We start from the raw sequence: 72089 nt of genomic DNA, 5'->3' as shown, positions 1-72089 counted from the left end.
TTTTTGATTTGATTTATCTAAATTTGATAATGGTTGGTTTAAGTCTCCCACTAGTATGGTTTTATTGTCTATTTCTTCCTTCAATTCACCTAGTTTCTCCATTAGAAATTTGGGTGCTATATTATATGGTGCATACATGTTTATTAATGATATTTCCTCATTGTCTAAAGTCCCTTTTAACAAAATATAATCACCTTCCCTACCCCTTTTGATCAGGTCTATTTTTGCTTTGGCTTTATCAGATATCATGATTACCACTCCTGCCTTCTTTCTATCAGTTGAGGCCTAGAAGGTCTTACTCCATCCTTTAATTCTGACCTTGTGGGTGTCAACCCGCCTCATGTGTGTTTCTTGAAGACAACATATGGTAGGGTTTTGGATTCTAATCCATTCTGCTATTCGTCTACGTTTTATGGGTGAGTTCATCCCATTCACGTTCAAAGTTATGATTGTCATTTGTGGACTCCCTGGCATTTTGATTGCCTTCCCTAATTCTAACCTTTTTTTCTTCGGCTCTACCTTTTAGTCCAGTGATTTACTTTGAATCAGTCCCCCTTGTCCCCTCCCTTGATGTTTCCCTTTTTAGTCCCTCCCTTTTTCTTCCCTCCCCCTCCCCCCCTCTCTTTCCCTCCCTTTTTGTTCTCCCTCTCCCCCTCCCCCCCTTGGTTTTCCCTTCTCCTTACCCTTGTTGGGTAAGATAGAATTCAAGATCCCAATGGATCTGGATGTTTTTCCCTCTCAGAGTTGATTTCCCTGAGATTGAGGTTTAAGTAAACCCCCCCCCCCCTTCCTCTCCTTCTTATAGGAGTTTTCTTCCCCTCCCCTTCCCATGTGAATCTTTGTGTGAGAATGATTATTCTATTTGGTCTTTCTTTACCCCCTATTTATACATTACATTTTCCCCACATATTAGTATACATAGGTTGATATAAATGTAGTCCTTATAGAAGAGAGTTTGAGTAAAAGAAGAAGATAACATTTTCCCCTTTCCTTAATATTTACCTTTTCAGGTATTCCTTGCTCTTTGATTTTTGGTATCAAACTTTCCACAGAGCTCTGGTCTTTTCTTTGCAAAAAGTTGGAAGTCTTCTATTTTGTTGAATGTCCATACTTTCCCTTGGAAGTATATAGTCAGTTTTGCTGGGTAGCTGATTCTTGGTTGGAGACCCAGCTCTCTTGCCTTTCTGAAGATCATGTTCCATGCCTTACGATCATTCAGAGTAGAACTTGCAAGGTCTTGTGTGACCCTGATTGGCATTCCTTTATATCTAAATTGTTTTTTTCTGGCTTCCTGTAGGATTTTTTCTTTTGTTTGATAGCTTTGGAATTTGGCAATTACATTCCTGGGAGTTGTCTTTTGGGGGTTTAGTGTAGAAGGTGTTCTGTGAGCTCTGTCAGTGGCTGTATTGCCCCCTTGTTCTAGAATCTCTGGGCAATTTTCTTTGATTATATCTTGTATCACCATGTCCAGTTTGGTGTTTATTTCTGGCTTTTCTGGGAGTCCAATTATTCTTAAATTATCCCTTCTCCCTCTATTTTCCAGATCTATCACCTTGTCGGTGAGATATTTTATGTTCTCTTCTAATTTCTTGGTATTTTGGCTTTGCTTTATTAATTCTTGCTCTTTTACACGATCGTTGTCTTCCAGCTGCCTGATTCTGGCCTTTAAAGCCTGGTTTTCCTTTTCAGTTTCATCATACCGGTTTTGTAGATGCGTGAATTTCTTTTGCATTATTTCCAACTTTTCCTCCCAGAAGGCTTCCATCTTTTTTGGTCATTTCTGATTCAAATTCTTCATAGGTTTGTGGAGAGTTTCCATTTCCTTTGGAAGGTTTTGGAGCATTTTCTTTTATATTATCTTCTATCTGCTCTGTATTTTGTATTTTGGCTCCATAGAATGTGTCCAAAGTCGCCCCTTTCTTCTTATTCTTCTTGGTATTTTGGGGCTTCTGTGGTTCTGTGGAGTTTGCCATTTCTGAATGTGGAGGATTAGCTTTTCTTGTCTCTGTCTGGTGTTCAGAGGCTTTAGTCCTGGGCAGATGGTTCTATGAGCTTTCCCTGGGTTAAACTGAATATGCCTCACTGGAACTGGAATGGAAGGGTCGGACCACGTTGCTTTCCGGAAGTTGCCTTCAGAATCGCTGGCCGTGAGGCTGTTTTGTCAGCCTGCAGGGGGATGGGCTGCAGCTAACCCAAGCTCCGAGGGCAGGGACTTTCACTGAGACTTGGATAGCAGGATCCAGCCCCGTGAGGCTGTCTTGCTCCAGGCAGTGACTTTCACTGGGACTCGGATAGAAGGCCCTGAGGGTTGTTGTTCCGAGGACCCTGCTCTCTGAGCCAGGCCGGGCTGCGGCTTCCGGGAGACTTGGACTCTGCGCTCCTACCCCTGAGGTCCGAGGGATCTCGGGTTCTGGCTTTTAAGGGGAGCCGTACCTTTTGATCCGGGTCCAGGTCCAGGAGGAGGGTTCCCAGGGTCTGTGCTGTTGATCGTTTTGAATTTCAGCGCCTTAGGAGCTTATAGTTTGAGATCGGTCGGGAAGGGTTTTCCGGAGATCTGAACTTTAGCTTTCTCTAAGCCGCCATCTTAACCGGAAGTTGTCTCCTTCAGTTTCTTGATACCTGATAAAAGAACTAAATTAAGTGTACATATTACTAAGAGACTGAACAAGTAGATGTATTGAAATTATGGAATATTTGATTGAAGTGGAACTATAAAGTAAAGCAGGAGAAAGAACAGACTGACAACAAATCATCCTTGATTCAATCTTTCAAACCATTTCTCCAAGTTTTATACCACTGAAATGGAGGGGAGGGTTCTTTCTCAAACTCAATTGGAGGAGAGAGTTGAAGTCAATGGTATAGACATTACTGACAATACTTGATGAACTCATTCTTAAAATACATATATATATATATGTATATATATATATATATGTATATACATATGCACATATATTACCCATAGGTAGGTATCTTCTCTTTTTACATCACCTGAATTTCTTAGTTTCTCTCCATCTTTAAGAGAGCTATTCCTAATAAGAAAGGAATAATAAATAATATATTTTTAAAGTCTATCAAAAGCAACCAATATTTTACTGAAGTCTGACACATGCAGCATTCCACACTATAATATTTATTGGGAAAAGACTGGGAAAATGAAAAACCGGGGAATAATGGAAGGTTTGTAGCAGGGTATGGAGGAGTTGAGGGGAGAGAGGGAATATGGTTCGGTGAGGCAAAGGAGAGAGAGATGCCCCCTGCTAAGAGGAATCAGCAGGGGTCCGATAAGGACTTTTTGTCATTGAATGACTGAACTGATATTCAGCTTCCTCTATGCACAGAAAAGATAGTCCACTTATTGGACTGTGAGTTCAAATAATATAAAGTTTAATAACCAGTTGGGATTGGGGAGATATCAGGAAGGAGGGGCAAGGGAGGTCCCTAAATAAGGTTGGAGTCTTCCTCAGCTTTTGGAGCTGAGGCCAGGCCCCACCGGCTGGTGGAGGGTTTCTCCCACTCCCTTCATGGGTGCTAGTTTTGTCAATTTCAGAATCTTAGCAGTAGACAGAAAGTAAACAAAAACTGTTCTAACTTTCAGAAGCCTGTGTCTTGTGGCTGAACAGAGTAGACATACTCCACTCCAGACTGGGCAGAAAAAAGCTCCTCCCTCCTCCAACACCAGGAAGGAAGTAAAGCTCAGCTGGAAGTGCTAGACACAAGAATCAACTGCCACTCCCAGTTGCCCCTTCCCCCACCAACTGTCAGTCTAGTTTCCTTTCCACGATATCCACACTAGCCCTGTCCCTCCCCTCTGTACAGACAGGAAAGGGAGATATATTTTCAAGATGTCAAGCTTCATTATTATAACTTCAGAGTATTCAGTTTATATTTGTTATCATTGTTTTGTCCTTATACATTGTTGTCCTGTGTATATTGTTTTCTTGTTTCTACTTATTCATCCTGTATCAGTTCATATAATTTTTGCTATGCTCCTCTGTATTCATTGTACTATCAGTTATTATAGAAAAGTCCATTGCTCTCATTTTTATTTGCTTCTAACATTTTTATTCCTTGTGTCACAATCAATTCATCTCCAGTATAGGTGATCCCTCCTCCAACATTCACACCAATGAAAACAGAGACTTTTCTAAGAAATGCTGCCTTGACAGGGTTTCTCAAAGCACTATGGTTTCTAATAGTGAAGGGATCAACCAGGTGGATGCTGAATGAGAACTGGATGTATTTGTCAACAGAGTGGGGCAGGCCTAATAGATTGGAATAATGAAGAACAAAAAAATGGAATGAAGAGTACAATTTGTTCAGTAACTACCTAATAATGAGTATCTACTTTATTTCCAGTTACTTAGTACTGCAAAAAGTTTACTAGTAAATACCCTCCTTCCTCCCTCCCTCCCTTCTTTCCTCTCTTCCTTCCTCCCTTTGTCCCTCCCTCCCTTACTTTCTCCCTTCTTCCTTCCTTCCTTCCTTCCTTCCTTCCTTCCTTCCTTCCTTCCTTCCTTCCTTCCTTCCTTCCATCCTTCCTTCTTTCCTTCCTTCCTTCCTTCCTTCTTTTCTTCCTTCCTTCCTTCCTTCCTTCCTTCCTTCCTTCCTTCCTTCCTTCCTTCCTTCCTTCCTTCCTTCCTTCCTTCCTTCCTTCCTTCCTTCCTTCCTTCCTTCCTTCCTTCCTTCCTTCTTTCCTTCCTTTCTTTCTTCTTTCTTCCTCCTTCACTTAATAAAAAGGAGATAAGTAGGCAAATATATTATGCTGAGAAGGATCATAAACAACAAACCTCTATCAACACACAATATATAAGTACACACATTAAAGTCACAGAATTTAACTTTTAAAGGAAAAGATAATAATTTATGTGGAAAAGACTATAAAGCTATGATAAGGAGGAAATAAATACCTAACTTTCATACATACATTTCATAAAAAAGATAAGGTTTTATTTATCTCCTTGATTTCTTATTTTTTGTCTATATTTCTCTAGTTATGAGAGAAGATTAAACTTCCCTAATGTTATAGGGTTTTTTTCTATTTCCATCTATAACTTTAGCTTTTCCTTTAAAAATCTGAATTCTGCAATATTGGTGCATATAGGTTAATTATTGATAACACTTCATTATCTATGGTAACTTTTAATATAATATAGGTTTCCTGTTTAGCTCTTTTAATTAGATCTATTTTAGCTTTAACTTTGTCTGAGATAATTGCTGCTACCCTTGTTTTTTCCTTTGTCAGCTGAAGCATAAAATATTTTATTCAGTTCCTCTATTTTTATTCTATGTCTGCCTCTGATATTTAAATTTATTTCTTTTAAGTAACTTATTGTTAACTTTTGGTTTTTGGTTCATTCTGTTATCTACTTCCATTTTATGGGTGAATTCATCCCATTCACATTCAGAGTTATAATGATTAGTGCTCTGTTTCCATCTATTCTTATTTTCCTCATTATTTTTCTCCCTTTGCCTCTCTTTTTATTCTTTTCCTCCTCAGAAATCTCATTATCTAATAACTCAGAAATCAATAATCACTACCTCCTCAATCCTTATCCCTCTTTCAGTCCCTTCCTCATTTCCCTCCCTTGCCCTTTTAAGTCTATCTCCCTGGTCTCTTCCTCTTCCCCTCCTACTCCAGAACCTAGTTATCTTCTAAGGATCCCTCTCTTATCCCTCTCTTACCCATTTATTTCTTATTATAAATTACTTCTTTTAGTACCTCTCTGGCCCTATTTTTTCTCATTTTATATGCCTTTCTAAGATTCCCTTCCTTAAGCTTTATCCCTCACCATTTTATCTACTTATCGGTTAAGAAAAAAAACATTTATCCTACAATTTGTATCTTATTCCCTCTTTAACATAGATCTAATAAGAATAAGATACTAGCATTACTAGCCCTCCTTCCTTTCATCTTAACATTTCTTTGCATTCATATATCTTTTATATGAGTTAATTTTTCTAATTTGTCCCTCACCATCCAATTGCATTTAATTTTTGACTATTATATTCAAACCACCTTATTAATAGTATCATTCTTAAGGTTTAAAAATATCATTTTCCCATATGAGAAGAAAGCTAGATTGAAGTTATTGAGTCCTTTTAATTGATTTTTAAGTTTTATTCTTATGTTTCTTCTTATTAAAAATATCATTCATTAATTTTTTACATTCTTTTCTTTGTCAATGATGAGTTCCAAATTCTCTCTGTTTCTCCCTTCTTCTTTTCCCATGTCTACTATTAAGGCAACCAATATGATATCAGTTATATATGTGAAATCATGCATGTATATTCCCATATTAGTCATAATATTTTTAAAGCAAGAAAAATAAAGTGAGAAAATTATACTTCAATTTGCACTCAGTGTTCATCAGTTTTCTTTCTGGAGGTAGATAGCACTTTGTTATCATGAGTCCTTTGAAACTGTCTTAGGCCATTGTAATGATCAAAGTAGCAAGAGTCTTTCAATTATGATGATCATAACAACATTACTATAATTGTGCACAATGATCTTGTTATTGTTACTTCACTTTGCCTCCATTCAAACAGGTTGTGCCATGTTTTCCTAAAACCACTCCATTTGCAATTCCTTTAAAAATTTTAAATTTAAATTTTTCTTACCTATATATAGAAATAATTTTTGACAATTATTTTCTGACATTTTGCTATTTAAATTTTCTCCCTCCCCTATATAAGTGCTTTCATGGAATTTATATTTCCATATTCCTCATGCTATGACAGAAGACATATGTCATACATACAATAAAATCTTATTTAAAAAGTGAAAGATGATGGGCTTTAATATGCAATCTGACACCAACAGGTAATATTTTTGCTGTGTTTTTAATACTTTTTATCACAAATGTCCTGGGATTACTTTGGAACCTTGTTCTGCTCTTAATAGTTCAGTCTTTCATAGGTGATCATTGTACATTATTTCTGTTATTATTTAAACTGTTCTCTTGCATCAGTGCCTTTCTAGGTTTTTCTGAACTTATCTTACTGATCATTTTTCAGAGTGCAATGGTTTTCTATTTCTATCATAACAATATAGTTTTTAGTAATTCCCCAATTGATAGACACTCCCTTAGTTTCCAATTCTTTGTCACTACAAAAAGAGCTGCTAAAATATTTTTGTACTCAAAGGTCTTTTCGTCCTATTTTTTAATCTCTTTGGCATACAGACCCAGTAGTGGTATTGTTGACTCAAAGGTCCACTCCCCCTCACTCCCCACCCCAATTTCCTGGATTTCATCTTATATGTAACTTTTTAATATATATTGTTACCCTTTCCCCTATTTTTGCCTTTACTGTTCATTTTTACTAGGACATGCCCATGCAGAGCCAGAGTTCAGTTATCAATTTCACCAATAAGTCTCTGTGATAGATACTTATAAGCTGAAATTTGACTCCTTGTGTTAAAACCTCCATTTCTTTTTTTAAAACTGAAACTTTGGTCATATAGGTATAGATATTTATGAGCATGGATTTTTACTTTAAATCATTAGATCAGAACTTTTTTTTCAAAGCTTTTTTATTATAAAACAGGTTTTTTGCTGATGCTACATTAGGGGATCTGTAGAAGATTCACTTGGTTTTCAAATGCAATGCCAAAAAAAATCAGGTTAAGACAGCGAGTAAAGTCATTTTGAAGAGATTGCACATACAAAATCCAGAATTGTTCTCCAGTTGATTAGTCATAATAATAATATCACCTACTCGCCAAGATTATCGTCAAAGTAAAATGAAGATATTTGTAAAGTGCTTTAGAAACCTTAAGGTGCTGTGTAAATTCTAGTTTTCTTTACCTATTATTAATTTTTATGTCATTTTTCAAGTAAAGGGGAGATAAGAGCATATTTTAAAATGAAAGTGACCTAAAATAAGGAATTTTAATAAAAATTTGTAAAGAAAAAAATTTTAAAGGAAAAAAACTCCTAATCATTATGATGAGAGAAATGCAATTTAAAAAAAAATTTGAAGCTTCATCTCTCCCATAGCAAATTGGCTAAGATAATAAAAGAAGTTAATAACTCATGTTGGAAGGACAATATGATGTCAAGCACACTAATACACTCTTGGTAGAACTGTAAATTGGTTTATCCTTTCAGTAAAATAATTTGGAATTATAGATTCAAGATATGTTATTAAACACTTTATACACTTTGTCCCATAATCCCACCATGAAGCATATACCCCACAGAGCTGAATGCAAAAAGAGAAAGTTTCCATATGTATGGCCAAACATTCATGTCAGCACTTTATGTAGAAATAATACAAGAGATAAGTTATACACACATTGACTGAGAATGGCTCAACAAATCGTGGTATGTGAATGCAATGAAATGTGATTGTTCCATAAAAATGATAAATATTTGTGAACACTCACCAGAGATCAATTTAATAATTAACAAGCTAAAAAATTCCAAAAGGAATGCTATTGTCTATACTGCAACATGTAGCCTGGCAGGTAGTTCATTAGGTTAGTCCTTCAAAAAAAATTCATATCCCCTAGATAGACAGTGCAGAGAGGTACTGAACTGTGCCTGGAACTGAGAAGGAAGAAGAGAATGCACTCAATTTTATTTGGGAAACTGGCAGGACTTTCAAAAATTCCACACTGCTCACATACACGAAAATTAGTTTTTATCAACATTTCTTCCACTGATGCTGTACAACTCTAAAACATGACATACTAACATATCAAAAGAATCAAACTGATATTGGGGTTGAGGCTTCCCCTAGACACCCTAACACCCCAGATTGTGGGACAAGTCAAAGTACATAAAAGACTCATTTTCCCTTGTATTCCTACTACATTAAACTAAGGTGACTTTGAGCTCCTCTGGCTTCTCCATTCAGTCTTGATGAGCACAGAGTACCTCCCAGTTTGTTCCTGATAAGCATCTATTTTATATCTCAGATATCTGATTATCCTCTAAAATGGACAGTTCACCCCCTTTTGACTTTGAGGCATAGGACATAACCACATGATGCATTTTAGGTTCCAGAGACCCAGTAAGATTTTATTATCATCCTTTCTCTAGTCATGTAGACACTTGTCTACATGTTGTCAAAAGGGTATAAAACCCCCAAATCCCATCTCCTCAAGGAGACAGTGTTCCACCTGCACACTGTATCCCAGCCTCTCAACGTGACTTCCAAGTTAGTAAATTTCTCTTTTTATTTTTTAAGCTAAGTTTTGGAATCTTGCATTCTTGCAAAGGGTAACCTGTCCTGAACCTAAGGTGTTCACCTCAAAGCTCTCCCAACAACACATGCAAATAACTAAAAGAGAAAAAGAGGGAACTTAAGCCTAGACAAACTTCAGAAGCAAATTATCAATGATGACTTGAAAGCAAGAAGTGTCATAAAAATACCATCCAGAAAATACATATAACAGACAGACATATGTAACACTATATTGGTAATTATGGATGCTTCCAACAACTTATGTATATCCAGAGAAAGAACTGTGGGAGTAGGGAAAAAAAACAAAACAATTGCTTGATCACATGGGTCAATGGGGATATGACTGGGGATGTAAACTCAATGATCACCCTAGTACAAATAATAATATGGAAATAGGTCTTGATCAATGACACATGTAAAACTCAGAGGAATTGCTCATTGGCTATGGGAGTGGGGAAGGAGGGGAGAGAAAAAACATGAATCATGTAACCATGGGAAAATATTCTAAATTAATTAATTAAATATAATTTTTATGTAAAAAATTTAAAAATTGGAAATTAAAAAAAAAACCTAGGTAGATTTTTAATGGGGGCTTTGGGGAAAATCATGGATAGGAAGAGCACAGATCCATAAAAGATGGACAGTATGTGATCAATGGAGAGAGTTCCCACATTTTTCAGGATTGTCAAAATACAAGGCTGAATGAGACAACCATGAACTACCAAGTAACTTAAAAAATAAACCTCTCAGTTTAGTTTTTTCATAACATTCATAACTACATCTTAGTCTTAAAAGGTAAAGTATCTCCCTAGTACAGTTGTGCTGCCATGTCACTTAAAGAGTGCCATATTTATTGTACAGCCTCCTATAAATTCAATGCTACTTGCAGGCAGAGCTATTTGATTTTGTTGTGGGGGTGAAGAGGTGCACCCCTGGGGTTTGGGAAGGATACCTTTTTGCAAGAATGCAAGATTCCAAAACTTAGCTTAAAAATAAAAAGAGAAATTTTATTAATTTAGAAAGTAATGTTGAGAATGGCCAAGAGGATGGTACAGGTGGAACAGTAAGATGGAAAGGCTGCTCCTTGGGTGGACAGCATGAATGGAAAAGCTGTCCCCTAGATAACATCAGTTCTGGGGATTTTATACTCTTTACAACAGATGCTTGGTCATGTTGCAGATGTCTAGAATAGTAAACCCTCAGGCATTTGGTCAGGGGTTTGGTCATCTGACCAGGGTCTGCCTAGAGACATAAGGTATGACCCTCATAAAAGATTCCTTAGTTTGAGGGAACAAACAGATATCTGAGATACAGCCCGATAGAATCAAGGTGTAGTCTGGAGGTGCATCTTCTCTGTCCATCTTAAATCTAAAGTAGGATCAAAGGAGGACAATCATGTCAGGGTCCTATAGAGGTCATTGGATGTTTTAGGCTAGGAGTCACGAGGATGTAAGGGAGCAAAGGAATTTCCCTGGTGATAGTTTGCCTGAGCTTCTGGGGGTACAAAGCTCTGATTGATGTTTCAACAATTGCAATCATCGTATCCATTGTGTTCATAGAGTATGTCTGCAAGATTTGGCTATTACACTGTTGTGAGAGAGCACACTCTAAATGCTGAAAGAAAAAAAGCTGTCTTACCATTTTGGGGAAGGGGGCATCAAGAAACCTCCATTGCTCTAGGACTCTGGGTGAGGCTGACAGAAGTTCTATTTTTTCACCATTCCTCAAATCACTACATCATAACTTCAAAGCCAGAGAGGACTTGGAAGAGTCAATTATTAAATTTTCAGTGTTAGCATTTACACCTCAGTATTGCAATAGAACTGGAATAATAATTGCCAAAGCTAGCAATTACCAAAAATCAATCAATGGTCCATCAGTAACCAAAGATCCCTGATGCAGTTAAAATAGTTTTTATGTACAGATTAGGGATTACATAAGGTTCAGAAACCTCTAAACTAGGATTGTGATAGGTTTTTAATACTATCTGATCACTTGACTATGAATCTTCTCTTGTCATGGTGATGGGAAAACCTAAATTGGGTCAACATCCTCTTGTAAGAATCAACCCCACAGTGCCCTCCTGAACCAGGGACTATGAAACTAGAGATGAAACTAGAGAAACTAGAGATTATGAAATTATTTTTTTCCCCAGAACATTCTTCAGAAGGTCTCTTATCCAACATGCCCTGTTCCAGCAAAATCCAGCACTAAGAAAGCCTCTTGGGACCAGTTTGAACTGGCATTTTGTTTTGCTTTCTTATTGAAGGTTGGTATCAGATCAAATAATAATGCTCTAAACCTCAAAGTCTTGAAGTTTGGTTACAATGATAAAGCTTGATTATAATAGTTAATAATAATAATAACCATTATAATCAAATTTTATCAATTTCACATCAGAAAGTGGCAATCATAGACTTATTTGGGCTTGATTTATTGTTTTGTTGTCTAGACTTAAAAATTTGATGGAGAAATGTTAATATAAATAAAACTTTAGAGTTAAAACTAGGTGCCACAGAAGATAGAGCATTGGGCTTAAAGCACTTACTGGATGTATGAACCTAGGCAAGTCATTTAACCTCTGTGTGCTTCAGTTTCCTCAACTGTTGTGAGGATTAAATGAAATAATATCTGTAAAGTATTCGTACAATGCCTAGTACATAGTAGGAAATATATAATGCTAATCTCTCCCTTAAAAGTAGGGCTCATCTTCCGGTTAAGATGGCGGCTTAGAGAAAGCTGAAGTTCAGATCTCCGGAAAACCCTTCCCGACCGATCTCAAACTAGAAGCTCCTAAGGCGCCGAAATTCAAAACGATCAACAGCACAGAACCTGGGAACCCTCCTCCTGGACCTGGACCCGGTTCAAAAGGTACGGCTCCCCTCAAAAGCCAGAACCCGAGATCCCTCGGACCTCAGGGGTAGGAGCGCAGAGTCCAAGGCTCCCGGAAGCGGCAGCCGCGCCGCCGGGCTCAGAGAGCAGGGTCTGAGGAACAACAACCCTCAGGGTCTTCTACCCAAGTCCCAGTCCGGGTGAAAGTTACTGCCTGGGGCTTCCGCTGCAAAGAGCCGGTTGGTCAAAGAGCCGGTGGGTCCGGGTGAAAGTTACTGCCTGGGGCCTCCGCTGCAAAGAGCCGGTCGGTCCGGGTGAAAGTTACTGCCTGGGGCCTCCGCTGCAGAGAGCTGGTCAAAACAACAGCAACCCTCAGGGCGGGCAAGACAGCCTCACGGGCTGGATCCTGCTATCCAAGTCTCAGTGAAAGTCTGTGCTCTCGGAGCTTGGGGAAGCGGCAGCCCATCCCCCCGCAGGCCGACGAAACAGCCTCACGGCCAGGGATTCTGAAGGCAACTTCCGGAAACCGAGCCAGGGGGAGAGTGTGGCCTCGCGGTCCGACCCTTCCATTCCAGTTCCAGTGAGGCATATTCAGTTTAACCCAGGGAACGCTCATAGAACCAACATCTGCCCAGGACTAAAGCCCCTGATCACCAGACAAAGACAAGAAAAGCTAATCCTCCACGTTCAGAGATGACAAATTCCACAGAAGCACAGAAGCCCCAAAATACCAAGAAAAATAAGAAGAAAGGGGCAACTCTGGACACATTCTATGGAGCCAAAATACAAAATACAGAGCAGATAGAAGAAGACATACAAGAAAATTCTCCAAAATCTTCCAAAGGAAATAGAAACTCTCCACAAACCCATGAAGAATTTGAATCAGAAAGGACCAAAAAGATGGAAGCCCTCTGGGAGGAAAAGTGGGAAATGATGCAAAAGAAACTCACGCATCTACAAAACCAGTTTGACCAAACTGTAAAAGAAAACCAGGCTTTAAAGCAAGAACTAATAAAGCAAAGCCAAAACACCAAGAAATTAGAAGAGAACATAAAATATCTCACCGACAAGGTGATAGATCTGGAAAACAGGGGGAGAAGAGAAAATTTAAGAATAATTGGACTCCCAGAAAAGCCAGAAATAAACACCAAACTGGACATGGTGATACAAGATATAATCAAAGAAAATTGCCCAGAGATTCTAGAACAAGGGGGCAATACATCCACTGACAGAGCTCACAGAACACCTTCTACACTAAACCCCCAAAAGACAACTCCCAGGAATGTAATTGCCAAATTCCAAAGCTATCAAACAAAAGAAAAAATCCTACAGGAAGCCAGAAAAAGACAATTTAGATATAAAGGAATGCCAATCAGGGTCACACAAGACCTTGCAAGTTCTACGCTGAATGATCGTAAGGCATGGAACATGATCTTCAGAAAGGCAAGAGAGCTGGGTCTCCAACCAAGAATCAGCTACCCAGCAAAACTGACTATATACTTCCAAGGGAAAGTATGGGCATTCAACAAAATAGAAGACTTCCAACTTTTTGCAAAGAAAAGACCAGAGCTCTGTGGAAAGTTTGATACCGAAAATCAAAGAGCAAGGAATACCTGAAAAGGTAAATATTAAGGAAAGGGGAAAAATGTTATCTTCTTTTACTCAAACTCTCTTCTATAAGGACTACATTTATATCAACCTATGTATACTAATATGTGGGGAAAATGTAATGTATAAATAGGGGGTAAAGAAAGACCAAATAGAATAATGGTTCTCACACAAAGATTCACAGGGGAAGGGGAGGGGAAGAAAACTCCTATAAGAAGGAGAGGAAGAGGGGGGGGGGGTTACTTAAACCTCAATCTCAGGGAAATCAACTCTGAGAGGGAAAAACATCCAGATCCATTGGGATCTTGAATTCTATCTTACCCAACAAGGGTAAGGAGAAGGGAAAACCAAGGGGGGGAGGGGGAGAGGGAGAACAAAAAGGGAGGGAAAGAGAGGGGGGAGGGGGAGGGAACAAAAAGGGAGGGACTAAAAAGGGAAACATCAAGGGAGGGGACAAGGGGGACTGATTCAAAGTAAATCACTGGACTAAAAGGTAGAGCCGAAGAAGAAAAGGTTAGAATTAGGGAAGGCAATCAAAATGCCAGGGAGTCCACAAATGACAATCATAACTTTGAACGTGAATGGGATGAACTCACCCATAAAACGTAGACGAATAGCTGAATGGATTAGAATCCAAAACCCTACCATATGTTGTCTTCAAGAAACACACATGAGGCGGGTTGACACCCACAAGGTCAGAATTAAAGGATGGAGTAAGACCTTCTGGGCCTCAACTGATAGAAAGAAGGCAGGAGTGGTAATCATGATATCTGATAAAGCCAATGCAAAAATAGACCTGATCAAAAGGGATAGGGAAGGTAATTATATTTTGTTAAAAGGGACTCTAGACAATGAGGAAATATCATTAATCAACATGTATGCACCAAATAATATAGCACCCAAATTTCTAATGGAGAAACTAGGAGAATTGAAGGAAGAAATAGACAATAAAACCATACTAGTGGGAGACTTAAACCAACCATTATCAAATTTAGATAAATCAAATCAAAAAATAAATAAGAAAGAGGTAAAAGAAGTGAATGAAATCTTAGAAAAATTAGAATTAATAGACATATGGAGAAAAATAAATAGGGATAAAAAGGAATACACCTTCTTCTCAGCACCACATGGCACATTCACAAAAATTGACCATACATTAGGTCACAGAAACATAGCACACAAATGCAAAAAAGCAGAAATAATGAATGCAGCCTTCTCAGATCACAAGGCAATAAAAATAATGATTAGTAATGGTACATGGAAAACCAAATCTAAAACCAATTGGAAATTAAACAATATGATACTCCAAAACCGTTTAGCTAAAGAAGAAATCATAGAAACAATTAATAATTTCATCAAGGAAAATGACAATGGCGAAACATCCTTTCAAACCTTTTGGGATGCAGCCAAAGTGGTAATCAGAGGCAAATTCATATCCCTGAAAGCTCATATTAACAAACAAGGGAGAGCAGAGATCAATCAATTGGAAATGCAATTGAAAAAACTCGAAAGCGATCAAATTAAAAACCCCCAGCAGAAAACCAAATTAGAAATCCTAAAAATTAAGGGAGAAATTAATAAAATCGAAAGTGATAGAACTATTGATTTAATAAATAAGACAAGAAGCTGGTACTTTGAAAAAACAAACAAAATAGACAAAGTACTGGTCAATCTAATTAAAAAAAGGAAGGAAGAAAAGCAAATTCACAGCATTAAAGATGAAAAGGGGGACAGCACCTCCAATGAGGAGGAAATTAAGGCAATCATTAGAAATTACTTTGCCCAATTATATGGCAATAAATACACCAATTTAGGAGAAATGGATGAATATATACAAAAATACAAACTGCCTAGACTAACAGAAGAGGAAATAGAATTCTTAAATAATCCCATATCAGAAATTGAAATCCATCAAGCCATCAAAGAACTTCCTAAGAAAAAATCCCCAGGGCCTGATGGATTCACCTGTGAATTCTATCAAACATTCAGAGAACAGTTAACCCCAATACTATACAAACTATTTGACATAATAAGCAAAGAGGGAGTTCTACCAAACTCCTTTTACGACACAAACATGGTACTGATTCCAAAACCAGGCAGGTCAAAAACAGAGAAAGAAAACTATAGACCAATCTCCCTAATGAATATAGATGCAAAAATTTTAAATAGGATACTAGCAAAAAGACTCCAGCAAGTGATCAGAAGGATCATTCACCATGATCAAGTAGGATTCATACCAGGGATGCAGGGCTGGTTCAACATTAGGAAAACCATCCACATAATTGACCACATCAACAAGCAAACTAGCAAGAACCACATGATTATCTCAATAGATGCAGAAAAAGCCTTTGATAAAATACAACACCCATTCCTATTAAAAACACTAGAAAGCATAGGAATAGAAGGGTCATTCCTAAAAATAATAAACAGTATATATCTAAAACCAACAGCTAATATCATCTGCAATGGGGATAAACTAGATGCATTCCCAATAAGATCAGGAGTGAAACAAGGATGCCCATTATCACCTCTACTATTTGACATTGTACTAGAAACACTAGCAGTAGCAATTAGAGAAGATAAAGAAATTGAAGGCATCAGAATAGGCAAGGAGGAGACCAAGTTATCACTCTTTGCGGATGACATGATGGTCTACTTAAAGAATCCTAGAGATTCAACCAAAAAGCTAATTGAAATAATCAACAACTTTAGCAAAGTTGCAGGATACAAAATAAACCCACATAAATCATCAGCTTTTCTATATATCTCCAACACAGCTCAGCAGCAAGAACTAGAAAGAGAAATCCCATTCAAAATCACCTTAGACAAAATAAAATACCTAGGAATCTATCTCCCAAGACAAACACAGGAACTATATGAACACAACTACAAAACACTCGCCACACAACTAAAACTAGACTTGAACAATTGGAAAAACATTAACTGCTCATGGATAGGACGAGCCAATATAGTAAAAATGACCATCCTACCCAAACTTATTTATCTATTTAGTGCCATACCCATTGAACTACCAAAATACTTCTTCACTGATTTAGAAAAAACCATAACAAAGTTCATTTGGAAGAACAAAAGATCAAGGATATCCAGGGAAATAATGAAAAAAAACACATATGATGGGGGCCTTGCAGTCCCAGACCTCAAACTATATTACAAAGCAGCAGTCATCAAAACAATTTGGTACTGGCTAAGAAACAGAAAGGAAGATCAGTGGAATAGACTGGGGGAAAACGACCTCAGCAAGACAGTATACGATAAACCCAAAGATCCCAGCTTTTGGGACAAAAATCCACTATTCGATAAAAACTGCTGGGAAAATTGGAAGACAGTGTGGGAGAGACTAGGAATAGATCAACACCTCACACCCTACACCAAGATAAATTCAAAATGGGTGAGTGACTTAAACATAAAGAAGGAAACCATAAGTAAATTGGGTAAACACAGAATAGTATACATGTCAGACCTTTGGGAGGGGAAAGGCTTTAAAACCAAGCAAGATATAGAAAGAATCACAAAATGTAAAATAAATAATTTTGACTACATCAAACTAAAAAGCTTTTGTACAAACAAAACCAATATAACTAAAATCAGAAGGGAAACAACAAATTGGGAAAAAATCTTCATAGAAACCTCTGACAAAGGTTTAATTACTCATATTTATAATGAGCTAAATCAATTGTACAAAAAATCAAGCCATTCTCCAATTGATAAATGGGCAAGGGAAATGGATAGGCAGTTCTCAGATAAAGAAATCAAAACTATTAACAAGCACATGAAGAAGTGTTCCACATCTCTTATAATCAGAGAGATGCAAATCAAAACAACTCTGAGGTATCACCTCACACCTAGCAGATTGGCTAACATAACAGCAAAGGAAAGTAATGAATGCTGGAGGGGATGTGGCAAAGTAGGGACATTAATTCATTGCTGGTGGAGTTGTGAACTGATCCAACCATTCTGGAGGGCAATTTGGAACTATGCCCAAAGGGCGACAAAAGAATATCTACCCTTTGACCCAGCCATAGCACTGCTGGGTCTGTATCCCAAAGAGATAATGGACACAAAGACTTGTACAAAAATATTCATAGCTGCGCTCTTTGTGGTGGCCCAAAACTGGAAAACGAGGGGATGCCCATCAATTGGGGAATGGCTGAACAAATTGTGGTATATGTTGGTGATGGAATACTATTGTGCTCAAAGGAATAATAAAGTGGAGAAGTTCCATGGAGACTGGAACAACCTCCAGGAAGTGATGCAGAGCGAGAGGAGCAGAACCAGGAGAACATTGTACACAGAGACTAATACACTGTGGTATAATCGAACGTAATGGACTTCTCCATTAGGGGCGGTGTAATGTCCCTGAACAACTTTCAGGGATCCAGGAGAAAAAAAACACCATTCATAAGCAAAGGATAAACTATGAGAATGGAAACACCGAGAAAAAGCAACTGCCTGAATACAGAGGTTGAGGGGACATGACAGAGGATAGACTTTAAATGAACACTCTAATGCAAATACTATCAACAAAGCAATGGGTTCAAATCAAGAAAACATCTAATGCCCAGTGGACTTACGCGTCGGCTATGGGGGGTGGGGGGGAGGAAAAGAAAATGATCTATGTCTTTAACGAATAATGCTTGGAAATGATCAAATAAAATATATTTAAAAAAAAAAAAAAGTAGGGCTCATGTTTTCACAGTGGACATTTACGATCACATCTTTATTTTGAGTAAATAATTTTCAGTTTTCTTGATAGCCTCAGTCATATATGAGTTTCAGAAGGAGAGGGAAAATGAGATATGGAGACAGAGTGTGTGTGTGTGTGTGTGTGTGTGTGTGTGTGTGTGTGTGTGTGTGTGTGTGAGGGGGGGAGGAATGAGAGAGAGAGAAGGGGGAGAGAGAGAGAGAGACAGAGACAGAGAGAGAGAGAGAGAGAGAGAGAGAGAGAGAGAGAGAGAGAGAGAGAGAGAGAGAGAGAGAGAGAGAGAAGACAGTCAGAGTAAACCCACATCAGCAGGAAAGGCAAGAGTAAGAATTCTTTGGGGCAGCTGGGTGGCTCAGTGGATTGAGAGTCAGGCCTACAGATGGGAGGTCCTAGGTTCAAATCTGGCCTCAGACACTTCCCAGCTGTGTGACCCTGGGCAAGTCACTTGAACCCCATTGCCTAGCCCTTACCACTCTCCTGCCATGGAACCAATGCACAGTATTGACGCCAAGACGGAAGGTAAGAGTTTTATAAAAAAAAAAGTTTAAGAATTCATTCCAGTTATGAGAAGGAATGAGGTGGAGAAAAGGGAACAGCCATTAGACTCTTGCTATCACAACTCCATAGGTCTGAGAACAAAAGGAAGACTAGTCATTTGAATTTTATTTAACAGCTTACAAGGAAGAAAAAAGAATAAAAATAGAACCTCTAGGCTCTGACTTCCTTGGTGGCAGGTTATATAGAATGAAAATGGGAACACAGTCATCAGATTCCTGCTCTCTAATTTTAAAGTCCACAAACAAGAGAGAGTAATGGAAGGGAAGATTAAGGGTCCGGTTTCCAGGAGCCCTACCTTCTACTTGGGATCAGATTAGGTACCAAGCTCAGTCAGGTGATAGCTACTCAAGTCCACCTTCTCAGAAGTGATATCATCTCTATCTCTATCAGAAACTTGGAGTAATCGCATGTACCTGTGTTGTGGGAGAGCTTTGAGGTAAAAATCCAAGGTTCAGGACAGGTTACCCTTTACAAGAATGCAAGATTCCAAAACTTAGCTTAAAAAATAAAAAGAGGAATTTACTAACTTGGAAGTCACATTGAGAGGCTGGGAGACAGTGTGCAGGTGGAACACTGTCTACTTGAGGAGATGGGATTTGGGGGTTTTATACCCTTTTGACAACAGAGTCTACATGACTAGAGAAAGGATGATGATGGCATGTTATGGGGTCTCTAGAACCTGAGATGGGTCATGTGGTTATGTCCTATGCCTCAAAGTCAAAAGGGGATGAACTACCCAGTTTAAAGGATAATCAGAAATCTGGGATATAAAATAGATGCTTATCAGGAGCAAGCTGGGACGTACCTATCAGTACTCATCAAGAATGAATGGAGAGGCCAGAGAGGCTCAAAGTCACCTTAGTTTAATGCAGTAGGAATATGAGGAAAAATGAGTCTTTTATGTACTCTTTGACTTGTTCCACAATCTGGGGTGTTAGGGTGTCTAGGGGAAGCCTGTAGCCCTTTATCACCTGCACATTAGAAGTTTTTTAGGCAGAAGTAATTCCAGAAGGAAATATATGCTTCAATTCCCATTAAATGAAGCCTTCCCTCTCTTTATTTAGCATTCACAAGATTAAAATTAAAAAAAAAATAACTAGTTCTGGGTTTGAGATAGGAACTTCAATTTGTGACCTACCAGTTGATAGGAGTTGGATAGAGAAATCAATGAGTAAGTCCACAAACTTTAATTAAGTGTTTAGTATATATAGTGCCAGACAAAGTGCTAATAAAAAAAAAAGACAGAAACAGGATCCCTGCCCTAAAAAGGTGCTCACAATCTAATGGAAAATTCAACATATAAAGAACTATGTATATGCAGGCTACATATAGGGTGAAAGACTAAATTAATTGAGAGAAAATATCAGCTATTTATGATGACATTGCAAGGGGCTAGTGGAGCTAGGGCTTCCTATATCAGTCTCTCTGTTGTCCAGATGATGACAGATCATCATGCACACCATAATTCATTTTTTAAAAATTCTTCCATTTTGGGATCAATACTGTGTATTGGTTCTAAGACAAAAGAGTGGTAAGAGCTAGGCAACGGGGGGGGGGGTTGAGGGGTAAGGGGGGATGACTAGCTCACTGTCACACAGCTGAGAAGAGTCTGATGTCAAATTTGAACCCAGGACCTCCCATTCCAAGCCTGGCTCTCAATCCACTAAGCCACCCAGCTGTATCCTGCACCGTACCTCTTAGAGAAAGCTAGATGACTCAATAAGAGTACTAGACCCGGGATATGGGAGACTTGAGTTCAAATTTGGTCTCAGACATGAGCTCTGTGATTCTAAGCATGTCACATAAGCTTTGGTTGCCAAAATGTCTTCATCTATGTAATGAAGATAATTAAATAATCTAACTCCAAAAGTTAGATTGAGCATAAAATGAAATAATATTGGTAAAAAGCTTTGCCCACCTTAAAGTATTATATAAAATGCTAGCTATCATTAAAATGAGAGAAGAGATGATACAGTTATATGGCACCAAGAATCATAAAAATATCAAAGAAAGTGGGGAAATGGGTATATATTTTAATAGTTTCTCCTATTTATTAGTGGCAAAATTTGAACCCTGGTAGTTTTTGTCTCAGGTCTAACCTTCTGTCCATTTCTCCAAGATGTCTCTGTGTGAAGTGGATTTTGGGGGAGTTTTGTACCCCCAGAAATCACTCTAATGAGCAGACAGGAGACTTGATAAGATGCTGGCAGAGAAAAGCAGTTTTATTTGCAGAAAATAGTGGAGAGCAGGGAAGTGGAGAAAGGAGGAGAGGAAGGGAAGGAAAAGGGATTCTGCCCACATAAGCAGCTTTCTTGGGGCAAAAAATGTCCTCTCTTCTAGGTACAATCACAGACTTTTATAATAATCGTGAGTCAAGTTTCTCCTCTTTCCCTCTGCCCAATCCCACAAAAGGAGGGACTGTGACATTTACAGTCTTGAGTATGTGATTTTCAACATTACATACCCCTAAAGGCCCCCAAGATCCAGAACAACCTTTGACTATCATGGGATTCCCAGGCTGGGGACCATAATGATACTTTTTTAAAAATTTGTTTTATTTTGTTTCTTATTTTAAAATTTTCATTTAATTAATTGATTTAGAATATTTTTCCATGTTTCCATGACTCATATTCTTCCCCTCCCCTCCTCCCACATCCCTCCCATAGCCAATGAGCAATTCCACTGGGTTTTACATGTGTCACTGATCAAGACCTATTTCCATATTATTAATATTTGCAATAGAGTGATTGTTTAGAGTCTACATCCCCAATCATATCCCCATTGACCCATGTGATCAAGCAGTTGTTTTTCTTCTGTGTTTCTACTCCCACAGTTCTTTCTCTGGATGTTGATAGTGTTCTTTCTCTTAAGTCCCTAAGAATTGTCCTGAGTCTTTGCATTGTTGCTAGTAGAGAAGTCCATTACATTCGATTGTACTACAGGGCAGTCGCTGTGTATGATGTTCTCATGGTTCTGCTCCTCTCACTCTGCATCAATTCCTAGAGGTCATTCCAGTCTCCATGGAATTCCTCCACTTTATTATTCCTTTGAGCACAATAATATTCCATCACCAACATATACCACAATTTGTTCAGCCATTCCCCAATTGAAGGGCATCCCCTCATTTTCCAATTTTTGGCCACCACAAAGAGTGTAGCTATGAATATTCTTGTAAAAGTCTTTTTCCTTATCTTTTTTGGGTTCAAACCCAGCAGTGCTATGGCTGGATCAAAGGGAAAAGAGTCTTTTAGTGCCCTTTGGGCATAGTTCCAAATTGCCATCCAGAATGGTGGGATCAATTCACAACTCTACCAGCAATGCATTAATGTCCCAACTTTGCCACATCCCCTCCAACATTTACATAATAATACTTTTGAAACTCACTGTTCTTTCCCTCATTCAGCTTATCTTATAGTCGGCTTTCTCCCCAGGATACAGATAAATTCTTCTCAAGGTTTCTGAAAATAGGTGAGGAAAACTAGTTTTATGGGGTAGGGGGCAGTTTTAGTCTAAATAACAGTAATACTAAAGGGTCTTGAAAATTGGGGTTACAACAGTCCAAATACTACTCTGAAGATTACACACTGTCTCATCCCACATATCTCCACTCTTTAAACTTAATTTTTTTAATTGCATTTTATTGTTTGGCCAAACATTTCAATTCATGAAAAATTTTTAAAATTCCTACTCTGTCATCCAACATTGAATCAAGGTAAACTGATGAGCAAACTCTGGCCCAGAAAAGATCAAGTGAGAGTGTTCAGTATCACAAAGGTGGTTAATAGCAGAGCTGAAAATTAAGCCTAAATTCCCTGATTTAAAATCCAGTACCCTGGACACTACATAGGCATGCCATTAGCCAAGTCTTCCCTCATCATATAGATTTACAATACTTTTCCCTTTTTTTTAAAAAATAAATAAGGAACAGAAGGCTCAGAGAACTGAAGTGATTTACCCAAGGTCATAAAGCTGATCTTGACAAAGTGAGGCCTACAGCCAAGTGTCAAGACACCTATTTCTAGCTTTTCCGTTATCCTCCAAACTGCTTATACATATATTTAAAGAGTAGTAAAATAAATAAATAAAAATGCATTCGAGCTTTTTATCATGTGATATAAATCATCACCCCAGGCCCTTGACAATTATATCCCTGTAGCATATGTGACATGTACATTTGCATATATTGAAATACTTTCTAAACACTCATTTTAATGGGCTATACATTATTTGGAAAAGGGTTTGGTTGTGTCAATGATTAGCAGTAGAATAAAACTGTTCACCCAGCCCTGTTTTCCCCTTTGCTACATTTCCAAATTGATGTTTCCATCTCATTGTTTTTCTATTTGTTTTTTAACTTTAGCTAAGGAGTTTAAAAAATGAGAATTATTTAACAAAGAGTCAAACTTTACCACTTTCTTATGTAAAGCTAGCGTGACAATAAAACTGTCAACAAGGAGGCAAGATCAGTCTCACAAAAATCTTGAAACCTCTAAGTGGAATTTGCATGAAATAGTTCTGGTATTATTATTCACTATTCTTCCCCTGACAGCTATGTCAAGGCCTTAAAACCTAAAAGAACAATTATGCTATTGTATCTCTCTGAGGATTCAAGGGGTGTGTCTTTGGTGAACAAGTGCTATTAGAGCTATGAAAAGCAGTTAAAAGACAGCCCAAGGGACTCCTTACCTAGTCATTTTACAAAGAATGCCTGGGCCTTAAGTGTCTTAAAGTACACTTATTCAACTCTTACTTTGTGCTTTAAAAAAAAAAAAAAGCGGATAGTAATTAATGACTGGAACATTTTTTTTTTAACTTTTACATTAGCTATAAATACAAACTCTTGGTAAGCCCATTATTGATTAAGTTAAACTCTGATTCTTGGACAGAATGGGGCTGCCATTCTATTCTGTCAAGCTGATTGCTAAGAATTACACATAAGCCTTTTCCAGTTAAGCTAAGTTTGCAGAAATCATTGAACAATTACAGACCCAAACAGGAACTAATCAGTAAATCCATTCCTTGAACAAGGTAGCTTAACATAACATAGCTGAACGTTAAAAATGAAGGATTGATAACTCTTGTTGCATCCCTATCAGATGGGGCACACGAGTAGGCGATCCACAATGATGTGATCCTGTTTGCATCTGGGCTAGCAGAGCTTTGTGACAAAATGGGAACTTTTTGATGGGGATCATTTCCAAATGCAAAGAAGAGACAGAGGAGCACAAAATATATTCCCGTTATTAGATGGCCATAGTATGTAAAATGAATTAGACACGAAACCATCTAGAGTGTCGTTACTGTTGTCACTGTGGAGAATTTAGGGAGGGGAAGAGAGACTGAACCGATGATTTCATTGGCACGCAGAATTCAGAAGAGAAGATATGGGTTCTTTCCATTAGAATAAGCATCTTCTCTGCAACTCAGTTTTATAGAGATGTCAAGATAGGTACAGAGACCTCCTCAGCCAGGATGTGTCCATGGTAGGACTTTCCTTTACGACTCCCTTTCTATCCACTGAATTCTGCTGAAGAGTATAAACATTTTTTTTAAAAAGGAAAGAAAGATTAGACTCAGTCTAATTCTAATGGGTATGTGTCATCATAGGCACAGAGGATATTTTGAACCAGGTGGCACCTTAGCTGCTATTAAATCCAATTTGCTCATTCCACAAATAAGGAAACTGAGCCCAGAGAGGGGAAAATGACTCACTCATCCAAACATGATACACAATAATTTAATGATAAAATAAAAATCCAAACTTATCCCCTCCTTAATTATAATTCATTGTTCTTTTTGTTATGTAGAATTGTCTTGAAATGGAATAAAATTCAGATACTTCTCACATTTCGTTATAGAAGACCCATAGAAAAATGGAGGGGGTAGTTCTGAGTTCCTTCTTTGTTTGTTACTTACTAGCTAAATGAGGGCTTAAGTCACTCTCCTTCTCTAGGATTGTTTCCTTAGATGTAAAATAGGGATGAAGGATTTAGACCTAGAAGGGACCTGAGAGGTTAGAAATCTAGTCTACTATCCCTCCCTCTAATATTACAGAGAGAAAAACACTCCCCAAAACTTGAGATTGTAAAAGAGTTAAGTGACTTGACCAAGGTCATACAGGGAGTATGAGACAGATACAGAATTTGTACTTATTTGGGTACTCTAAAAACAAAGCCAGAATAATTTTGTTTGATCTACAGTTTTACCAGGTTGCTCAGAGGGATATTATGAAGTTCTAATAAGATAGTGAAAATAAGATATCTTCTGAAATGAAAAGTGCTTATAAATTTCTACTATTTAAGACATGTGCACACTTAGAGATGAATTCACGTGCACAATTTTTTATATCATGGATGTAATATATATTTATGATTATAAGTTTGGGATCTAGTATTGATATTGGTCTGATCTTATGTTAAGACAGAATGTGGTGAAAAAATGATTTGCTAAAATATTATAGATGTCTTTTTTTGTTTCTCTCTAGGATTGCTGTATATCAATAGGAAGCCAGAGAAGAACAAGTGTTATCTGCTGCCAACTGCTGCTCTGTTGGAAATGTATGCATTATCTTGACATATGTTGAGGCCTATGAATTATCAGGGAAAAGAATGATTTTGAAAATGGAATTTTGCATTAAATTTTACAAATGGAAAGGATAGTACTCTCCAGGAGAGGTTGTGGTCAAAGAACTCCAGGAAGATAATAGTGTTTCTCCTCAATACTGTGGCTACTCTCCACAACATCAAATTTGAATACAGCTTGTTTGGAGCAGCAAGTCATAATGTGAGTGTGGGAAATGATGGGACTCTTCGTATGGTCACTGTCAACGTTTATAAATTATGAAAGCCTCATTCGTTTGGTAGAGACTTGGTATGGGGGCAATGGGCAATAGCTTTCCTTTCCAAATTCTGTAGCCATAGCTTTAGTGTGTGCTTTTTTATAACAAGAAATAAAGGCTGGGTGTGGTAGCTTATGTCTCTAATACTAGCTCTCAGGGCGGCAGAAGCTGTTCGATTTCTTGAATAGAGAGTTCTGAGCTGCAGTGAGCTGTGTCCATGGGATGTCTGCACTTAGTTTGGCATGAATATAAAGAGCCCACAGAAACGGAAAAGTGGCCCAGCCCAGGTCAGAAACAAATCATGTCCTATCTCTTGTGCTGATTAGAAATGAGATCTAGCCCATGATTAGTGTGGGCAAGACAGAGAGATAAGGAAAACAAAAAAAAGGCAATGAAAAGAAAAAAGAGAAGAGAGAAGGGAAGAGGAAAAGAAGGGAAAGGAAATTAAGTCAAAGCATAGTTTTAGCATACAATTTCATTTGGAGTAATAAATATATAAAATTTCCATTATTATCCCTGAATATGAATAAATTTTTGCAGGGAAGAGATATGCAGCTAATTTCACATAAGGTCATAGTATTAAGGGATATGTGTATATATATATATATATATAATAGAAATGGAATCTAGCCTCAGATTTACTAGCTGTGTGACTGTGGGCAAGTCACTTAACTCTGTACCTCTGTTTTCTACAGTGGTTAAAATTATTTCAAGACTGGTTTTTCTTAATTTTCAAATAATTTATTAATTGACCTGCCCAGACATCTTAATTGTGATCAAATGACTCTCTCAACCATCTTAAGACAAACAGAAACTCCTGTTGGAGGTAATTGTATGCATTTTTGGGAAGTCATTCTGCCCTCCCTGGAACATCCTGTGACATCTTTAATTGGTGCTAGATAATTAAGAGATAGTTCATCAGACCCTCGGCCATTCTCCAAAATGAAAGATGAAGTTTTGCAGATTGGCCAGAAAAGTATTATTATAAGAACATTTCCCTTTAACCCGAGTCTATGAAAATGCCACATTTCTCAAGACAAAAATCTATAGACAAAATTGAGTGAGGTCTAAGACTTGACCAAGGAATTCTCCCTGATATAGCCTTTATAATTCAGAACACTTAGATAAAAATAACACAGTATATAAAAAATAAATTCTTCACCAGTAAAATGAGCTGGAGAAGGAAAAGAGAAAAGAATCCAGTACCTATGTCAAGAAAATCTCAAATGTAGTCATGAAGAGTCAAAAATCATTGCAGAACAGCAACATTAATTAGGCTATTGTCAGGAGTATTTGAAAGATCATGGATTAAGAGAGAGGAATCAGTAGAAGAGCAATTACCCTGATTTGATTCCTAAAACATTTCTACAATATGGTATAAAAGAGGACAGTTATAAAGTATCTAGCAAAAGAAGCTCTTCCTGGGTTAACTCCCATCTATGCGTCATAGATCTTATGCCTGCCAAGTAATTTACATTTTGTCTCACCCATTAGAATGTGAGCTCCTTGAGGACAAGGACTATTTTTTACTTTGGGGGATTTTTTGGGGGGAGGAGCAGAGATATTTGAGAGGTTTGTCATTTCCTTCTTCATTTCACTTTATAAATGAAGGAAACTGAGGTAAACAGGGTTAAGGGAATGGTCCAGGTCACACAGTGAGAGTCCAATATGAGATTTGAACTCAGGAAAATGAATAAAAATCTTTAAACGTTTACTAAGTGACTACCATGTTCCAATCTTATTATTTACTAAACATTGAAGATTTTTTTTTTCAAAAAAAGGCAAAAGACAACTTCTGTTCTCAAGGAGCCCAAAATTTAATGGAGTCAATAGTCAAATAACTGTGTACAAACAAGATATAGTCAGGCTACATTGGAGGAAGCGATAAAGGAGTCAAATGATTAGGAAGAAATCAGCAGAAAAGCTCATTATAGAGAGTGGGAAGTTATCTAAGACTTAAAGGAAACTAGGAGGTGGAGATGAGGATGGTGAATCTTATAGACTTGGGAGACAGTAAAAAGTCACAGAACAGGTAGATGGAGTATCTTGTTCAAAGAACATCTAGATAGGTCTGAGTTACTGGATTGTAGACTATGTGGATGGATATAAGTAAGATTTAAAAGTAAAGAGAGTCAGAAAAAAGGGAGCAAGTTATGAAGGGCTTTAACACTAAACAGCTGGATATAGACTGTAAACAATCACCCTGGTGCAAATATTAATAATATGGAAATAGGTCTTGATCAATGATCCATGAAAAACCCAGTGGAATTGCACATCAGCTATAGGACTGGGTTGGGAGGAGGAAAGGGAAAGAACACGAAACATGTAACTACGGGAAAATATTCTAAATTAACTAATTAAATAAAATTAAAAAAAACTAAATAGCTAATTTTACATTTTATCTTACATTACCTCATTATCTTTAACTGGAGTCTAATATATGTAGTCTAATTAAGATTACATTTAGATTTGTCAGTTAAAAGATTATTAATCAGCTCATCATTGCATGACCAGGGATGCACACACACACAAACATATATATGCACACACATATTTATGTATGTATATATATATATATATATATATATATATTTGCTTTCGAAACACGTTTCCTCGTTTCCTTCCCTTTTTCCCTCCCAGAGAACCATCTCATAAAAAAGAATTTTAAAAAGTAGGAAAAGCAACAGTTCAGCAAAACTAAATATCTCAACAACTAAGTCTGACATTATATATAAAGTCTCATATCCACAGTTCTCCACCTCTGTAAAGGATGAAAGCAAATTCTTTCTTAAATTTGTTGTTTAGGGCTAAGCTTAGTCATTATAATTTCAAAGCATTTTGTTGTTTTTATTTCCATTTATATCATTGAAGTCATTATATGTTGTTTTCTGTCTTCATTATCTATTTAATTTCTTACAATATAATAATTTTCTATCACATTCAACGTACAATATTTTGTTTAGTCATTCCCCATGGACATCTCCTCATTTCCATTACAAGCAGTGTAATACATACTTAGCTGTTCATGGAAAATTCATTTTTTGTCATTAATTTTGGGAACATATAAATTTATTTGTGTGATGTTTAAGTCAAAGAATTTGGCTATTTTAGTCACTTTCTTAGCACAGTTCCAAATTTATTTCTGGAGTAGTTTCGCCAATTCACAGGTATACCAAAATGTACCTGTCTTTCCACAATTCTTTCTACAGACTATTTGGATATTTTACCAACTTTGCCAGTTTTCTGGGCTGTGAAATTCAGTGATATGAAAGTCAGAATTCTGAAAGGTGAAAATTCAGAGTTGTCTTAATTTTCATTTATCCTGTTATTGGAAGGTGAGACTATTATTTCGAACAGTTGCTTGCAGTTTAAAATCCTTAAAAAAATTAAACTTGAGAACTGTCAGTTTTTTAAACTACTTATCTATTGAGGAATGGCTTTTTATCTTATTTTCCTTTCATTTATATGCATGTCTGTGTGCATATATATGTGTGTATTAATATATATCGACACATATATACATATCTGCCACTTTTCAAAGACAATTGATGCAATCTTTTCTCCCTCAGTAAGCAGTTTTCTTTTTCATCCTAGCTATAGCAGTTTTGTCCATGTAATCATTGTTTGATTCCATATAATCAAAATTAACTATTTTAGTTTTTGTGGTTGTATATTAGGGACCAATTCTCTATTATTTTACATCATATTCTTCTGAAACTAATATTTGGTAGAAATATTTTTCTTGTTCCTCAATTTGTCTTCTCCTATATCCAGTAATTTTTATCACTACAAAAGCTTTTAAATTTTATAATAGAGAACTGAATTTTCTTATTTTTCTCCATATACTTAATCTCCTCTATTTCTTGTTTGGTTACGAGTTTTCCCCCTAGCCAAAACTGTGACAAGTATTCATTATGGTTCTTTTCTCTTTCTCTTTTTTAAAAATGGTATGAACTTTAATATTTGTCTCATTCATTTTTAGCTTTATGTGTTTAATAGTTAAGATATTGATCTAACTTTTTTGGTGTAATTTTTGTCTAACCACTTTCCAGTTTCATCAATATCATTTTTCAAATAAAAAGTTTGTTCCCCTATAATAATTGTTCTTGAATTTATGGACCATTTAGTTACTGAGTTCAATTGATTTTTATCTAATCTGCTTCATTGATGTATTTTTCTGTTTTTTAGCAAGCATTAAATAGTTTTGATGGTTATTGTTTTATAGTATAATCTGAGATCTAAAGTGCTATATTCACTAGGTAGAAAAAAAAATTAACCAAACAAGGATAGAAAGAATTATAAGGGACAAATTTGGCAAATACATTATTTTTAAATTTTAATTTTATCATAAAATCACTGGATATAGATAAGAGAAAGCAGAGAGAAAAATATATCAAATATCACTGATAAAAATAAAATATTATGTTAGAATATAAATGTATAGATTCATAGAATAGATAAGTGAAAGAATATGATCAAATAACTTTTAAGAAAAGACTTGTAAACTATACTGATTGGAAAAAAATCTTTCTAATTCTGTAATTGTAAGAGACACAAATTAAAATAACTGAAATTGCATTTCATTATGAAATTTAGGAGAGATGATCAAAAACAGGATTGGTTAATACTGAAAGACATCTACCCTAATATTCTATTGGAGGAAATGTGAATTTGTTCAACCATTCTGGAAAGCAATTTGGGATTATGCCAAAAAAGAAACTAAGATGTCCATACTCACTGACACAAAAATACCATTACTGGCATATACCTCCAAGGAAGTTAAAGAGAGAAATAAAGGTCAAATATTTATAGTCACATTCATAACAAAAAAAAGTCAAAAAGTAGATGTTCATGAATTACATAATCTCTATTATAATCCTAGGGTATATGACATTTAATTTTCAGTAAGAAATCATGGATAAAATTAATTAAGAGATATATGAGAAGATTTGTATAAAATTATGCAGAGTGAAATAATCAGAACCAAAAGAACCATTATCTGTTACAAAACCTTCCTTAACCCCTGTACCTCTTCAATCCTCAATAATCCTTTGAATATTACAGTTTTCCTTTCCATAATCTTAAGGTGACTTTTGTCATTAATCAAGGTTGGTTATAGTCAATTCCACAATGTGTATCCTAACCTCCAAAAAAGTAACAAAAAAATTCCTCTGGATTGCTTCTTACCAAATAGATGAGATTTTTTTGGAGAGTAGATCTTCAAAAATTCTCTATACAAAAACAAAATTTAACAAACAAAGAAGCAACTCATTTAAATCAGAGGCAGTTAGGTGTTTCATTGGATAGATGATAGGAATTGGAATCAGGGAAACTTGAGTTCAAATCTTGATTCAGACATTTACTAACTGTATAACACTGGAGAAATCATTTAACCTTTTTCCTAATTTTGCTCTTCTGTAAAGTTGAAATAATAATTGTAGATATAAAATGAAATAATATCTGTAACATGTTTTGCAAAACTTAACATAATGTATAGATGTTATTATATATATATATATATGTATGTATGTATGCCTGTATATAATTGTTATTATTACTCAATGGTTCCTAAGTCCCAGAATCTCTTACTTCTCAATTTCTTTCTCTCACTCATGTTAAGCCTATTCTTTGTCCCGTTTACTATATCTTGTCCTTCTATACTTCTTTTTGCTTCCAGTTCATACTCTGATCTGGTTTTCTTTCTATCACACTGTTGACTCTATGAATCTTCTATTTATTTTTATACAACATACTTTACCCTTGAATCATTCACCCTTTATCCCGTGACAAGTCATGTATGTTTGTTAAACTCTTGAGTTACTCTTACCATCTGTTTTCTCTTCTGCTCAAATGCTGCTGAAAAATATGTATTATATATCATCTCTCTTTTCTAGCCCATCTCCTAGAAAAGTCATATAGACTTGTTGATTCCATTTTCTCACTTCCCACTCACTTCTCAATGTCTTGCAATTGAACTTCAAACCCCACTACTCTACCAAAATTGCTCTTTCTAAGGTTAACAATGATCTCCTAATTGCTAAAGTCAAGTCTTTTTCTCAGGATGCATTCTTCCTAATCTCTGAGTTTTTTGACAATGTATACTTCACCATCATCCTATATACCTTTTACACTCAGCTTCTGAGACTTTCTTGGTATTTTTGTTCCAAATCGTCTGACTATTCTTTCCTTGTCTCCTGGTCCACATTATCTTTATTCATCCACTTTTAAACATGCTTATCCACCAAGCTCTGTCCTATGCTCCTTTTTCTTCACTCTTACACTTTTTCTCTTGGTGATCTAACAGTTAATAATTATATTTATACAAATGCTTCACAAACTGATAATAGCTTCCCTAACTTCTCTACTGAATTCTAGGCTTACTTTACCAACTGCCCACTGGACATTTCCAGTGGGGTATTCTTTTAGTATCTCAATTTCAGAATATCCAGAAAGGATTCATCTACTAAACCTTCCACCAAAAATCTCTATTTCTGTGGAACATACCACCATCCTTCCAGTCACACAAGTTTGTTTTCAGTTCTTGGACTGTAAGTCAAAAGAACTTGTCACTATACCACACTGCCTTCTTATTTTTCCCTCTTCTTTAGTAGAAATGTCTTATATAGAGTCAGGCACTGAGTAAATGTTCAAACATTGACTGAAGAAATGTAGGCCAAACCAAATTCTAGTATAATTTAAGGTAAAGTCTTAGAGAATCACTAAGAAGAAGGCAGAAGCTAAAATTTACATTGTAAAGCTTTATTTTTAAGGAGGTTGAAGGGTAACCCCCCAGGAAATGAGAGAAATCAAGAAGACAGAAATATCAAGATGCAGTAGAGGCCAGATCTTTCTGATCAAGATAAAGGGGTAGCAGATTGGTAAAGTGACATTTTCTAAGCAATAAACCCCTTATAAAAGGTGAGGGCAGCCTTAAAAGTCAAAAGAACCCTCTTCCAAGGCATATTCCAGAGCTTAAAATATCAGTTTTCTGTGCTCTCAGTCAAAAGGAATAAGACATAAATGAAAATGAGAGTTCTTATTTATTTTTTAAAATTAATTTGATTTTTTGAAAATGACAGTTTTTGCATGGCATGGTCCTTAGAGGTGACCCAGCCCAATCGCCCTTACAATACAAAAATTCCTTTTATAACACAAAGACTAAGAATCATAGGATATTTAGAATTATAGAATCTCAACTTGAACTAACCTCGGAAGTAATCTGGTCTACACTTCAAGCACTGCAAGAATAAAACCTTTTAGATAGAAGTTTAGGTATCATAGAATCTAAGTACTGAAGGGTGTTAAAGTGAGCAATTGGTCCCAGCACCTGCCTCTGTTCAAAATGTCCAATAGGCATTCTCTAATCTTTTTTCACTTGATTCTATTGATAATTAAATCATGCCACATTTAAATTAATTCTAAATGTTATCCTTCCAAATGCTCATGGAAAGAAATACCACTGGACCGAACCAAGTGTAACAGTAATATGATACCTTTCCCTATTATGAGCCTTGTCGTGGGTTCTTTTCTGAGATCTGATAGGAGGAGGAGATCCCTTTTCTCATATACATTGACTCATTATGAACTTCCCAGCCCTTACCCTGGAGATTAATTAAAATAAATATTATGGCTTAGAAATCTAGAGATTTCTGAAAATGGGGGAAAATGACCAAAGTGCTCAAGGAATTAGGTATGAGATAGGTAAATAATTCTTATGCAAACATAAAGGAATGCTAACAAAGAGTCATGGTGTGTGCATTTACAGAATAATTCGAATAGAATTAATCAACTTTTCAAAGTATATACATTTTTAAGGGACTAATGTTTGCAAAGCACTGCACATGGGTAAGAGAGAGGCAATCATTGTCAAATGCAGATTAGAGGAATTATCAATTCTGGAAAATAGTTTGAATGAGAATATCTAACGTATAGAATTTTACCAACATCTCATTTAATCCTCCTAACAACTTGGGGGAGGTAGGTGCTAGTATTATCCCCATTTAATAGATGAGGAATTAGATAGATAGAGATAGTAAGCTATCACATAGCTAGTAAGTGCTTGAATTGGGATTTAAACTTGGGTCTTCTTGCTTCTAGGACAAGTGCTCTATCCATTGTACCAACTAACTACTGCTAAATATTAATATCTCTAAATATATTAAAGATAATATGGGATCTTATGACTCCAATCCTAAGTCCTTCTGATTCTGAGTTATAGGCTGCCTAGATCAGTGGTCTCCAAACTTTTTGATCACGTATCATTTTCACTTAAAAAATAATCACCCAAACAAAAAATAAACACTTGAACATGGACCCCCAACATACATATATGTTCTTATATATAAATTATATACTATTGCATGTGCTATTATGCAAATAATTGCATATAACATAACACTACACAAAATATATGTGCATACATTAAAATAGTACATGTACTATTATACTAATAATTACATACATTATAAAACTTATAAATAATAGAAATATATAAAGAATCATCTAAAGATGAAATAATATTTTCTTTTAGAGTCAAAAAAGGTAATCAACTTTATAGCATAGGGCAGTAATATGGTAAGGTTTGAACTTTAGGAAGATTTCTTTGGCAACTCTATGTAGGATGAGTTCAAATGGAAAGAAACTTTAGATGGAGGACCACTTAGAAAGCTATTGAATGAGGATTGCAACTAATTGTGGGAGTAGAGTTACAGATATCATTTTTCCACATATGCATATAATCAATTTGACCTCATTGAAGACCTTAAATTTTTTTCTTTTTCTTATTTACCTTTTTTATTATTCTCTCAAATTTTGTATTTGGACATCAAATTTTCTGTTTAATTCTGGTATTTTCTTCAGGAATGCATGAAAAGCCCATTCTTTCCATTGAAAGTATAAAATCAGTTTTGATGGGTAGGTGATTCTTGGTTGTAGACAAGTTCTCTTGCCATTTGGAATAACATTCAAAGTCCTGTGGTCCTTTAGTGTGGAGGCTGTCAGATACGGTGTAATTCTGACTGTGGCTCCAGGAGATCTGAAATGTTTCTTTCTGGTTGCTTTCAATATTTTTTCCTTGGCCTGGAAGCCCTTGAACTTGGCTATAGCATACTTTGCAGTGTTTTGCCCTGAGGCTAACTTCCCTGCCCCTGCTGCTACTTCTTCTGCTGCCACTGACTCCACTGCCCCCTGCTCCCTAGTGAGTCTGGTGCTATTAAACCTTTTCATCTCACTTTCAGGTCCTGGAGCCTTCAGGGGGTAAGTCTGTGGTGCTTTTTCTTTAGTGTAACCAGCCACCTAGAATTCAGAGTTTGCCATGGTCCTGGCTCTGCCTCTGATGTGGTAGGTGGGGGCATAGGATGGGTGGTCAGCCCTATGCTTTTCCTTGTGCAGTTTTGTCCCCTTTTAACATGGAAATTCCCTCTCTCTACCTACCTTTTATATTGTGTCCAGTAAAAGAGCCCCTTTGCTCATCCTGCTTTGATTTCTGTCCTTTTGAGACACTTTTAAATGATCGATTTGGAAGAAAATTCAGAGCAGCTTTAGGATTTCCCCTGTTACTACTCTGTCATCTTGGCTCTGCCCCAAAAGGCCTGAGTAGAAAAAAGAGGACAGATTTTTAAAAAGTGGATATAGATATGATAAGATTTGCCAAATGATTGGATAGGTGGATGTGGAGTGAGGGAAAGTAAGAAGTTGAAATTTTTCATCACTAATCATTGCTGACAAATGTAGTCAATCCTCAGAAGAGCACTTCCTGCAGCCAAGAGGTGATCTGTGTAGCAAGTAGTGAGTGGTCATCTCTGGACACCCATCTATGCCATCCCTTTTGGGTCCCTATCCAACTCTACTTCCCTTTCATTGTACCCTGCAGAGCCCTTCTTCTATTTTAAGCAAATTTCTTTCATACTTCTATACTTTCCCCAACTCATTGCAGTTACAGATCTATTTAAACCCTGAAGATTGCATCTCTTGACATTTTTTTTTCAATATAGGGTATTCCTTCTGGCATGCCCCCTGACATACTAGGGAAAGTGATGATGAAGCAGAAATGCTGTTTGATCCACTACTACTTTCTACCTCTTTCACTACTACCTCATTTAGTGATCTTTCCATCTTTGGTGTACACTCTAATCTGGCATCCTAATCAGATCCTGATGGTTCTCAGTCCCCAGATCACGTTCTTTCCTTCTCAATATCAATACTTCAGGTACATTTTTTCTATACATTTTGAGAGAAAATTCCTCAAATATCCTGTCTTTTCAAGTCTCTTTAGTTTCCTACTCATACATAGAATTTGTCATAACCTTAATATCATAATTATCTATGTGTTCTGCCTCCCTAAATTCTATCTCTGAATTTCTTCCATTGGATTATAACTTCTTGTCCTTCTAGCTCTTCCCTATGTGTTACCCTATTGAAATCTATTCTCCATTCTTACTGCAACTGTCATTTACTTCTTTCCTTGATTTTCACTATTTATTCTTTTCTGAAATTTAACCCTGAATTACTTCCACAATTGGTCTTTTCTACTCCTGCCTATTGTGCACCTAAATTCCACCGCAAGGTATCATGTAACTATGCTGACTGGGTCCACTAACAATTTTTGTAATTGTTTGGACTTGTCCCTCACTGCTTCATGAAAATCTTTTTATTCTTCCCTGATTATGCCTATACTACTCTTTTTCACCTTCTTTTTATTTTCTCCATTCTTTTCCTCTCCCCTACTCTTCCTTCTCTTCCTTTTTCCTCTCCTCCCTCCATTCTTTTCTCCTTTCTTCTTTTCTCTCCTCTTCTCTGATCTTCTTTCTTCTATTCTATTCTTTCATGTACTCTTTTCTTCTCACATTCATCATCACCACTCTCTTCTTAGTAAAGTAATTTTCCTCATATTTCAGTTTTTAAAGCTGAAACCACTTTTGAATTACATATCCATCCAAACTTTACATAATTCTTAATTATTTTTACCTCAATAGCATCCCCTATCCTCTACTGTTTTACTCCAGTCTTTGAGTGGGCCAAGGCTAATCTACTTTTCTCCACTAGGAACTTGCCCTCTTAACAATTCTCTCTTCCTAATTCTCAGTTTCTTCTTATCCAATCTTCTCTGCTACTTTCAGCTATAACCAGGTCATCTCAATCCTTAACACAACATTTCCTTCCCCACACAAAACAAACAAACAAACAAACAAACAAACAAATTTCATTTACCACTTCCATCCCATCAAACTATGAATACTAACCTTCTCTTCCCTTGAATAGTGAAACTCCTAGACAGAAAAGCCATCTTAATTAATGACCTTCATTTACGCACTTTTCAGCCCCTTGCAATCAATCATCATCACTTTTTTGCTAAATCCAGTTGATTTTTTCTGTTTTCAAACTTCACCTTTGCAATGTTTGTCAGTGATATGTTCCTTCTGGAAGAAATGTTCTTAAAGTGGGACTCATGGGCCCCCAAGGATCCATGGATAGATTACATGGGGTTCCTAAGCTTGGATGGGAAAAATATACCTTAATTTCACTAACTTTTGACTTCCTTCATAAGCCAATGTATTTTACTTTATACATGTAAGAATATTTTTTTCTGAAAATGAGTAGAGTATTTACCATAAAATTAAATTCAAAAATAAGACCACTATTAATTAATCCACTAAAGAAGTACTAAAATATCATACTATTGGCTTTCAAGTGGATGTACATTTGGGAGGGAAACCCTTTTTTTCTTATGTAGGCTATATGACATAGTGGACACAGTGCTTGACTGGTCTTGGAGTCAGAAAGACTTGGAAAGGAATCCCACTTCTGTCATTTACTAGTTGCCTAATTCAGAAAAAGTCACTTAACTAATCTGAGACTCAATTTTTTCAATAGTTCCTAAACTCACAGGACTATTCTAATGATCATTTGAGATCATAATGTGAAATGTTCTTCAAATGTTGAAACATTATGTATATTTCTTTTCCTTTTGTTATTTAGATGGAGATCAGGGAAAGCTTCCCAGTAGAGGCTGCATTTGAGTTGATCCTTGACAGTGGATTGGAATTCATTGGAAAAGAGAAAGGAAGAAAGGGTAGTATTGTAGGCACAGAGAACAGCAAAACTAAAGAAAGGCAGGGAGATAGAAAAGCATAGGGTTTGGTCTTTGGGGAGTATGAAATATATGAAAGAGAGTAATATGAGATGAGGACAGAAATGTAGAATGGTTATAGATGGTAGCTTTTAATTTTCTTCTTTTTTTTAATCCTGGTTCTGTTATTTAGATTCATGTGTTTTTTAGATGTCATTTAATCTTGGCCCTCATTGCCATAATCTGTAATAAGCAGAGGAGGAGCCAGTTTAGACTACACAATCTCTGAGGTTCTTTTAAGTCCCAGGCAATAAAGCTGCCTTTCCATATTGCTCTCTGCCCTTCCTGAAGAAGTAAACAAAACCAACATTTGAGCCTTGGTACCAATTTTTCTGAGGACCAGCTATGTCCTCTTCAGTTGTGTATCCTCCTCCTGTCCACAGCAGACATCATACCCTGAGACTTTCCTAAGAAAAGGGTGGGAAAGATGTGAACCTAATATATACTCCAACTATCTTTTGGCCCCTTCATTTGAACTGAAGGCAATTCAGTAAGTAATACACCAAGTTGAAGAATGTAAGCTCCATTCCCCCACACCCGCACCTCCACCCCAATAGAATATAAGCTTCTTGAGAACAAGGGATGTTTCCTTTTTATCTTTATATCCCTTGCACCTAATAGGTGCTTAATAATGCTTGTTGAATTGGATGGTAGCTTTTTCTGAATGCTAAGGAATTTGAACTCGCTTAATAAGCAGAAAGTAACCACTGAATGATTTTGAAGACTAGGTCTCTATAAGAAGGAGACTAGTACCAGGACAGAAGATAGAAAGGAGAAGAGAAGGAATGGAAGCAAGAAGATTTTAAATAAAGCTATGACTATAATTGTCTAGGGAGCTACTCAGATTTTACATATATATTTAGACAGTCAAGGCTTTGCTCTTTACAAAACTGGGTTTCTGGATTGATATACCTTTTACTGCTTTTTAAAACTTATTTCTAATGTTTGGCCTTGCATCAAATTGCTCAACATTCTTTTGAGCTTGAACTAATGTTATTTCTGATTAAAAAATGATTTGATAGAGTAAAACACAGTTATGATGTAGAAAAGTAGAGATAGATGAGTGTGATAAATTTATTTTAGAGGAAAGTGCCTGGAGAAAGTCATGAAGAAACATTCAGCTGGATAATATATTCCATGTGATTGGAGCAGTCATTGACTTGTTCAGAGTCAGAAGATTAATAATAAAAGAAGTTTAATTAGTGTGGATGACTTGGATCACTTGTGAAGCTGTGCTGCTTCCACAGAGAAGAAATTACACTTCATTTCTTTCTTTTTTCTTTCTTTCTTTTTTTGTGGTTGGGAAAATTGCACTTTATCACTAAGAAAATTAATCCCATCAGCGGAGACTCAAAGTGGTCAAATTTGACTCAAGTATAGAATATTTTAAAGGCAGTATTGTACAGAGCACTGAACTTATGGTCATAGGACTTTATCTCAGTTGTTAGTCAATCAACTAGTCTTTATTAAATGCCTACTGTATACCAGCCTCTATGATAATAACTGGAAATACAAAGAAAGGCAAGAAACAATCTCTGCTCTCCAGGAACTCACAATCTATTTGGATCTGTACAATCTATGTACAGAATAAATTTCGTGTTGTTGTTAAGTTGTCCATACATCAGATTCTTCATAACCCCATGGACTATACTGTACATGGAGTTTTCTTGGCAAATATATTGGTTTGCCATTTCCTTCTCCAGTGAATTAAGGCAAACAGAAGTTAAATGACTTTAGTGGGTGTTTGAAGACAGATTTGAACTCAAATTTTTCTTACCCCAGGACCAACACTCTGTCAACTGAGCTATCAGTCTCCTTAAAAAACTGTTGCTATTCAGTTATGTCCTACTTTTCATGACCACATTTTAGGGGTTTTCTTGGCAAAGATACCATTTACTTCTCCAGTTCATTTCAGAGATGAGGAACTGAGGGCAAATACTTAACTGTAACTTAAGCAAATTGCCCAGACTCCCACACCTAGTAAGTCTCTGAGGTTAGATTTGAACTAACTTTAGGTCATACAATCTATCGACTGTGCCACTTAACTGCGTAGGATAAATAATAAATAGTAAAAAGAGAAAAAAAAAACATTAGAATTAAGGGGAATAGAAAAAAAAAACTCCTATAACATATTAGATTTTTAACAGGAACTTGAAGGAGACCAAATAATAAGGTAAGTGGAGACAGGAGGGAGAGAATTCCAGGCATGGGAGGATATTAAATGAAAATGCCACAAGTAAGGAAATTAAGTGTCTTGTTCAGGAACTTAAATTTCACATCAGTTACTTAATACCTATGTTTGTTTAGACAAGTTTCTTTATTTTTCTGAACCTCAGTTTCTTCATCTATAAAATAAGGAGGTTGATCTAAATGGCATTTGATCTTCCTTCCAGCTCAAGATCTATGACTCTGTGAAATCATAGTTCTACCACTGACCTTGGGCAACTTATTTAATTTCTCCAGGCTTCAGGCTTTTTTTCTCTTTAAAATAAAAAAGATGGAGTCAATGACCTATAGGAACCCTGCTATCTCTAAACCTGTGAACCTTTGTCCCACAGTCTCTGGATCAGGTCAGATTGTTGGATCTAGAACTGAGAAAAGATGCTGATGATTTATATTGATTATTTATATTCATATCAATTTATATTTATTTTAATATTTATATTGATATTGATTTTTTCACAGGAAAATGTATTTTATTTTCTTATTCACTTATACATATATACATAATACCCTGCCAACTGCTAAAATTAATTTGGGATGGCATTTGTGAAATGCCATTTGTGAAAGGGATTAATGTCATTGTGTTTCACCTACTTGTGTTTTTCACAGGAAAAAAAACAGTAAAGATTTCGACATGGAATTACAGGGTGCAAAGCATTTATTGTCCCATTCACAGTTGTCTAGGTTGAAGAAAATATTATCTCCTTTATCCAGAGAGGAAAAATGACTGAGTTAGGTGATATGACTTGCTGTAAGACTTACTGACTGAGTGTAGTTCTTCCCTTTCTCTTATATATACACAAATATGTGTGTATATATATATATATATATGTGTGTGTGTGTGTGTGTGTGTGTATGTGTGTGTATCTATATCTATGTGTGAGACTAAATCCTATATCACCGAAACAAGATAGATTGCTAAATAAATATACCAATATATTAAAAAGATAGAGACAAAGACAGTAGAACAGTTTTTGAACTATAATTTATCACAGATGATTTTTAATCACAGCAAGTAACAAAACCATCTTGAGAAGGTGAAATCTGCATTGATGAAGGCAGTCCAGTTACTGACATCACTGATTTATACATATATGGAAATGATAATATTAGTTCATGTTATTATAATATTTTACAATTTAGAAAGCACTTTTCACCAAACAATTCTTAAAAGTCATTAGTCCAAGTACTCTGATCACCATTTCACAGATGTGGTTCAGGATTGCTCTAATAATTTGAGTCTTGGAGCTGAGCCTGGAACATGTATCTCTTGACGCCTGGTTCCATGTCTTTTCCACTAACCTCAGCTTCTTTTCCTAAAAGTGAGTCAGTAAAAACTCAGACGTGTAAGATATAACCAGGGTGTAATGTTATACTGAGTTTTCCCTGCAAAATTCAAAAGGTGGATTAGCTTAGTCTAACCTATATTTCTTTTCTGCAGCCAGAGAAGTGATTGAGTGAATCATTCGTATTTCACTGCGACCATTTACAGAATTACAGGCTTGACAAATGAAGACCACTCAATCTTCAGCTACTAAGACCATGAGTCATTTCAAGCACGTTCTGTAAGAGCTATGTAGGTCACTCTGGCTCCCTGTTTGCCTCCAAGCAATACTCAGGGCAGTGGTTCTCATCTATAAAGCCCAACATGATCTGAGTTCTGGCTGATTAAGAGGATCAACTCCCTCCATCTTCTCTGCCCTCACAACGGAGTTGAGCTTTGGTGTTTCTGCTGACAGCCTCTGAATCTGAACTCCCACATTCCCCACCCCACCCCCAATCCTCTCTGAAGCCAGTCATTGAAGGAGCTTCCTCTGAGATTTCCCTGGCTCGTTTGAGGCTAGAGAATGTTCACTTAGGGATGAGGCCTGTTTCTGTTTAGGTAAGGAAGTATCAGCCTGGATAAGGAAAGTTTTGTAGGGAGTTGATGTTTCCCCCTCTCCCACCCCCACCACCAAACCAATTCTTCTCTGAAGTCAAGGTCAATCACATTTGCTTTTCACTGTGGTTCATTTCTGTTGTGTGCTAATGAAAAAGACAGAAAGATATTTTCAATGACTTTCAGAGACATTTTAAAAAATTCGTAATGTTCTGTTATATATAATCTGGGAGTGAGAAGACCTGGATGATTTAGACCAGTGATGGTGAACCTATTAGAGACACAGTGCCATGCACTGTCCCCCCCCACCAACCCCCCCAAAGTGAAACTGAGTGTGGCACCCCCCACCCCACCCCAGACAGGGAAGGAAAGAAGTGCTACCATTGGGTTGCTGGGTTGAGGGGCAGGTGAAGTGAAAAAATGCCCTCAGGTGCAGTGGAGAGGGGGAAGGGAGCAACTCTGCCTTTCGAGTAATGAACTCTGGCAGTAATGGTATATGTGCCCACAGACAGGACTCTGTATGCCCTTTCTGGCACCTGGGCCATAGGTTTGCCACCATGGATCTAGACTCTCCCCTTATAAATCTGGATTCTCTTCAGAATGACTTCCACTCTCAGAGTCCAAGTTTCCCCCTCTGTCAAATGGAAGAAAATACTGGTTGAGGTTGCTACTATTTTTTTTTAAATTTTTTAAAATGAGGGTCCCTATATTATGGACACTCAGAAGCCCACAATCTGGCCCTCCCACTGATCAGCAAATTTGACCTCCCCCCTTTTTTCTACACTGGGAAAGTTTCTACTTCCTTAACTAATCTCAGAGTTCCTTAGTTCTTGGGTGGCTTTCCACAGTGGTGTGGAACTTGGAAAAGATACCAAATTGTACATAGACTTGCTGCAGTTCAGAACTCCTGTGGTCAATCCATCAGCCAGTCTTAGCTTCTCCAGGAGAAGGACTATATATATATATATATATATATATATATATATATATATATATATATATATATATATATATATATAATTTGTATGCCACCATGACTGGCAAGTTATTGTTTATGCTGTCTATTCCATTTCTAATACCCTATCTTCTAAGGACGACACTTATAGCTGTAGAATTCTTTGTGAAATGATTCTAATTGTATATGTGCTTTCAAAACTAATATAGTAGGTGAATGCTTTAAATATAAAAATAAATAAGATATGAAATTAATAATTAGAGCAACTTTTGACAGGATGATGGAAAAGATTTTAAGATCAATACCAATGTCATGCGGTGAGACAAGAGAAACACAAGAGGAGTGTAAAATGATCTAACAGTTTGAAGCTAGGTTATTTAGTGTAGCATCTCTCTAAGTCATGAGCTCAGGAAGTTCAAGTTTGCAGCTCTGTTTTCTTGAATAAAATCCAGTACATGATCTAGGGTGTAAGATTGTCATACTATTAATTATTTGTCACTGATAATTACAATAGCCATGCAGACATGATGATTTCTCAATCAGCACAATGTGAAAAATGAAAATGAATTATTTGTGGTTAGCTATAACAAGTGTCACTTAATAAGAGAATTAACCTGGTGTTATTTAGGTAGAGACTGCATGACAATGGGTGGAAGAGATTATATGAGATACCCAGCCAATGAATAGCAGCAATTGGACTACATAATTTTTAAGGCTCACCTGCTATTCTAAAGTATCTATTATTTGGGTATTACTTGAATATCCATAAATACAATGATGTGTTTACATACATATATGTCTACCCAGAGTAAACATAAATACAATGAGGTATATACACATAGCTATCTAATCTGAGGATACATGAATATGGTGACATCTGTGTATATATACATATATATATATATATATATATATATATATATACTTTCTTCCTCATTCTTCACTGTATCTGTGATTTCTGTTGAATTCTTCACAAAAATCCTGTATCTCCTCATCTTTTGCAACAGATTCTGATGTAGAAGTTGTGTTCTTTCTCTGTCTCTGTTTATGTCTCTCTCCTCCCCCCCCCATATATAATTGTTCTTTCATTTATCTATCCATCCATCTATTCATCAATAGTATAGTAGATAGGAAGGTGGAGTCAAGATGGTGGCTTAGAGGCAGCAGCAGTTCAGACCTCTATAAACCCTTCCTCACTGGATCAAAACCCCAGTGCTTCAAGGGGACTGAAAACCAAATCTAACAATGGGACAGAGATAGGGAACCCTCCTATTGGACCCAACTTAAAAGGTACTCACCCAAAAATCCTGAATTCTAGGACACATGGGTTTAAGGGGAAGGAAGAAGAAAGGTCCCAGGACCCCTCCCCCACCTACAGAGCTGAGTCTTCATTGGTGGCTGGAATCTCTGGGCAGACAAGGGTGTTAGTCTGGAGGGAGTGCCTTGGGAGCAAAGCTGTGCCAGGATCAGGGGTTTGAACACATGTGGCAGGGAGGTAGCTGGAGGAGAATCTTAAAGAAGGCAGGCCAATCACAGCTGAGACACTCCATGTTACCCACCCCTTCCCAAAGTTTTGGCCTCAGGGCACATCTAGCTTTGGGGATCAACTCCTCCACCTTGGTTTAATCTCATCAATAGGGCAGATAAGAAGCCTTCAGAGAGCAGGGAAGCTCAAGCTCCAACACTCCTCCCCCACAGACTGATCTGAGAGCCTTGCTGACTAAGCTCCAAGGGCAAAAGCTGCAATAAATTGCAGACAACAATCTTGACAACAGGGTGGGAAGCCCAGCTCTTTTTCAGCTTCTATTGTCAGCCAGGGAAGATCTGACTAACCTGATCAATCAGCAGAACAGAGAAGAAGTCCCTTCAGGACAGAATAGTCCAAACCCACAGATCCAGCACATAATGAGGGGAGCAAGACTACAGGCAACTACAGGGGGGAGGGGAAGAGGGGAAACATGAATAAACAACAGAAAAAGAAAAAAGAAATTACAATTGACAGCTTCTATCCAGGCAATGAACAAAGAGTAAATGGAACAGAATAAGGATCAAAGAACACCTAGCAAAAACACAGAAACTCCAGCGAATTGGACACAGTCTTTGGAAGAGTTAAAAAAAATAATTAAGAGTGGCTTAAGATGGGAGAAGAACTTAAAAGCAAAATAAATCATCTGGAAACAGAAAATAGTGTCGTGAAAGCCAAACTTAATCAGTTTGAAAATGAGGCAAAGGAGATGAAAGATCAGAAGGAGAAGGATGACCAAAAAGCTTAGGGATGAAATTCAGTCTTTAAAAACTAGAATCCAACAACTAGAAGCAAACAATTTCACAAGGCAGCAGGAAACTATGAAATAAAATCAAAAGAATGAAAAAAATTGAGGAAATTATGAAACACCTCATCCACAAAATAGAAGACCTAGAAAACAGGTCCAGGAGAGACAAGTTAAGAATCACTGGACTACTTGAAGATCATGACAAAAGAAAAAGTCTGGACATCATTCTACAGGAAATTATCCAAGAAAACTGCCCCAACATTCTAGAGCAAGAGGGAAAAGTAGAGATTGAAAGAATTCACAGAACACCTCCTGTACTTAATCTCCAACTGACAACATCCAGGAATGTTATAGCCAAATTCAAGAACTATCAGACCAAGGCAAAAAATATTACAAGCTACTAAGAGGAAGTTATTCAGATACCATGGAACCACAGTTAGAATAACACAAGATCTGGCTGCATCTACACTGAAGGACTGAGGACTGAAAGGCATGGAATATGATATTTTGGAAATCAAGGAAACTAGGTATACAACCAAGAATCAACTATCCAGCAAAACTGACTATATTCTGGCAGGGGGTAAGTATGGTAATTTAATAAAAGAGAAAACTTCCAAGCATTCATAAAGAAAAGACTGGACTTGAACAAAAAGTTTGATGTCCAAACACAGAACTCAAGAGAATCACCAAAAGGTAATTAAGAAATTGGGAAAAAACAAAATAAACAAACAAACAAAAAACAAAATAGAATAGTAGATAATGGGGATATAACCTTGGGATTGGGAGCATTAACACTTTCTTTCATGGAGTAGTTGGGTGACTATGGGAAAATCATTTAACCTCTCAGATCCCAAGACATCATTTTAAGATTTTAAGAAAATTTACTCCTGGTATGAATCCATAGAGTCAATTTTCATATCCAGTGTGTGTGCATATATATATATATATATATATATGTGTGTGTGTGTGTGTGTGTGTGTGTGTATATACATATATGTACAAATGTAGGAACTCACATATCCTTGAAGTACTGAAATAAAATACATCAAAGTATATATAACCTGCAAAGACTTTCTCCATATCTATAGACTTGTGATATCTACATGCATACACGTTTTGTATAAAATATCCCACCATATATGTATTTAAATAATGCATATTTATATATAAACTTATATATACATGAGTATATAATTATAATAATAAAAATAGAGAATGTCTACAAATATGTATGTGCACATGTGTGTACATGTATGTATTACATATAAACACATAAATTTTAATTCTATTTTTAATTCCAAATGAAGAAATTCCTTCTATTAATGAAGATTATTACTTGTTCTATAATTTATAATATTAGGGAGCAGACTAGGCACTAATCATGTTACATATTATGGAGTAAGGTACCTTATATGTCATCATGTCTTTTCAGAAATTGCCTTTCTAGGCTCTTAGAAGTTGGAATTACATCATCTAAGCACTGCACATGCTCATATTACCCAATTATACTTATTAAACATTATTTCCTTTCTAACATTCTATGATCTAGAAAAGTCTGCCTATCTGTTATTCCTCATACATTGTACTCCATCTACCAACACATCTCATTGCTCTCTATGCTTGGAATGAACTCCCTTCTTCTCTCTTTTTCTTGAAATCAAATAAAATCCTGGACATCATGGTCCACACCTACAATCCTTGTTCCTGTAAGCAGGAGGATCTCTTGAGTTTGGAAGCTCTGAGCTGTGGTAGGGCTGCTATGTGGAGAATGGACTCAGGTTTGTAACAATTGAGGTCAAAGTTTCTCTGACAATCTGTAGTGAGATAGAACCTGAGAGTAGACATTACATTTCCTTTCTAGGAGGAATAAACAGAGTCAGATTCAAAAAAACAAAAACAGAAAGATCAAATGAGATAAGATGGGTAAAATGCTTTGCTATCTTTAAAGCATGATAGAAAAGTTAGCTATTAACTATTTTTTATAATTTTTTTATTTATTTAGAATATTTTTCCATGGATTTTTCCTACCCCTCTTCTCTCCCCAGTCCTGGAACTGATGAGCAATTCCACTGGGTTATACATGTATCATTATTCAAAACCTATTTACATATTATTAATATTTGCAATAGAGTGATCTTTTATTGCCCAAACCCAATCATATCCCCATTGAATCATGTGACCAATCATATGTTTTTCTTCTGCATTTCTACTCCCACAGTTCTTTCTGTGGATGTGGATAGTGTTCTTTCTCATTAGTTCCTCTGGATGGTCCCGGGTCATTGCTCCTAGTAGAAAAATTCATTACATTTGATTGTGCCACAGTGTATCAGTCTTTATGTACAATGTTCTCCTACTTCTGCTCCTTTTACTCTGCATCAATTCCTCCAGTTCCTTACTCTTTTTAGCACAATAGTATTCCGTCACCATCAGATACCACAATTTGTTCAGTCATTCCCCAATCAATGGATATCCCTTCCCCCATTTTCCATGTTTTTGCCACCACAAAGAGTGTGACTATAAATATTTTTTACAAGTCTTTTTCCTTATTATTTCTTTGGGGTACAAACACAATAGTGGTATGGCTAGACCAAAGGGTAGGATATTTTTTTAAGCCCTTTGTGCAAAGTTCCAAACTGCTTTACAGAACGATTAGATCAATTCACAATTCCATCAGCAGTGTGTGATAGAAGCTGGCACAAAGAAAACATGCCAGACTGAAAAGTATATGAAATTGATCACCTTTATCACAAGTGTATTAGTGTCCCAATTTTGCCACATCCCTTCCAACATTTATCACTTTCCTTTGCTGCCATATTGGCCAATCTGGTAGGTAATAGGTGGTACCTCAGAGTGTTTTTAATTTACATTGCTCTACTCAGGAGGGATTTAGAACACATTTTCATGCCATTATTGATAGTTTAATATTACCTTTTACTATTACTTAACTTCCTTTAAAGATTAGCTCAAGTACCCCTTTTGAATTAATCTTTGCTAATCCCCCCTGCAATCTTCACAAATTTTTTTATATTTGTTTTGTATATGCTTGAAAATGTATATAAAGTTTCCCCTGATAAGTTATAAGTTATAAGTTCTTTGTGGAAAAGGATTGTTTCGTTTTTGCCTTAATATATTTAGGGTCCTCCATAGTCCCTAGGAAAGAGAAAGTCTTTAAATAATACTTATTGATTGATAATATATATTTTTGTTGTTTCTACCCTTACAACCTTGGTGATCAAATTTACATATACAAATTCCTCAAGATCTTTTAAAAATATTTTTCCAATTACATATAATCAATTTTAACAATTTTTTAAAATTTTAAGTTCCAAATTTCTCCTTCCTTCTCCTCTCCCTTCTCTGAGATGGTAAGCAACTTGATTATACATGTGTGATCATCCTAAATATATTTTCATATTGATTATATTTGAAAGAAAACTCATAAAACAAACAAATAAGAAAAAGACACAAAGAAAATAAAGTGAAAAATGTATTCTTTGATGTGTATTCAGATTCCACCAGTTCTTTCTCTGGAGGTGGTTAGGATTTATTGTCATGAATCCTTTGGAGTTGTCTTGAATTATTTGTATTGCTGAGAATAGCCAAGCTTGAATTGCTCAATATCTTATTAAAATTCTCTGCTCTCCTCTCACCCTTTTTTTAGAGATAGGAACGTAGGGAACATCCGCTGTAATACTCAAGTTGATATGCATTTATATTGTATGTAACCTATATTTCCTTATCTGTGAAATATGGTATCATTTCAATCAACAGGCATTCTCTAAAGGCAATTTATGTTGAACTATTACCTATTTCATTGTATTATATATCATATCATGTTACATTTTGTATCATGTTGTTATGGCATATTTTGTTATACATTATGTTACTGTCATGTTAAATGACATCATATTGTTCTTATATTTCATTATGTTGCATTGTGTTACATCATTCTATCATATATTTTACATATACACATACTGAAAAGGAGTTTGAGGGCAATTGTAACATGCAAAATTTTCTTAGTACATACATTTAAAAAATGTGACCAGAGGCATAGGATGTAAGAGCTCGAAGGGACATTAGAGAACTCTTAAAGCCCAACCACCTAATCTTACAATGGAGAAAACTAAGGTTTACAATATTTATCAATGAATAGCATCTTTGGACATTATTTTAAGCCATAACATTTCCTGTTTCTTCTCTGGAGAAGGAAAGAATAGCAGAGATGGCACTTTAGACAACGGGTAAGTAGCACATGTGAGAACTAGAGGCTTGATCCAGCTAGTCCTTACTATGTGCTGTCTCTGCCATGGTGCATAATGGGAAACAAAGAAATGCTGATGAGAAAGAAAAATAACACTTTTAAAACTTTCCCAGAGTCTTTGGAATTTACTTTGAAATTTGTGCCAGATACAGTAATTAGTAAACTTGTTCTTAATAGTGTTGTTAAAATGTAATTTTTTCACACCTTCTCTGACTTTGACACTGCTGCTTTTGAAACTTCATTTTGCACTTTGTTCCATTGTTCTCTAATCTGCTGCACTTTGCATTTAGTATCACTGAAATTTCGCACTTACTATGTCAATAACATCTGGCAAAATTGCCACCTATTAAGAGTAAGTGTTCTTTTTTCTCCTGTGAGAAATGTGATGGTGTATTATATTGGTTTCCCTTGAGAGGCTAAGGAGACAATTTTAAAGCAGATAAATGCATTAAAGAAATAACCTGAACTATAAGAGAAGGTTAACGAAAGTCAGAAACTTTTTTCTTATTCTCAGTTCCTTTTTTTTTTCTTCCTAAAAGCACCCTCTTTATGTGGTGGGTGACAATGTACTTGAATTATACATCTCTTTGCATATTTAGATATGGGCCACCTTTCCATCCTCTTACAGTGAAATCAGCTGCACCAGGGCAAGACTTTAATCTAGACTGGGATTTTTCCAACCCTGATCTGTGTATGTTGGTTCTTTAATGAACTTTGGCTAATATGTTGAATAATTTTCTAAGCTCATTACATATTTATTAACTGAAGACTATTTTCCCAGGGTTTAGGTCTTAATCTTATAAATGTTTTCTTCCTAAACTTCAAAGTACCCAGTATTTAGAGAGCTGTGATTCAATTCAGGAATCCAAATTTCTCAATAACTTCTTAAAATTATTTGCTTTCCTCTTCTCTTTGCAGAAGTGGAGGACTATGGGTTTGACACATTGCATAAGTTTCAGACAACCTAGCTGTCAGTTAATTTTAATGTCAGTTAATCTAACTAAGCCCCTTCCTCCCTTTTACCTTCATTACAACTTTACCTGGAGATGAGGTTTCACTGACTCAGTCCTTCTTTTCCCTAATAGAGAATAGAAAAACATTAGATCTCTTATACAATGGAATAAAATTAGAGAGGGAAAAAGACTATTGAATCAGAGGGGTTATAAGGAGCACAAGGTTAGTATGAGGGCACTATAAGGGAGGCGGGATTTATGTTGAAAGAAAGATTGAAATTAGGGGAGCTCCTGCAGGCTCCCCTCCCCACAGCAGAGTCTTTAGCCCTACTGATTCAACTTAAGAGTGACCATAGGCTTAGAGAACAAGAAAGCCAAGCAGAGCTCCTGCAAAGCAGCTGCCACAATTGCTGTTATTGCTGCTGCCACAATCTGAGACTGAACCATGTTCAAGCCATATGGGGCTAACTTGGGAGACACTATTGCTTTCTGTTTTTTCTGGTGTGGACTGGACTTTAGAGTAGTAAACCCTCTGGCATTCCATCTAGGGTTTGATTATCTGACTAGGGTCTGCCTGGAGACATAGAGAATGACCCTCATAAAAGATTCCTTAGTTTTAGGGGACAGACAGAAGTCTGAGATGTTGCCTGATAGAATCGAGGTGTAGCCTGGAGGAGCATCTCTCTGTCCATCTTAAATCTAAAGTATGATCAAAGGAAGACAATCATCTCAGGGTCCTATAGGACTCATTAGATGTTTTAGGCTAGGAGTCATGAGGATGTAAGGGAACAAAGGAATTTCCCTGATAATAGTTTGCCTGAGCTTCTGGGGGTACAATGCCCATGTCACTCCCATTTCATGCCCCCCATCCTTCCCATGAACAATGTATATTTGTTCCAAAGGATTTACCTAGGCTTTAAAAATTGATATTAAGATAGAACTCATTAACCCATATTTTCCACAATAGATTCAAGAAGTCCCAACCTCTCAGGATGGAAACTAGGATTGCAACTAGGAGAGACTTATACCTGAACAGAAGTGAAAAAGGGGAACTAGAGCAGGGTGGGATGGGAAAATAAGGCCTGGGAGGAGGCCAAGCATCTTCAATCCCAGTCATGATCACACAAGCAATAGCGTTTTGAGTTGGGGAATGAGCAAAGATATATTTATAAATGAAGATGATGTAAATACAAAAGAAAATTTAAAATATTTGTTAAAATACTCTCCCCATTCCTCCACCTCAAGGAACAAGCTTAGGTTTCCATATCTGGTTTCAGTTTGTCTTGTAGAAACTTGAGGAGGACCTGCTTCCAGAAATAAGGAATTATCACTGAAGGATGGGTTTACATTGGTGATGATGCTTAGTCCCCTTATTAGCTACTGAGCCAGAAAAGTTGATGACTCATCAACTTGTACAGTAAAATAATGAAGATTTCCCTATTGACTTCTGGACTGAGACTCAGTGGATATACAAAAGAGAAGACAAACTCTTCAGCCCTTATGACTTTGAGTTGTCTCCAGAAATCTGAGATGGGGGATGGGTAGCTAGACCTATTCCTAAACCCAGCCTCCATTTACCTCTAAGCCCATATCCTTATATGCAAGTCTGATTCAACTTTCGAGTATTTTTTCCTCTTTTGGTTTCCTTCTCCAAGAAAGTGATTGAATAGTGGCAAGTTTGTGAGTTCTGAAATTTGTTTTTATTCCTTCATTTCAAAGAGGACAACTGACATGGTATGTGTGTGTGTGTGTGTGTGTGTGTGTGTGTGTGTGTGTGTGTGTGATGTCTTGGACTTGTAAATTAATTGGATTTAAATGAGGCAGAGTTGCACAAAGTCAGGAACCTTACTCTCTCTCTTCAAGATATCTATTAGCAAGACAAAAGTCAAGACAACTGACAATGACCCCAAGGGACCATTACCAAGGTCTAAGTCCTCCAAAGTGTCTTCACTTCAGCCATCTTCATGGCCATTGAAACAAATTGTTCTTTTCCACCCCCTCTACCAGGGGAAGCCTTCATATGCTTGTGACAGATATCACCTGAAATCACCAACAAATTTAGTCTGTCAACTATCCTCACCCTAGTTTAGCTGATCTGCTGAAATGGCTTTACTAGGATGTGACCTGTGCTCATGCTACAGTTTCTCAGAGTCAAAAGTAAGAGTCGGACTAAAGGTGGACATTAAAAAAGAGAAGTAGCCCTAAAAGGGGCTTGAAAAGCCCTCATACCAGAGGTTCTTCTCCTCTCTGAGCCCCTTATACACCCTTTACAATGACAAGGTCATAGGAGGTGGCAGTGGTTGATAATAAAGGAAGTACCTGCATCAGAAAAGGAAGTCAGTGACAAAAAAGGGAGAAGAGCTGACCCAGAATGGTCATTTCAGGACTAAGTTGGTACAGAGCATAATCAGATAGTGCCCAAAGCCAAGTATTATGAAATTATGAAATATGAAATGCACAATTAACAGTATTGCAAAGCTTCTTTATATCCTAGAGGTCTATCAGTTCACTGAAACTATAATTTAAGATACTGTAGTTTCTTAATCCTGTTTCAAACATTCTACAAATTAATCCTGTGATTTTCATTTTTCTCTCTTCTTTATTTTTTACATATTAAAACCCTTACCTTCTGTCTTAGAATCATGATTCTAATGCAGAAGAGCAGGAAGCAATAAGCAATTGGGATTAAGTGTCTAGCCTAGGGTCACACAGCTAGGAAGTATTTGAGACCAGATTTAAACCCAGGTCCTGCTGACTGCAGGCCTGGTGCTCTATCCATTCTGCCACCTAGCTATCCCTATTCTGTGATTTTCTTTTATTTAACATTCTTTTTTATTTTTTTGAGTAGGAAAAATACTACCTGTCACATGACTGGTTCATATTGTTTACTAGTTATCTCCTTTACTTTATTGTTTACTGGTTCTCTCTTTTACTTTCTCTTTTGGGAATTCTTAGATATGAGGCATAATTTTTACTCTAATTAGCATTATCCCCCAAATATTGAGAGGAGCAATCAATAAAGTGCCATGGCAAGGGTCAGGAAGACTCATTTTCCTGAGATACAATTCAGCCTAAGATACTGGCTATGTGACTCAGGGCAAGTCACTTAAACTTGGTTGCCCTAGTTTCCTCATCTGCAAAATGAGCTGACGAGTAAAATGGCAAACCACTCCACTATCTTTGCCAAGAAAATCCCAATTGGGGCCACAAAGAATTGGACATGACTAAAACAACTGAAAAACAACCAAGATAATGGAGTAAGTTTACTAGTGAGCCAAAGGATGGTATCACTATCAATGAACCTGGTCCAAAAATGCATGTCTGGATACAAGCCAGGGAATGGCAATTATATTAGCTCTGTACTCCAGGTAGCAGTTCTGTCGGTCTTTCTGTCTGTCTATCTATCTATCTACCTAGTCATGTATCTCTCTCTATCTTTTAAGATGTTGTGGCTTCTATGATAGGAGTTCTTTCTTCCATCTCTTCCTATAGAATTCTCATTATAACAATGGGGTCTGTCCAAATAAATGTATGAAGATAAGAAATTCCATGTGCTGGAGTAAACTTTCCTAATCCTGTGTTTCTATGGGAAATTGAGTGTCTACCAAAATCATAACCATGGCAAAAGATTTGCATTATTCAAAGTAAAAAATCAGGAAGTATTTATTGAATGCCTACTATGCCCAAAATTATATATGACTAGCTTTTGGCCAAGGGTAACCTTGGCCCAGTTCAGAATAAAGAGCTCTAGAACAGAAATCAGGAGACCTGGTCCTAGACCTGGATATAATAGTACATTATCTTACTTGTGACAACAAAAATTTATATTTTAATTCTTATTTTCACTAAGTTCCACCTTTTAGTATTTCATTCAATTAAGGGCATCCAGGAAACACAAAAAATTAAGAATCCCTGGATTCTATAACATTCTATAGTTTTCTGATTCTAAAGTCCTTTACATCTCTGATGTTTTGTGTTGCAATTCTAATGTCTCTCCAACTGATGGCATTCTATGGTTCTTCTATAGTTTCTAGAAACCCCCTTAAATTTCCAACCATAAATGTAGGGTGGTGCAGTAGTAAAAACCTAGAATTCTCCATATTTAGATAATACCTACAAGGAACCAAATTGACTTGCTGAAAATGCATAGCTCAAGCTCAGCTTCTCCTTTGTTTATAAGAACTCATTTTCTGTTCCATCCTACTTTCCTCTCTTTGCTAGACACTGGCAACCTTCTCTCCTTTTTTTCAAATTTCCCAAATGTCAGTCCTCGATGTCTCACTTCTGAATCTATTTACTTTATTGTTGATACCACTGACTTCCATTAGCATAGACCTGCACCTACTCAGTACAAGCTTCAGTTGAGAGGTAGGGAATATCTATTATTTCTAATCTGTATGAACTTGGACAAGTCACTTAACTTCCCTTTCTCAGGTTTGTTTATAAATGAGGACATTTATAAAATAAGGGGATCAGAAAAAGGGACCTTTGCATTCCCTTCAAGTTCTACACCTACTATTCTTCTATATTTGCATATTTGTAGGTGCTTTCAACCTATGGCTATCTAGTTCCCATCTCACTTGTTCTGGTTTCTAGCCAGTCACTTGTATTATCCAGCACTAAAGATGACAAGTTTCTGGATGCCTGCAGTCATGGTGGTGGAGGGCTGAAAGAATATTGACCCAACAAATTATGAGGAGTTGGTCCCTTGGTCATTCCCCAATTTTATGGTAAAGGCTGGGGAAGGACAGTGATAGTATTGTCTTTTGTGCTTCACCAACGACATAAAAAGAGGCTGCTTTAGGCTGATACTCAGAAGCCAGGAATTCCCTCCGTCTATGAACTTCCTATGAAGGGGTTGGGGAGGAGTGGTGCTCTTTTGCCCTACCTGCAAGTGTTTTTTCATGGAGTATATACTCAGTTAGACTAGCTTCTGTGTAACTGGATGCCAACTGTTTTCCACTTTGTATTTCTGTTCATAAATATGTGATCAAATATTATTCTTTTTTAAAAGATATTTTATATTCCCAATTGTATGTAATAACAATTTTAATTTTCAACATAACATTTTCCAAAATTATAAGATCCAAATTATCTCCTTTCCTTTCCTCCTCTATAATGGAGATGGTAAGGAATTCGATCTGGATTATACATGTATTATCATGGAAAATATACTTCCATATTGGTCATTGTTGCAAAAGAATACTCATATCAAACCAAACCAAAATAAAATGTAAGTAAACTAATGTAAAAATAGTTTGCTTGATCAAATATAATTCTTGAGGGGAATGGGTCCAGGTTTGGAGGATAGCATGTGAATTTGTGAGATCTGGAGGTTCTAGATACATTGAGGGGAGTTAATTGATGATAAGGGAAATTTCTGCAATGGAGAAGACAGCTGCCAAACCAGAGGGGGAGCCCAAGGTTCTTGAGCCTACCTCACCAAGAGACATGGACAAGAGAGATTTAAGAAACCTCAAGTGAAATGTAAAAGCAAGTCCTGAAAACTGCTTTGTGTTCTAATGAGGTTAAAGTAACAGTCATTTGAGAGGTTAAATTAGTTCTAGGAGGTTAAGTTATTGGACTTTGGTTAGGGTTATTCTGCCAATATGCACTCTGATTCTGATGTCATTAGCTTTTTCTCTGTCTCTAGGAAATAAATACCAATTCCATACTTGACACATACAGAATACTGAGTACTATTCTATTATTTTCTTCTGAGAGAGGCTTGACATAAGCCATAAGCAGTTTGTTCTCGGGGTGCCCGGGGTAGTGGGTTTCACAAGCAGAAAAGCATAAGAAAAGGAACTTGAATCCCACTTTCATTAGAAACCAGGTTACCCCCAAGACTGAATCCAATTAATATTGTGGGTCTAGTTTGAAAGCAGATGGGTGTTTTAGTGGAAAAGAGTGTAAGTTTAATGTCCCAGCACTTTGGGTCTAGCAATTATACTAATGGGTCTTTTTTTTTGAAACCGTTACCCTTTGTCTTAGAATCAATGCTAGATATATGTTCCAAGATACAAGAGCAGTAAGGGCTAAGCAACTGGGGTTTAAATAACTTGCTCAGAGTCACACAACCAGGAAGTGTCTGAATCCATATTTGAACCCAGGACTTCCAGCTCCAGGCCTGCCTCTCAATCCACTGAGTTACCTAGCTGTTTTCACTCTTGGGTCTTTATACTAAACAATACATGGGCTATGCCATGAAAGGTAATTGGCTGGATTTACCTTCTAACTTTCAGAGAAAACCAAGGATAATTTTTATCTCATTACTCAGGAAAAAATGATAGCACACTCCCCAAACTTGTATTATTGATTCAAAGAATACTGAAACATTTCAAGAAAACTTAAATTTCCTGCTGTGCTATTTGACTTTTATAATTATCTCTAGACAGAATCATTTGTAACTGAACTGACATGGAATTAAAGCATGGGCTTTATTATTACTAATTAGTATTGATATTAATTTCATTATGATATACTGTCCCTTTAAATACTATTAATTCATATGAAGCAATTCAGACTTACTTAAAGGGGCAGAAAAAAGTATTTCTATACAAATAAAATTAATTATATCAGTTGTCAAAAGATGCAACATATTGACACTGTTATCTGAAAGAAGTAAGAGATCTTTGGTTTAATAATAACTGTTAAAATATGTGTATGAAGAAATATAACTTTTTGATATAATTTAAGAAGTTATGGACAGAAAATGAAATGTGGCATAAACATAATGATTCACAATACTTTATGAACAAAGTATAAGGATTGTTCCCTTGTATATGAACAATATAATGACTTCAAGGGGCAGAGAAAGAAATTTTATTTATTAAAAACTAGAAAAATAAGAGATAAAAATTCAATTATATCAAGGACACAAAATGGGATGGAGGGCCATTTTTAAGGTTTTGAAAATACAGAGCATCATAATCCTACACAAAATAAGAAAACAACTATTTTTATGATTGAAATGATTAACACTCAAAAATGAGAAATCCTATCAAGATTAAAATATGACATTAAAGTCTGCTGATTTTATGAGTAAAATTTGGTAAGTTATTTCAATGAAATGTGAATCACTGAGTAACTGCAAGCTCTCATTTATGCCACCAAAGATGTAAGACCCTGATATAGGAGACTCTTAATGAGATAAAGCACAGCTAGTGACATAATAGATAGAGCAGACTAGCTGAAGTCAGGAAGACATTTCCTGAGTTCAAATCTGGCCTTAGAAACTAAATATTTGTGTGACTCTAGGCAAATCATTTTATTATCTTGTTTACCTTGGTTCTGCATAATGAGCTTGAGAAGGAAATGGCCCAATAGTCCAGTAGCTTTATGGGGTCACAAAGAGTCTATATGGTGTCACAAAGAGTCATAACTAAATAATATGACAACATGGACATGACTAAATGACATTTCCTGCCTTATTTCTCTTCCTTTACCCTCCCAGAGGACTATTTCATGTATCAGGGAATGTTTTCAAATTGAAAAAAGAATAACTAGAAAAATAATGTAATTTATTTTTTCTTTTTTTTTAAATTTAGAATATTTTTCCATGGTTCCATGATTCATGATTCTCTCTCCCCTCCCCTACCTTTCCTCCCCACTCCTGGAGCTCACAAGCAATTCCTCTGAGTTATACATGTATAATTGTTCAAAATCTATTTCCACATTATTCATATTTTCAGTCTAGTGATCTTTTAAAATCAGAACCCCAATCATATCCCTATTGAACTATGAATTGATCATATGTTTTTCTTCTGTGTTTCTGCTCCCATGGTTCTTTCTCTGGATGTGGATAGCATTCTTTATCATAAGTTCCAAATTGCTTTGCAGAATGATTGGATCAATTCACAACTCCACCAAGCGGTGTAATGGTGTCTCAATTTTGCCACATCCACTCCAACATTTATTACTTTCCTTTGCTGCCATACTGGCCAGTCTGATAGGTGTAAGATGGTACCTCAGAGTTGTTTTAATTTGCATTTCTCTAATCAGGAAGGATTTAGAACACTTTTTCATGTGCTTCTTGATAGTTTTCATTTCTTCATGTGAAAACTGCTTATTTGTGTCCCTTGACAATTTATTGATTGGGGAAAGGTTTGATTTTTTTTTGTAAATTTAACCTAGTTCCTTATATATTTGGGAAATTAAAACTTTGTCTGAGAGTTTTGTTATAAAAATGGTCTCCCAGTTTTTTGCTTTCCTTTTCATTTTGATTGCATTGGTTTTGTTCGTACAAAAGAAAATTTAATTTGATATAGTCAGTGATTCATTTTACATTTTGCAATCATCTCTATCTCTTGCTTTGTCTTAAATATAATGAATGAAATCATAAATAAATTAGGTGAACATAGAATAATATACCTGTCAGATCTGTTGGAAAGGAAGGAATTTAAGTCATTTATCCATTTTGAATTTATCTTGGTATAGGGTATAAGATATTCATCTAAACCTTATTTTTCCCATACTGTTTTCTAATTTTCCCAGCTGTTTTTTTATCAAATAGAGAGTTCCTAAAAGCTGGGGTCTTTGGGTTTATCAAACACTAACTTGATGAGGTCATTTACCCTTAGTTTATTCCATTGATCCACCCTTCTGTCTCTTAGCCAGTACTATATTGTTTTGAGAACCATTGCATTATAGTACAGTTTCAGATCTGGTACTGGTAGGCCCTCATTCTTCATATTTTTTTTTCATTATTTCCCTTGATATTCTTGATCTCTTGTTCTTTCAGATGAACTTTGTTATAATTTTTTCTAATTCTTTAAAAAAATTTTTGGTCTTTTGATAGGTATGGCACTGAATAAATAGATTAATTTGGGTGGTATTGTCATTTTTAATATGTTAGCTCATCCTACCCATGAGCAATTAATATTTTTCCAGTTATTTAAATTTAGGTTTAATTGTATGAAAAGCGTTTTGTAGTTGTGTTCATATACTTCCTGTGTTTGTCTTGGCAAATAAATTTCTAAATATTTTATATTGTCTAGAGTTTTGTTGGAAATTTGTAGAAATGCTGATGATTTATGTGGGTTTATCTAGTACCCTTCAACTCTGCTAAAATTGTTAGTTATTTCCACTAGTCTTTTAGTTGATTTTCTAGGATTCTTTAAATATACCATCATTTCTTCTTGATAGTTTAGTTTCCTCATTGCTTACTTTAATCCCTTCATTTTTTTTCTTCTGTAATTGCTACAGCTAGTGTTTCTAGTACAATATTAAACAATAGAAGTGATAATGGGTATCCTTGCTTCACTCCTGATCTTAATGGGAAGGCTTCTAACTTGTCCCCATTACAGATGATACTTGATGGTTTTAAATGTTTACTGCTTATTATTTTGAGTAGGGGAACCTCTATTCCTATACTTTCTAGCATTTTCCATAGAAATGGGTGTTGCTTTTTCTCAAAGGTTTTTTTCTGCATCTATTGAAATAATCATGAGTTTTCTATTAATTTGGTTGTTTATATGGTCAATTATGTGGATGGTTTTTCTAGTCATAGTGGCCAGATAGTGGATAAACCTTGTAATAACCTGCTGTAGTCTTTTTGCTAGTATTCCATTTAATATTTTTACATTTATGTTTCTTAAGGAGATTGGTCTGTAGTTTTATTTTCCCTCTGTTTTTTGTCTGTCTGGCTTTGTAACCAATACCATATTTATGTCATAAAAAGAATTCGGTAAAACTCCTTTGCTTGTTTTCTCAAATAACTTGTATAATATTGGGATTAGTTGTTCTTTAAATGTTTGATAGAATCCACTTGTGAATCCATCTGGCCCAGGGGATTTTTTCTTAGGAAGTTCTTTGATGGCTTGTTCAATTTATTTTTCTGAGATAGGATTTTTTTTAAGTATTATATTTCCTCTTTAGTTAATCTAGGCAATTTATATTTTTTGTAAATATTCATCCATTTCACCTATATTGCCATATTTATTGCCATATCAGTGGGCAAAATAGTTCTTAAAAATTACCATAATTTCTTCTTCATTAGAGGTAAGAGGGGTGTATGGGGTGCTCAGGGAGGGGTAGTATCTCTGTTATAGAGGGCTTGTCGTGCCCTCCTAGGGCAGCTCTCCAGCCTCTGACCCCCACCTGACACCCAGCTCTCACTTGTGGCTCCCAGTAGCTGCTAGCATGTGGCAGCGGCCACACCCCAGGCAACGGCTTCCACAGGCTGGCTAAACCTTGTGAGGGTAGCCATCGGGTCATCGACCCCTGGTGAACCAGGGCTTTGCTCACCCAGCATGTGAAGACTGCTTCGGCGGAACAGGCAGAAGAAACCAATAAGAAGGTTCAACGGCTGAGATGGCGACGCAGCGAAGCACTGTGGAGTGCTTAGGGTGTGATGGAGCACAAAAGACAACATGGCCATCCAATGCAGCTGAGGAAGTCTCCAGATGTAATGATTTTTCGTACCACTGGACCCAGGCTTCCAACGCCGAGAGAGTGGGACTGTCTCTGTGCATCGACTTTTCCACTTAAATCTCTTTCATGCACAAGTATCTTTGTGCACACTCATCTATCCTAACCCCGTCCACCCTCTTCAAGACCTGCAGCGATGGGGGAGTGGCAACGCAACAGGTGGAGGTGACCACTGGCAGTTGTAGTCACGATCCTGCATGTAGGCGGCCCACGGACCACTGGTCGCTCGGCCTTGTAGGGCAGCAGGGACGTTCGGCAGCATCCTGGGTGACTGAGCAGCCCTCTCTAGCACAGCACTGCTCACCCTAATCAAGGGAGGGGACTAGAAAAGGTGTCCCAAACATTGTCTGCCCTACAAACACCTGGTCAGCACACCGCGGCTGGCGGGTCATCCCTTTAAGCAGTCGAAATCAAAGGAAACAAAATACAAAGAAACTCCTACTAGGAGCATGGAACATCAGGACATTACTTGACAGAGAGAATACCCCAAGACCTGAGAGAAGAACAGCTCTAATCGGTAAAGAACTGGCGCGATATAACATCGACATCGCAGCCCTAAGCGAAACACGCTTACCAGAAGAGGGATCACTCAGTGAACCCACCACTGGATACACCTTCTTCTGGAAAGGTAGAGCCTCAAATGAAGACAGAATCCACGGTGTTGGCCTGGCCATCAAGACCAGTTTGCTCAAACAGCTGCCAGACTTGCCTGTGGGCATCAGCGAGAGGCTCATGAAGATCCGTTTGCCTCTCAGCAAAGACCGGTATGCCACAATCATCAGCGCATATGCCCCAACACTGACCAGCACAGAGGAGACCATCAAGCAGTTCTACTCTGACCTGAGTGCTGTCCTGAACTCAGTGCCCACAAATGACAAACTGATACTACTGGGAGACTTCAACGCCCATGTTGGCCAGGACCATGAAAGATGGAAAGTGGTGCTCGGCAAGCATGGTGTGGGCAAAATGAACAACGGCCTACTGCTACTCAGCAAATGCTCAGAGTTCGAACTCACCATCACGAACACTGTGTTCAGAATGGCGAACAAATATAAAATAACGTGGATGCACCCACAATCAAAACAGTGGCATCTCATTGACTACATCATTGTGCGCCTGCGAGACATCCAGGATGTACAGATCACCAGAACCATGAGAGGAGCTGAATGCTGGACAGACCACCGATTGGTTAGAGTGACTCTTCAAATGCGCATTGCGCCTCGCCATCCAAAACGCACCCAGACAGTTCGCTCATTTTACAACGTGAGTCGTCTTAGAGATCCATCTTATTTGCAAACATTCCAGTCCTGCCTGGACAACAAGCTGTCTGCCAAGGGACCACTCACTGGAAGCTCAACTGAGAAATGGAACCAGTTCAGAGATGCAGTGAAGGAAAAATCAAAGGCAGTCCTAGGCCCCAAACAACGCAACCACCAGGACTGGTTCGACGAGAACAACACTGCTATTGAAGACCTATTGAGCAAGAAGAACAAAGCCTTTATGGAGTGGCAAAATAACCCAAACTCTGCTCCTAAAAAGGACAGATTCAAGTCTCTTCAAGCCACGGCTCAGCGTGAGATCAGGAAGATGCAAGACCAATGGTGGGGAAAAAAAAGGCAGAAGAAATCTAGCGTTTTGCTGATACGAAAAACTACAAACAATTTTTCAGTGCCCTCAAGACTGTCTATGGGCCATTAAAACCCACCACCACTCCCTTGCTATCCTCTGATGGTGACACTCTCATAAAAGATAAAAAAGGCATCAGCAATAGGTGGAAAGAACACTTCAGTTAGCTTCTCAACCGACCCTCTTCAGTCGACCAAAGCGCCCTTGACCAGATCCCCCAAAACCGCACCATTGAACAACTTGATGTCCCTCCTTCAATAGAGGAAGTCCAAAAAGCCATTAAACAAATGAGTGCAGGCAAGGCACCCAGTAAAGATGGGATCCCAACCAAGGTGTACAAGGCCTTAAATGGAAAGGCGCTCCAGGCATTCCACATAGTGCTGACCAGCATATGGGAAGAGGAAGACATGCCCCCAGAACTCAGAGATGCCTCCATCGTAGCCCTATACAAGAACAAAGGCTCACGAGCAGCCTGTGATAACTACAGAGGCATCTCACTACTCTCCACTGCTGGAAAGATCCTCGCCGGTGTTATACTCAACAGACTCCTGTCATCTGTTTCAGAGCAGAACCTGCCTGAATCACAATGTGGCTTCCAACCAGATCCCAGCACCATTGACATGGTCTTCACGGTGAGGCAAATGCAGGAAAAATGCCTTGAACAGAACCTAAGTCTCTACATTGTCTTCATAGACCTGACGAAGGTGTTCGACACAGTGAACAGGGACGCATTGTGGGTGATCCTCAGCAAGCTGGTTGCCCAGCAAAATTTGTCAAACTGATCCAGCTCTTTCATGTCGACATGACAGGGGAAGTCCTATCTGGTGGAGAGACTTCCGATCGCTTCAACATCTCCAATGGCGTGAAACAAGGCTGCGTCCTTGCTCCGGTGCTATTCAACCTATACTTCACCCAAGTATTACAACATGCTGTGATGGATCTAGACCTGGGCGTCTACATAAAATACCAACTGGATGGCTCACTATTCGACCTTCGCTGCCTGACTGCAAAAACAAAGACAACAGAGAGACTCATCCTGGAAGCTCTCTTTGCAGATGACTGTGCTCTCATGGCCCACCAAGAAAATCATCTTCAAACCATTGTGGACAGGTTCTCCACCGCTACAAAATTGTTTGGCCTGACTATCAGCCTCAGCAAAACAGAGGTGCTGTTCCAACCTGCACCAGGGAGGCCAACTAACCAGCTGTGCATTACAATCAACGGCACTCAGCTTTCTAAAGTCAACACTTTCAAGTACCTGGGCAGCACCATCGCCAACGACAGGTCCCTAGACCATGAGATTAATGCCAGGATCCAAAAGGCCAGCCAGGCACTTGGGCGGCTGCGCTGCAAAGTCCTCCAACACAGAGGTATAAGCACTGCGACGAAGCTCAAAGTGTATAACGCAGTGGTCCTCAGCTCGCTCCTGTACGGTTGTGAGACATGGACACTGTACCGGAAGCACATGAAACAGCTGGAGCAATTCCACCAATGCTCCCTCCGGTCAATCATGAGGATCTGATGGCAGGACTGAATCACCAGTCAGGAAGTCCTCGACAGAGCCAACTCCACCAGCATTGAAATCATGGTCCTCAAAACCCAGCTACGATGGTCTGGACACGTCATCCAAATGGACCCACAGCGAATACCAAGACAGGTATTCTACAGTGAACTGTCAGCTGGACTCAGGAAATAAGGCCGACCAAAGAAAAGATTCAAGGATCAGCTAAAGTCCAACTTGAAGTGGGCTGGCATTACACCAAAGCAACTAGAACTCGCTGCCTCTGACAGAAGCAGCTGGAGAACCCACATTCACCATGCCGCCACCTTTGAAGATGAACGACATCAACGCCGACACCAGGCCACAACTGCACCTCCCATAACAACTGGCGTCCCATGCCCCATGTGCCACAATCTCTGCGCCTCAGCCTTTGGACTTCAAAGCCACATGAGGGTACATCAATAGATGATAATGCACAAAGACAATAGTCATTCTCGGTCACCAAGAGACTACCACTAAAAAAAAAAAAAAGAGGTAAGATCACCCTTTTCATTTTTGATACAGTTAATTTGATTCTCTTCTTTCTTGTTTTATTAGATTAACCAATACTTTGTTTATTTTATTAATTTTTTTCAAAGTACCAGCTCCTAGTATTATTTATCAGTTCAATAGTTCTTTTACTTTCAATTTTATTAGTTTCTCCTTTAATTTTTAGGATTTCCTAAAGTTAGTTTTTATCTGGGGATTTTTAATTTGTTCTTTTTCTAATTTTTAAGTTGCAAGCCCAATTCATTGATCACTTCCTTCTCAATTTCATCTAATTTATTTTAATGTGATAGCATTTTATAATTTGTGTATACATTAGATATTTATGGTATTATAAATTGAAAGATGTTATACACTCATTTTTTGCCAACCCCTTTTGTTTTATATCCAGAAAATTTTGTCAGAGAATCCCCCTTCAATTCATATTCTTGAGTTTCTTGAAAACTTATTTTTTCTTTCTCCCTTTTAATCTGATCTACTAAATAATAGAGGGAAAAGAGGACATTTTGCTTACTCCTGAATTTATTAACAAAGTTTTTAATGTGCATCTTTTGCAAATAATCCTAGGTTTTTGTCTAATTATTTGATTTTTGTCATATTTTTTAAAAGTTTATGCTTTCTAGAATTAAAGAAGTGAATGCTATATTTTGGCAGAGGCTTTTTCTGCATCTATTGATATAATAGTTTTTTCCTTACTAATTTAATGTTTTATCATTTCCCAATTACATGTAAAAATAATATTTAACATTCATTTTAAAAAAAAACTGAGTTTCAAATTCTCTATCTCTCTCCTATTCTCCCTCCCCACCATCTTGAGAAGGCAAGGTATTTGATATCTGTACAGTCATGCAAAATATTTCCAAATTAGTTATTTTGTGTAAGTACAATTCTACCCCAAACAAAAATATAAAGTTTTAAAATTATTTTTGATGTATATTCAGATTCAGATTCCATTAATTCTTACTCTGAAGACAGATAACATTTTTTTGTTATAAGTCATTCAGAATTAACTTAGATCACTGTATTACTGAGAATAGCGAAGTCATTCATAGTTGATCCTTGTACAATATTGCTATTAGTGTCTATAATGTGTTCTTGGTTCTGCTTATTTCACTTTGCATCAGTTCATTTAAGCCTCTCTAGGGTTTTTTTTCTGAGAGCATTCTGCTTATCATTTCTAATAACACAATTGTATATGTATTAGCTCTTTATATTAATATCCAGCTCTGCTCCTCCAGGGAAGGGGGGCTGTCTCAAGCTTCAGTTTTATTGGGTGGTTATTTTCAGAGCTATTTTTGTAAGTTTTCATTTATTCTTAGGTGGTATGATCTCTCTGGATCTGGTAGGAATAATATGTATTCTTCTACCCTGAGGTTGTGACCAAGGTCCCTGCTTTCCTGAGACTGAAAGCTCTGGTATGCTAGTATTCCTCCTCATCCAGTGACTGCAAACTAGTACTGTGACCTGGATCCATGTATGTACAAAGCAACAAAGTCTTGAGCCCAGTGTTAGCAAATAAAGATATTCCTGAAATCTGACTCCCTTTGTATTTGTGGGAGGAGAGCTCCAGAAGCTATTTCTTCCAATTCATTTGAATATGAAGCAACATTGGCTTGCTAAGACATTGTCTATTGCTATCTTGCCAAGACATTGCCTATGCTGACCTGGTTCCACTCTGTAACAAACCTTTCTTACTAATTTCTAGGTTGTTTTCGACTGGAAAATTGTTTTACTTCAAGCTTTTGTGGATTCTGCCACTCCAGAATTCAATTCAAGCCATTTTTTGAAGTTGTATGGAGAGGAATTTGGGAGGCCTTAGATGAGTCCCTACTTTTTCTATGCCATCTCTCCCTCCTTGGTTTGCTTTTAATACCACTAATTGTGCTAACTGTTTTCCCGTTGTTGAGTTGTGCTTGTTTCCCCAGTGTTGATGCAATTTGGTTGTAGTCATAAATATATGAATGATTATTGTAGTCTTTTGGTGGCTAAGGATTTATTCAATTTTTGCACTAATGTTCACTAATGATGTTGTTTTTATCTTTTTCATAGTTAAGACTTTTAAGGCCACATTTATTTCATAAAATGTTTGGTGGAATTGATTTCAATTTTTGAGAATAATTTTGTTAATATATATATTAGTTGTTACTAAAGTATTTGAATTGTACTTGTAAGCACAAATGAAAAATTTTTTCCTTTCATGGTAGTTTATTTTTGAATTATTCCATTTTAATGACTTTATTAAAGGCCACTAATTTTTATCTGATGAATAGATATATTTGTATTTTTGAGAGTAACCATCATTTTTTTTAGATTCTTGGTTTTTATGTTCAAGATAACCAATCAGAGTATAAAAGGTTATGCCATTAAAAATTAAAAAGAATGATACTTTTTATAATTGCAACAAAAAATAATGTAAATTTTTAAATTTTATCTCTTGTTTCCTGCTTGTATATTTCTCAGAATTTCAGGCCTCTGGACCTTTCCTCTGTAGACTGTAGATATTTTACTTTATCTCTTCTTTAGGACCAAACCTCATAATTAAAATTTTATGTCATAGTTTAGATAGCTTTATTGGTATCCTTTCATTTTATCTCATAATAATCATCACATATTTTTCATATATATACATGTATATATCTTTTGCTCTAATTAACACATTTTATTCTAATTTTTCTAATTTTTAAAATTATTCATAATGTCCTAGAGTCAAGACTAAACTAGAAATGTTTAACAATCGACTCAGAAAATAAACATACATTATATATTTTAAAGTTTGTTCTGCATTAATTACTTTCTAAATTCTAGATATGATAGGGTTCATTTTGATTTTTCTTTTCATCATTCCTCTTGCTATTCTAGATTATTTCTTTCTCCTAATGAATTTAATTTCTTTGCTAAATCTATATTGTTACTCCCTGGCAATTCAACTGTCAACAATGGATCTAAAAATGAATTTAGGTAGTATTATAATTTTTAACATGGTGGCATTGTCCAGCTACAAATAGTACACTCCAGTTATTTAAGTTTTTCTTTTGTTTCTTTAAGGAATTGTTTGTAATTATATTTATTCAGATCTTAGAGATGCCTGTTTGGATTGTCTTGTAGATATTCATATATTTGTTTCATTATTTTGAATGGGACTTCCTTTATAATTACTTCCTCTCAGATTTTTTTTCTACATAGACAAATAGTTGTGTCCATTATTCTCTCTATTGACTCAACAGGAGTTTCTAGGAAAATCATTGTAATCTTTTCCTGTATTTATATCTTTCATTGATTTCCCTGGGCAAATTTCTATTTTCTACATTTCTAGAACTTTATTTAATAACAGTGGGGAAAGGGGAAATCTCTAGTATTTATTCTAGTATTCATTTAGAAAACTTCTAGATTTTTACTGATTCTATAACTAACTTTTGGTTTTAGATGCTTTTTTATTATGTTAAGGGGAGAAAAAAGCTCTTTAATGCCTATTCTTTGTAATATTCCTTTCTCTTTCCTTCCTTGCTTCCTTGCTTCCTTGCTTCCTTGCTTCCTTCCTTCCTTCCTTCTTTCCTTCCTTCCTTCTTTCCTTCTTTGCTTCTTTTTCTACATAGAAACCAGCTTCTTTATTCAAAGTCTCCAAAGTAGCAAACATATGCTTCGGGTAGTAAAGAAGATATATTTCTATTATTTTGTTTGCTTTACTTTTCCTTAGTTTACAAATCAGAACTATATTTGTATCATAAAATATATTTAATAATGTTTTATTTCTAAATGTTAAAGAGTAAGTTGTATAATATAGGCACTTATTCTTCTTTAAATGTTAGATAAAATCTTCCTGTAAACCCATGCTAACCAGTATTTTTTTCCTTGCCCTTTTGTTATTTCCTTTATAGCTTTTTTAGTATCCTTTGGTTATTGAAGATCCATTTATTGTTATTTTTTATTATTTTTTTTCTGATTAGGTAGTTGTATTGAGATATAAATATGTATATTTGGTTCTAAAAATTCTTTTTAGTAGTCCTCTGTTATGATTTTATAATTTTATTTTTCATTTTTAAAATTTAATTTAAAATCTTTTTAATCAGCTGTCTTGGCAACTAAAACTTCTTGGTATGGAAACAACTAGAAATTAAGAAAATGCAAACACTGGAGAATAGCTAAACAAAGTACAATATTTGAATATAATAAATTGTCACAGAAAACCAAGGAAAAATGTGCAAAATATGGAGAAATTTCTACCTTCACTCCAATAAACATAATTACAGAATGTCAAGACATCTTGATTATATCACTCAATCAAAAGAATATATTACATTATTATGTGTGAATTATTCTTTACTAATTTTGAGAGTATCATAATCCTTTGACCTGTGATAAAGTCACATCATGTTACACAGGCAGCATTTTATGTTTTGCTAAAGGGATCAGATACTTCTTGAATGTAATTGATTCAAGTGTTGAGTGAATCCTGTGGCAATCTAATGGCAAAAGAGCTCCATTTTAGAAGTGTAACAATTCAAAGAGTGGTTGGTATAAACTGTGACCACAGAAATATGGTTTCAAGATATTGTCTTGAGTTAAATCAAATATAAAGTGGTCACCAGGGAAAAATTCCCAAATATGAAATATACCCAAGTCAGCTGAGTTTTTATGGAGATTTTAAGTAATACAAATTAAGGAATTAATGAAAGGGAGAGAGAGAGTAAGAGGAAATAATGAGAAAAGGGGTAGGCCAGCCCAGACCAGCCTAGGCCCAAGCCCTAAGAGAGATCAGTCAGTCTTTAATCCACTCACCACAAGATTTGTCCCAAGCAAGATTCTAGTGTTCAGAGAGACCCAGCTACTCCAACTAGTCCAAGCTCCAATTCAGCTTTGGCAAACTGAATTTTCAGCCAGCCACCCCCTTCAAGGCAGCTCTGGCAAACTGCCTCTCTCCAATTCAGCTTTGGCAAGCTGAATCTCCCAGAGACCTCTTTTGAGCTCCTTTTAAAGAGAATTTTCTCCTATGTCACCTCCCCTAAGTTCTCACATCTACCAATCACAGTAGATGGACAGACCATTCTTAATTCACACCTGAGTAGACTAAACTTTTGAGTAAGTTCACACCTCTTTGCCCCTTGCAAGTTTGCAAGTTGCTTGACCTTTTAGTGATTAATTCGACCTTCATAGGTACTTAGCACCCCTTTGTGTTAAATCTAAAAATAGACTTAGCTTAAGTGCTTGGCCTCACTATAAGTATGGGTTAAGTACCTTTCATTGTTCAGTAAAGAGTTTTCAACTTTATCTTCCCCTAAAGTATGCTTAAGTATGGGTGGAGTAGAGTTCTCACATCCCTGATCAAGTACCTTCATTGTTTAAAATGGGGAATGGTCTTAACCAAATCTTATGAAGTAGGGTCTGAGAATTTTTAAGATTCACAGAAGACTATATCTAAGACTGGAAAAGTAAAGCTCTCAGAAAAAGGATTTTTCTTTTGGTTGTGGCATTTCCAATAATAAATAAAATTCTTTTCTTTTGCTTTCTTTTTTCTTTTAGATTTTATTCAGAACTGAAAAGAGAATATTAAACTTTCCTGTGGTTTTTCTATTATGTCTTTTTTTTAGCATTTTCTCCTTGCAATTTGTTCTACTTTTATTAATTTATATGTTGTGCTATTTAGTGTATACATATCTATTAAAAGTATTATATTGTTCTATGTTTCCTTTAGTATAGTGCATTCTTGTTTTTTTTCTTTTGATATTATGAAGTTTTTTGCATTATTACAATTCTTGAATGCTTAGAACTGTCTAATACTTGGTTATTTTTTTTTCACCATTTCATTTTTATTCTATATCTGTCTTTATTTTTAGATCTAGAATCTTGTTAACAGAACATTGTTGAGTTTTATTTTCTTGATCAATCTCCCATTCTGTTTCATTTGAGAGAGTTTTGTTTTGCATGGTAATTTAAGGGAACGTAGAAGAGTTTATCTGTCATATTTATGGAGAAGGGAAGAATTTATGATCACACAAGAGATAGAGAATATTATGAAATGCAAAATAAATAACTTTGATTATATTAAATTTTAAAAGGTTCATACAAACAAAAACAATTGTGAGATTAAAATTAATATACAACAGATCAAGTATTATATTTATAAGATTTATTAAAATAAAAACTAGACTTTAAAGGGAGCTAACTAACTCAAACAGCGGTCATGAGAAAGAAGAGGAAGAGAAAGAAGGAGGAGTCCCAAAAAGTTATATACAAATCACATAAAGACACATGTAAACAAAAGGAAAAGGATGCTGGGAAATATAAAAGAAATTCTGGGGAACGTAGTCCTGGGGTTCAATATTTTCCAACTAGGCACACCTCCCTGTGATCCTTTTAGTAGACCAGCCTCCCCAAAGGGATCACTTTAAACACAACTAATTTATAAATTGCAAATTTTGTGGATAAAAGGAAAAGAGAACAAAAGCAATGTTTGCTAGGTTGACAAATTGGGGATAAGAGTATACATTCAAAACAAATGCATTCAATCCTCCCAAAGTTCAAATTTGCCATATCTCATAGTTCAACCTGGATATTCTGAGGCAGTGTGTGGTCTCTACAGACATCTTCATGGTGCCTTCTCCAAAAAGTTCACTTTCTGGATTCAGGGAGGTAGCAAGTTTCTTATTCTAAAATTACTCTCAAAAGAATTTAAAATTTGCATTATAGGATAATAATAATATAGTCCCTCCTGAGGAAGATGGTGACAAACACAGGGATCACTCAGGGATGCATGGCTGAGTTATGAGATATATGAATCAATTGGCAAAAGAAAATCAAAAACATCAAAAAATCCAAATAAAAGAGAAAAAATAATTTGTGGATGAAACATAAAATATAAAAGTCTTATGTCTAAAAAATTCTAAGTAAAGGAAAAACAAACCTATAACCAGTCCTTGAATTAGGACCCAATTAAAATAATTTAAGCAATTATGCACTTAAAGTTTGCCACACTATGAAAGACAGAAAAGGGACTAGATTATGGGAGCCAGGTAGGCAGCCAAAGTGAGGTGCTTGTTATAATCTAGGATGAAGAAGACCTGCCTCTGACATATGTCAAACAGCTGCAATTTCAAACCCAAATCAATTCAAGTCCACTTGTAATTGCTCAAAATGTCATAAATCCCACTAGGATTGGTTGGTCTCTTTGATCTTGTGCTCTACTGGCACTATGCAGGTAGCTTTGTACTTCTTTGGCACTGTGCAGTGGCTCTTTTTGTATTCCCTTCTCCTGGAATCAGACAGAATCATTAAGCAAAGTCCCATAATTTTTTTTTAACAATCAATGACATCATTTTTATAGTCTAAACTTTTGGGGTATGCATTGATATTAGTGAAAATGTATTTCTAAATTTATATTACTGCCAAATTAAAAAAAATTAAAGAAAAATTTTCTCAATTTGACTCATTTCTCTATATTTTTGAGAAATGAGACCTTTATCAAAGAAATTTGCTGTAAATTTTTTCCCAGTTTAATATTTCCCTTCTAATCTAGGTTATATGGTGTATAGTTTGAAAATCTAGAACCCCAGGATTATGTTCCCA

Source organism: Monodelphis domestica, chromosome 1, assembly GCF_027887165.1.
Source record: "Monodelphis domestica isolate mMonDom1 chromosome 1, mMonDom1.pri, whole genome shotgun sequence".
Taxonomy (NCBI): Eukaryota; Metazoa; Chordata; class Mammalia; order Didelphimorphia; family Didelphidae; genus Monodelphis; species Monodelphis domestica.
Note: the sequence above shows the minus strand (reverse complement) of the source record.